At 40.0% G+C, this 72,089-nt stretch overlaps 1 protein-coding gene across 3 annotated transcripts; it reads right to left on the reverse strand.

The window, feature by feature from the left end:
- Positions 1 to 307: 307 nt before the first annotated feature.
- On the reverse strand, positions 308 to 27,512 carry cdh19 (cadherin 19, type 2). 3 transcript variants are annotated; one of them, XM_037756817.1, is made up of 13 exons: positions 27,375 to 27,512; positions 19,564 to 19,962; positions 19,137 to 19,431; positions 16,978 to 17,097; positions 14,837 to 15,004; positions 13,601 to 13,791; positions 10,173 to 10,426; positions 7,583 to 7,719; positions 6,487 to 6,608; positions 6,091 to 6,208; positions 3,578 to 3,829; positions 1,980 to 2,021; positions 1,244 to 1,374 (listed from the first exon to the last, which is right to left on the reverse strand). In XM_037756817.1, the coding sequence occupies exons 2-12, from the start codon at positions 19,807 to 19,809 to the stop codon at positions 2,005 to 2,007; spliced, it is 1,920 nt and encodes a 639-aa protein (XP_037612745.1). In that variant the 5' UTR covers positions 19,810 to 19,962; positions 27,375 to 27,512; the 3' UTR covers positions 1,244 to 1,374; positions 1,980 to 2,004. The 3 variants fall into 3 exon arrangements, with proteins under 3 accessions (XP_037612743.1, XP_037612745.1, XP_037612746.1); XM_037756818.1 differs by having other exon boundaries at positions 1,253 to 1,374; positions 1,966 to 2,021; XM_037756815.1 differs by lacking the exon at positions 1,980 to 2,021 and having other exon boundaries at positions 308 to 1,374.
- Positions 27,513 to 72,089: the final 44,577 nt, after the last annotated feature.

Raw genomic sequence — 72,089 nt, forward strand, 5'->3', positions numbered from 1 at the left:
ACTGCAAATGACCATGAAGAAAGAAGCCAGGCGCTGTATATTATCAACTTTTCTTCACAGCGGCTCCAGCTGTTGAGAGGAGTTTCACTCTCTTTATACATTTCAAATCAAGCCCTTTTCTCTTCTCTCCCTCTTGCTTTGCTGGAGTTTTGCTGCCAGTCACCCATTCTCTCTCTCTCTCTCTCTCTCTCTATCTCTCCGCCGCTGATTGGATTACATGAGTCGTGTGATCTGCTCTCTCGTGACTCAACAAAAAGCAGAATGTCGTATCATACAGCATAATACATGTTAAAGAGTTCATATCTAATAGATTCTCTTCTGTATTTAATTTCTGTGAGGAAAAAAAAGGCTAATCAGGAAACAAAATCTCTGTTTAAAAAAATATGTTGCCATACATACATTTACTCAAAGGAAGTATTAAGTTATATATATATTTCATAATGTAAAATACAAATACTGTACAGTACAAACTGTTATGAGCCAAAATACCAAAATATAAAACATGATAAGAAGTGAATAATAGGATCAGAAATATAAATTGCACAGGTCAGTAATACTGTAGGTATTATACACTGTAATAACTGTAATGATTAAAGCATGAATCCCTCTTTGCATACTGTACTCTCACTAGAGTTGTGGCGATAATAGGATTGGAAATGCATCCGATACTGCACAAAATTCGGGATCGGGTATCGGCAAGTACGCCACCGATCCGATGCCATCATTTATTAACTTGTTGTTTAGCTTAATATCAAACCGGTTTGAAAATGTTTACACCGGCCCAACTCCAGTCCATCATACAAAGATTAGAAGAACAGCCATTTAAGGAGAAGGAGAAGAAGAAGAAGAAGAGCCCTCAGAAGGTGTCTTCCTCTCCTCCTCCGTACCAAGGGGTGAGTTTAACCACGCAGGGTCTCGGATTACTGACAGGTTGCTCAGCTTCAAGCTCCAGATCAGATGACTCCAGTGAGCTCAGAGACCCTGTGGGAGACCCAGACCCCTCATATGCGTAGATTCTGAGGCAGTCGAATGGGGGAACGTAAGGATCCCGATCGGCCTCCTCCAGCCTGTCCAGAATGAACTGCCTGAAGACGTCGTCGTCCGGCCCGATGATGTGGGATTCTCTGAGGGACATCCGTATGCTGGCCCTGACGTCCTCCCTCCTCAGCCTCCTCTCCCTCCTCCTCGGGTGGTGACGCAACGGGACGACGGGCTGGCAGAAGTCCAGGCCTGCCCCTCCCCCCCTTGGTTCTCCGTAATACAGCACCTTCTGCGACACCGTCTCCGGCAGCTCCAGCTCTTTCACCTCCACCTCCAATCCCTCCTGCTGCTTCCGCCGGTGCCTCCTCACCATCAGCATTAGAATTGACAGCACTGCAGACACAACGCAGCAGGAGATCATTACCGTTAAACACCAGGGCATGAGCTCAGTGAGAAAAAAAGCGTCTAGGGTGCCTGATGGAGCAGAGAATGCACTTGCGCACCGAAAAATAATGGCAGCCAGATTTGTTTCTGTAATTTATTGTGGATGCAAAAAAATAAAAAATGAACGCAAATTAGGCTATAACTTTTTTAATTTCAGCTCTTCTTTATTCGCTCCATGTGGCACAGAATGCTAAAAGAGTGTTTATTTCATCCCGCCGTGTTTTCGCCGGGCATTGTGCTCATCCGACAGAATGTTAGCATAGCAGGTACTGTCATTAATCTTTCATGTGATGGGCACAGGGAGGACACAAAGCAGCCGAGGTCATAATAAAGCTCTTCACTATGCAAACCCATCAATGTCCCAGGATGGCATTGTTACTGATGTATTGCAACCAGTATGCTCATTACCTGACATCATTGCTCTGCAAGCGTTGAGCATTTTAAAAGTGTGTGTGTTAAAGGCACGCTGGTGAGTTTTAAAAAAAGGGATTCAAATGAAAGTGCAAATTTGTTAATGAAAAATCCTGCTGTTTAACACACGTTTATATACTTGCCAAAACGTTGTGAGGTGGAGCTGCTCTAGCTCAACAGATCCGCTGAAACAGAGTGACTTTTTTACAACAACATATCAGTGGGATTGTCATCCTTCTATCTATCTATCTATCTATCTATCTATCTAAAGGACTATACTGACTTTTTGGGAGTTTGATCCTTGGTTACCTTAATATAAGTGAAGTAATCATAGATGTCTGGCATTATTTAAAGTTTGCAATGTTTTCTGTCTGCTGAAAATCTCAGTCTACATCATTAGTGAAAGCCTTTGTGAAGCCACATTGCAAAAACGATCCGTTCTCTAGTACTCTTCACTCTTCTTGTGTAAACAAAATAAACTACATTTGCAACACGCCTCTCAGAAAGAGTCGTCTTCTTTGACGTCTGTCTTGTCAATCTCACTGAGGTCTTAAAACTTGGCAGAAGAAGATCTTTGGTAATCCTGCAGTAGCCTTTCTATCGGCTGTGTGAAGATGCAGAACTCCAGAAGCAGCACCTCTGGATGGTTTTCTGTAATTCTTTTCCCTGGAGTAATTTTATGGGCTTGTGCTGTATATAATCATCAGCCTGTTGTGTTTCTCTCACATTTGAATTGCTCCCGACGTTACGGAGGTCTTACAGTACAGTAAGTGTCTGGAGGATAGAGGTCTGACTATGCAAAATTACACAAAGAGAGATCTTTTGAAAGTACATTATTACTGATACATTTTAAGTCTATTTCAACACTCAAGGTTTAGATATGTTAAAGGAAATGTTTTTTTTTTTTACCAACTGATTGGAAGTTCTAAAAATCCTCATCCAAAGAACTTTTTAATCTAATATTCATATGATTTTGTCGACTAATCGATTAGTTGATTTAACAGATCTGTAAAACTGAGTTTCTCCACAAAGAATCACACAAAAGCACCACTTTAAATCTTGTGTTTACCAGAGATGTGCTCATAAGTTTATGGAAATAAGTCATTCAGCATGAAAAAAGCATAAAGAAATCTTAGTCCACTTAGACCAAAACAACCGATAAGTCGACTAATCAACTAAGACTTAGTTAAAGCAAAACTATAAAGCTTTATATTTCTTTTTACACAGTGTAAAAATACAATTACAATATTATTTATTGATGTATCCTGTTCATTTTTTACTTGACTTTTACGACATTTTGTCAGTTTTGGGGCTTTATATTTAGACATCTTTCATTTAAATGAACTGATCTTCCAGCCGCAAATTTGTTATTTTTTTATGTTTATGCTTCTTATGTTTTGTGGCGGCCGTGACTCAGGGGGTAGAGCGGGTCGTCCATTAACCACAAGGTTGGCAGTTTGATCCCCGGCTCCTACGCTCTGCATGTCGAAGTGTCCTTGAGCGAGACACTGAACCCCAAGTTGCAGCACTGCTTCTAAACTCTCAAGGTCAAATTTCATGTACGTATGTGGCGATTGAAATAAAGTTCAAGACCGACAGAAATCATTTTGATGCCAGATGGCTAAGACTTGCAAGAGACCAAGCTCCAAAAAAGCCAGTGTATTCCTTTATATACATTCTTATTATATCCTAGATTGATATTCTGGACTTGGATGTGACATTACCTCTGTGGTTGTCTTACCTGTTAGTGTGACAAGGCAGACCAGCAGCCCTAACAAGGTTTGCAGGCTGACCCCCATAGACAGGGCGAGGGCCTCCACCCCCCCTGTGGGACAGTCGCCGGCAGGCTGGCAGCTGCAGACACTGATGGTCAACGTGCTGGTACTGGAGAGAGCCGGAGAGCCGCTGTCCGTCACCACAACAGGCAGGAGGAACTGGGTTCGATCCTTGCGTGTGAACGTACTCCTGCGCGCCACGATGCCGGCTGTATTGTCTAAAAACGAAAGTGAAGAGAGGTGCACTTTTTAATTTCTTAAAAAAAAACACGAGTACCGCTTCCACTGTGAGTGCTGGTATTTTGGAATTCAACTGACACACGTAACGTGATTTAAAATACAATCCGAGCTCTCAGAAAGGCCCGAGCACCTTGTCAAATCTAATTTTCAGTGTGCACAAAAGTAAATGTGGGAAATCTGTTTCAGGTTCACCCGTTAGACCTCATCAAGGCACCTAACAATAACTTTTGGAGATCAAATATGCCTTGTGGCACTTGGAAATATGTTTTATTAAATGTGCGATTCATTATTAATTTCCTGGTTGCTGACTGGACTGTTGTGCTCGCATGGCCGACCACCCATACGCTGCACCTGCATACATTTCACTCCAACTTATTCAACACATTCAAACAGCCCTCTGCTGCACACTTTAACAGCACTGTTTGTTCGATTTATGCTGCCCACTTTCATTATAAACTTTGACGAAGGGTTGACCGCCCACTGACTACAAGGCAAACACTTTTTCAATTTACTTACTTGAGAGGCTGTCAGCCACAAAAACGACAGCCGACTGAAGGATTTCATCCCAAAATGTGGCAAAAACACTTACGGGTCCACAGTGTTCATTTCAATTCAAACTCATGTAATCATAAAAATGTGCCTTCATTCTGCCTGTTACACCACCGCTCATACAGGTTGTGGTTTAGCCGCAGCTCACCATCATTCTCCCAGCCACCAAATGGGATTTTAAGTGTGGCTTCATCTGGTTTCATGTATTCACTTTGGTCCCACAGCTTGAAGCCCCAAAACAGTAAATGTTAGTAATTTGCAGGATGAAGCTTCCTGGTGCAGGACGTATAATAAATCTAATTTAGTTCATGCTGAGCATCTCACTGCAACAGTACTGTTAGCTTAGCACAACGACTAGAAACAGCTTAGCCTCACCTTTACCAGCTGCAACATTAATGTCGCTTACATACATCAATACTTGTAATACAATAATATTCTGATGGCCCATTCTGCATAACGAACACTTTTATTTTTGGTACTTTATTTTAATGCTAATACTTTTAGACTTTTATTTATAGTGGATTATAGTGGCATTTCTGATGTATCGCTTTCACGAGAATGGGATGGATGCATAGACTGTATATAAGAAGTGGACGTAGTAATTGTCACTCATTGGTTAGCAGACTGCTGTTTTGAAGCCTTAAGTTCGGCATTTTGGTCATCGCCGTCTTGGTTTTTTGGCAACCAGAAGTGACACGAGAGGGGGGAGCTAAGTACAACTAATCAAGACATTTTTAGGCGACCAAAAAGTTACAGTTAACTTTCATGAATTGAAAATACACTGTGAAAGGGTTAAAGTTGTAGGACAGAAACACGGAGAGCACTGAGACTATAAACTCATATTTACAATGTTTACTGAGATAATAAATCAAGTGAGAAGTAGACTCATTTTCTCATAGACTTCTATACAATCTGATTTATTTTTGCAACCAGAGGAGTCGCCCCCTGCTGACTGTTAGAAAGAATGCAAGTTTAAGGCACTTCAACATTGGCTTCACTTCTCAGACCCCAAGGTTGCCCACTGGACGGACATGAGATCACAGTGACCTTTGACCGCAAAATTCTAATCAGTTCATCCTTGAGTCCAGGTGGACATTTGTACCAAATTTGAAAAAATTCCCTCAAGGTGTTCCTGAGATATCACATTCACAAGAATGGGAAAGACAACATAACGACACGGCTGTCGCCTGCGCGGAGACATAAAAACTGAATGCGGGACTTTTACTTGCAACAGAGTATTTCTACACTGTGGTTATTGCTACTTTTACTCAAGTTAAGGATCTAAACACTTCTTCCACCATTGCTAATTGAATATAGGGCTGTGCCGAATACCATTTTTTGGGTTTCGAAGCTTTGGTGAGAAATTTTCGAAGGCATTTGAAGCTTGGCAGTGCAGCGCGGCTGACATGTTCTTCTGTCTGTCTGTCTGTCTCCATCTTCCCCGTTTCAGTACCCGGGCCACACACACACCTCTACACACAACAAACAGCGATATCCGTCTGAGAATAACTAATAATTCATGTTGAATATATGAATAATGAATAATGTTGTGTGATTATTCCTTATTTCATGAGCTATTTGGGCTATATATAAAAGAAAAAACAAAAAACAAAGCATTCAAATACTGATTTGGAGGTCGATTTCCATAGCAACGGTCGAAACATTTCGGGTCAGCCCTATTGAATATAACCTTGATTGTCTCTGATAGTGAAGTTTGGATTGATGTGCTTCTCAGAGACCATAGAGAAGTAGAAGTGGTGTCCCTCCACGGGGTCGTCTGGATCCACAGCACTGAGCAGCTGAATGAGCTGAGAGACACAAAGACACATTTCTGAGAAAATATAAGTAGATTTCAGTCTTCACATTTCCTTTCTCAGAAAGACTCATCTCATTCAGCAGCTGACAATGTAATGGACTGTATACAGTGTACAAGGCAGATGGCTCTTTGTGTGTCCTTTAACGTTTAAAAATAGTACATTGATGCAACACAATATGAGAACTTGTACTGTGTCCACTTCATGGAAATTCTCACTACCACACTGCTATATAGTAAATCATGAACATCAGTGCATCATAATATACATACTTCTCCCGCCTGTGTTCCCTCACAGATATATGGCTGGTAATCTCTGGCGAGCCTTGGCACATTGTCGTTTATGTCCAGCACTTTGATGAACACCACCACAGAGGAGGATAAATGGTTCTGTGCTGCAGTAGAGAAGATAGACATTTGCTGGAGTCCACTGGGTGCATGTATCATAAACGCTTTGTAAAAGCTCTGTCAAAATAATACTTAAGACTGATAAATGTTGCTTCTTCTTGAAACACAACTGTGGAGTGAAAAAAATGGGCATCGATGTTTCACTGCTTTCTCTAAACCACGACAAAATGACCATTAAAAAATTTAATTTAAGGGTTTTTGCATCACTCTAGACATGTGGTTCCCAACCTTTTTGAAGTACCTCTTTATCGATATCACCTGTCTGTCGAATTAAATTTAAACTGAATGTAATTTTACTTTTAAAATTGGACACTGTTAGCACAAAATAATGTTTTCATACAGTTGAACTGTCAATGTTTAGGTGGATCTGTCAAGTTTGCATTTGTAGTACCACTTGGAGCGGCTGAAGCTGGACATTTCAACCACTTATCCATTACTTTTAGCTAGCTATTCAGGCTGTTCTTATTCACTATTCGTACTTATACTTACACTATAATTCATTTATAACTCAGGTAATCTGTCGGGAGCCAGAACGTGCAAAAGTTGTGGGTTTTCCTACGAGGTTTAGGCGACAAAACTTCTTAGGTTTAGGAGAATTTTGTGCTTTGGGTTAAAATAACTCCTCTGATAACAACACAGAGGGAGAGTGACTTCACTCTCTGCTCAGGTAGACATTACTCCTCTATATCTTTACATAGCAAATAGTTGTTTTGCTGCTATATTAATGCTTTGGATATCGTATAGAGAGCATTTAAGTTACTACATAATCTTTCCACGTATCCATCTGACAACTGCCTTTCCCCCCTGGGGTACTTCTGGCAGGAAACCATGCTGCTCTAGACAAAGATTTGTCATCAGCACATTGCTGTGAAGATATTCTGGACAGGTTTCATGACTGAGTGAGGATAAATGTGCCATATCAACAAGATGCTATTGTACAAAAACATGAAATTGTTCTTACTTGTTTCCTTGGCTTCAACAGTAACATTGTGCCAGTTTGTAGTCTCCCGGTCCAAAGCTTTAGCGACAGTTATAGTTCCATTGTTTGGGTCTATTTTGAAAGCTTTTGTGTTATCGCTCCTTTTGTCAATCGAATATCTGGAAGAAAAATCACGGAGACACACATTTTAGCAGGCAAGGTTGTTTCCTGGGCAAACAAAACATTGTGATACCACAGGGAGATTAATTAGGCAAACTGCTCAATTTTTTAATCTGTTGACAGATATCCAACAAAGAGAGCGCACACACAAGCTAGTGTGACAACACTGTGAAAACAAAGCATCTCACACAGATGGCAAAGGCACAATTTTGTGTATTTGTTCAGTTATTCAAATTGAATATTATTTCAAACCTGACCACCGACGGTTTCTATTTGTCTTCTGTGAGGAAATATCATTTAAAAACAGCGTGACAGGGAATCTTGTCAACAGAGAGAAACTTTGCACAGTCTTTTTTAGAATTGAATAATAGACTATCTACACAATGATACAGGTGGTGCAGCTGCTGTGACAAAAACACACGTCACTGTGTCTTGTTTTCTGATAGTGAGTGACAAACTTAGGACCTGCGATTTCTTTATGTATAAATAAACTTTAACAAAACCCATAAATTTATCATCCAAAGACAAAGCAAATAGAATTATTTATGAAGGAAATACTGCACAGGTTTTTCACACTACCATACCTTTAAAGGGTAACTTCGATATTTTTCAACCTGGACCCTATTTTCCCATGTTTTTGAGATTCTGAAATTGGTCCAGTATTGATGGAGAGCGCTGCAGACGGCAGCTGCTCACAGGCTGCAATATGGTGCTATCGGGGTAAGCTGGAACCGTCGTTTACGTCCACTAAAAGTGCTTGTTTTTGCCATGACAGGCTCTGATTGTTATGGAAAGAATCTCGCTCAAGGAGAAGTCTCGCTCTGAAATCTGGCGAGGTGAAATGTTGCTGGAAGATAACGTTGGAATAGAGGAATACATCCATGATGGAAACGCAAATGTTTGTTGTGTTTGAGTACAGAAAGCGTAGCTTAGTGTTATTGAAAATATTTTCAATGTCACGGCTGAATATTTAGATGATTTCCACAATGTGGATGAGGTCTTTGAATTTGATTACCGCCCGTATTTACTGGAGCCGGAGTATACGGAGCCAGAGTATAGGTTTTCACACTACATGACTGACCGGCGACAGGAGGTCACACACTACAAGATCTGTTTCCCTGATGAGGTCTCCAAACTATGCTTTTACACGAAAACATGCGAGAAATACACATTAAATGACGTCATACCAGACGCGAGACACATTGCTGATCTTGGTACAGTACGTGTTCACAAAATAGCCCGTTTCCATCGGATTCCACACGTCTTTTTTATTATGTATTCCTCTAGGTGCAACAACAACTTTGCTCCGTGTTGCAAATGCAACACAAACAGTAAGATCCTATTGTTACAGGTGACCCCTCCTCCCACAGGTTTCCCTTCAACCCGTGACTCGCGCTCTCATTGGCTGTAGCTCGTGACCGGAGTCCCCGACAGGTCCAGATATTTAACATGCTAGATATCTGGAATGTGTCTGCGAGGCATCGGCGAGCGTTGGTGTGCGAGCGGCGAGCCAACGCTGATTTTCCTTTGATCTGAAGCTTTTGTCGGGGAGCTCCAAAAACTGTCAGGGAGCGGAAAATCAGGGCTAAAGTCGTGTAGCGTGAACTAGGCATTACAGCGTTATCTCTCAATACTGGACCAATTTCAAAAATATTGGTGTCCCCATTAGTCACCTAGACACAAAAACATGGGAAAATAGAGTCCAGGTTGAAAAACAAAGTTACCTGTTAACACTCATTAATACGAGTGATTATGACACCATGAGTGAAAGCACACTAAGTAATGAATCATTTCTGTGAGCCACTTTTCTGATAACAACACGAAAAAATAAGCCAATTTGACCAAAGCAAACTTAATCATATTTAGTAGAACTGTGGAAACCCCTAAAATGTCAGCCTGAATTTATTAATCAATGAGACAGTGTCTCCAAAGGGACAGTAATAGACGCTCGGCTGAGGATGATATGCAGCACCTGCCACTCCTAAAGCTCTGCTGAGATGGACTACGGGCACCAGTACTGCTGATGTCTCCTCTGCAACGTGCCCCACTTGCAAATGACTGCAAATCTCAATTCCATATGCCACCTCGTATGGTGCTTTATTACATTCCCACGTCCTAGCCACGTCGCTTTGTGATAATACCACGGCAATAGATAGAAAAGCCTGTGAGGTATAAAAAAATAAAAAATAATTTGTCATGATTTATTCAGCAGGGCTCATTTCCTACTGAAGTAATAAGAGATAAATATGAGCATGTACAGGGTATCCAGAGATCAAGGGTAAAAACGGATGCACCGAGCCAGTAACACTATTTGAAATGGAATGATTTTTCACCCTGTGGAGGAAGCTGTCTGAGGGCGTTCCGCCCCCAACCAGCTACCTCGTCATTATCATACTTGCAGTTGGGTGGCAGGTGCCATTCTTCCCGGTTTAGACGGTTCACATTACTGTACCTGATGGGATTGTTGACTGTGTCAGTGTCTCTGGCACTCACGCTGCCAACCACGGTTCCCACCGCTGCATTTTCAGGGACTTTCCACTCGTAGAGCGCTGCGAGGAAGACAGGCGGCTCGTCCACATCCTCCACGACAATCTTCAGCGTCGTCCTGTCCCTGAACTCTTCCAGAGGCAGGAAACGAGTGTCCACGTGGTCGTTGACTGCCTCTGCGGCCATGACAAAACGTCTTTTAGTCTCATAGTCCAACGGCTGTTGAAGAGAAGAAATACCTCTTAACAACTCATATTAATACAGTGGCTGTTATAAGCAAGAAAACACCTAGTTAATTATCATTAAGCGAGCTTATAGAGTAACAGCTTTCCAAATATGCTTCGCCAACTTGTACTTAAGACAGATGATTATTCCCGTGGGAGCCGGACACGACTAGGTGTTCAAATTGTTTAGTCAATGTCAATAAGCTACCAGCTGTGAACACGCACTTAAATAATGCTGCGTTTTTGATTAACATTATGATGCCAGTAATAACATAACAGCATGCAAACCATTATTGCATTTCCAAAATGATTCAGAGACAGAGTCAATAATGTGTTTTTTATTTCATTACCACGGCATCTAAATTGAATTCTCCTGTGTTGTAGAGGAGAAGCAGACTGTATGTGGGAAAAACTTATGAAGCAAAAGTCCGAGAAGAAACAAGAGTAATCTTTAAGTTCTCTTAACTAATAGAAACATATTTAGGACTTTTAGGTGATGCAATGTAACTAAGTACATCTACTCAGGTACAGTACTTAAAGGGACTGTTTGTAACTTTTTAAGCGTATAAATGTAGCGAGTCGGCACACATGCGCGTTCGCATATGCACGCTCTTGTGTGGCCGGAGCCTCGTCTCCGCTGCCTGCTCTCCTTCACTCAGACAGCGCGCGCGTCCTCGCTGTCTCGCTCCACCTCTAGACGTGACCGTGCGCTCACTCCACACTGCAGAAGAGTTAGTTTAGCTCTGAGAATATCTAGTGAATGTAGAGTGGACGTTTGTGCAGAAATAACTGCTGCAGCTCCTCCAGACCAACAGAGGTTTTCCGTGTCTTGTGAAGTGACGGGGCTCCTCAACGAGTTACGTTATCGTCTCATTACCGACCGGGGGCCGGTGTCTTCGGCTGCCGGCTGCGGTCGGGAGGCGATAACGTTACTCGTTGAGGAGCCCCGCTGCTGAAGCCTGCGCTGAGCAGGAAAAGCCAACACTAGGATCAGCATTTATTCATGGAGAGACCTTCGTCTGGTCAGTTAACATTACTGCCAAGCAGCTGAAATATAGAGTGATATTGTGGTTTTAGCTGACGTCTGTCGCCTCACTGTTTTGAGCGATGCTCGTTCATGTCTATGTAGAGCGAGCAAGCGCGAGCTCGGCGCTGACTTTCGTTGATTTCAAGGCCACAGGTGTCGCTGTTAAGCAGCATTTCTGAATCTTACAAATAGTCCCTTTAAGTACTTGTACTTAGCAATTCCATTTTATATGTTCTACATCTACTCTATCAGAATCAAAATCAATAAACTATATTTTGTAGGCAAATATTGTACTTTTTACTGCACTGCATTTATTTGACAGCTTTAGCTACTTTGCAGATTCGGATTTATAATAAAAAATATAAATCCACTAATAAATTATGATGTATTATTATAGATTACGCCACCCAGCAGTATATAAAGTAATTAAATTAGCCCCACATTTACCAGATTTACACTGATCCATAAGCATATTTCCCAAAATGTGAAAGCTTTCTTTAAGTTTGCTATACAACAACACCGTGAGGAAAAGAAAAAGTTATACTTTAGCTGTCAATCCTAAAGATACCTGCTCCCACAGACCTGTGCTATTTTACCAGTTTACCAGTAAGTAGACAAATGTGGCTGCATTTTTAACCCTAAACTTAGGGACACTGAAAGTGTGAGTTTACTGGACACTTCACAGTTTCCCAGGAGGCATACAGAACCTGTCACCCTACAAGAATAACTGTACAGTGATCACTCTCCTAAGGCGTCAATTGGATAAAAACTGGCTAATTTTAGTGCTGACATTCTCATGTTGTAGCCGCGCATACAGTAGTTAATTGAGCATATGGGCTCAGACTATGGTGCTATACGTTCGTGACCTGGAAGGGACTCAATATTGCTGCCAGGTGTGTGACTGTGTGTTGTTGTGGGTCCCTGTGCCAGCCTGTTACACTGTTACGTCTGGTAGGCTTTGATGCTGCTGCTGCTGTTGTGTCTGCCAGCTGTCTGCGTGAGCGCATAGTGCCAGGATGTGTTGCCGTGCCCTCTATCAGGTGTAATGATTTTTTAAATTTTGTTCGCGTTGGTGTCTGTAGTGTTAATTAAAACCTAAACGCCGGAGATTAAAAAGGAGATTTTGTAGAAATAATGTTTCAGAAACGAATGGCCTCTGTGCCCACCCACCCTATTATTTTGGGCTCCACTGCTGCCCTTCAAACATCAGATTAAAATAAAAATAATCATCTATTAGACAAAGAGGGGTAACACTTTATAATAACCATCATTCATAAATGGGAAGTTGATTAAACTCAATTAATAGTTATTTTACCGTCAACAGACAATGATAATGAATGATGTTTACTAATTATTAGTAATGCTTTAATTTAGTTATTTTAACATTAGATTGTGTAAAATGAAATAATTAGTTTATAAATTCTGTATTGTATCATAGCTGATAGGAGATGAATTACATTCTGATTACATTAGTAAAGTATTTATTGACAGTTTATTGTTGTTACACATTATAACATTTAATATACTATTCAGTATGTGTTAATGATTATGAATGATTTGTAAACCTTTAAGAAATTGTTTGTAAAACATCTATAAACATTGCATAGATAGATGGACCAGAAACTAATTATTAACCATTGACAAAGTATATATATATGTATATATATCTATCTATCTATCTAAATATTGTTTATAGATGTTTTACAAAGTATTTAATAACCATTTAACAAGGTATTATAATCATCAGTTGCAACTTTATAATAGTCATCCAAATAATATTTATAGATGGTTTACAAACCGTATGATTGTCCATAATTAGTCGTGATTAATCACAAATTAATTAATTTTTTATCTGTTCAAAATGTACCTTAAAGGGAGATTTGTTTTACAAACAATTTCTTAAAGGTTTAAAAATAATTTCGTAATCATTAACATATACTTAATATAGTACGTAAAATGTTGTAATGTGTGCAACAATAAAGTGATAAAATAACATAAATTATAGCATTATTAATAATTTGTAAACATTATTAATTATAATTTCATGGTAACAGTAAAATAACTATTAACTAATCAATTTACCATTTATAAATGATGGTTATTACGAAGTGTTACCCAAACAGATGATGAGTATGTGTTCACCTTGGCTAGCAGTATCACTCCCTCCTGCGTCACTGGGTCTGTTTCGATGATAAAAGTGGAGCTCCCCTCCAGATCATCCTCCAGACTGTAGGTCATCTTAGCGTTGATGCCAGCGTCTCCATCCCGCGCCATAATCCGGCCCACTGTGGTGCCCACGGCTGCATTTTCAGGGACGGCGAAGGCGTACAGGTCTGAAGAAACAAGCATGTTTTTGTAAACTCCTTCATGTTGACACCATTAGCCGGAATAGGATATCAAAAGGAATACACAATCTGGATGATACCAAATTGGTGCTTTTGCCGCTCGTAATGGAGGGAAAAAACAACAAATAAAAAAAAGTTTCTTCAGTAAACCGTCGCCTGTAGAACTTGACAGTAAGTTGTTAATAGCTAATCAAGAGAGTCTGCTAGTGTGTAAAGTGATAAGGACGGAGAACATTGTGGTGGAGGGTCAATTTGTGTGAGTCACAGATAAGTTGTGGCAACTGCACATAATCCCGGCCTCACTCTAATAAGAAGATGAGAAAATGTGATTGTGTCTTTGAGTGACTCTATTTGGATGGCTGCCACCACAACTGGGAGGAACTCAACAGCAACAAGCTGCTCCTGAAAAAAAAATAATAATTACCAATTATGTTACAAAGCAGAGGGCACAGTTCAACGTGAAGTGTGGCTGTACAATATTAGGCCTTTTGACTCTACATGGAATCCTTGGGTTACAGTAGCACCGGCAATGAATGTGAATATGTGACATTAATAGATAAAGGTATCATCCTTGCTGTCTCATTTCTACAGAATTGATTTCTTCCCAGGGCATTCATTTAGTGAGGTTTATCACTGAGAAGGCTAGGTTTGTTTCTAAAGGTCATGACAAATGTCCTTTCATGTGTGAATGATTAAATTCATCCAGTGGGCGACACGTGGAAACGTGCACGCGCAGATGAGCATCCACGTCTCCTTTCCCCTGTCTCCACCCTCTCTTTCTCTCTCTCTCATTCTTCGACTGTCTCCTTTTAATTTTGGCTGCCAGCTGAATAACAAAATGTGTACAGCCGAACGCGGCGCCGGCAGCGCAAACCACCCACCCGAACCGAAGAAGTGTGATCAAATAAATGCCTCTTAGCTATAATATTAAACATGTCCTCGCAGTCTGCAACGCTTTGTGCTCTCTCATTGATTCCTAGTGTGCGGATGGCCTGGTGTTTCCATCACTATGTGACTCATATAAGTGACTCACGGTGCTGGAAAGTGGGCCCATTGTCGTTGACATCCGTCAGGCTGACGGTGACGGTGGTGGAGGAGGAGTAACCGCCGCTGAGGCCCAGCATATCCTTCACCTGCACCACTACAAGGTACTGCTCTCTGGCCTCGCGGTCCATGTTTGGCCAAGATGTTACAATGATCCCTGCAGGGGGAGGAGACAGACAGACAGAGATGAGGTATACAAGACGGCATCTGTGGGCGGCTTTCTATGTTCTTTTTTACAAAATCTAAGTAAACTTTGCCTCTGGTAGTCTTTGAGGGCGCTTGCAGCAAAACTGCACCACAATAAAGTTAAAGTCTGCAAGCTTTATTAATACATAGAAATATCAAGAGGGCTTTAAAATGTCTAATGCTTCCTCTGGATGGCCAAAGAGGAGGCTGTGGGCGATAGTAAACAGATCAACAATTTGAATCAAGAGAATTAGATTGACCTTGCAAATTAAATTAACATTTTTGCCCCAGAAATCCTCATTTCAACTACTTATTCATCTAATCTTGCAATATCTAGTCTAGTGAACACACCTGACTTAGCCACCTGGTCAATTTTTTCTTTTTTTAAAGAGGACCTATTATATTCTTGTGCTTTTTCCCTTTCCTTTCATGTGTTATGTAGTTCTTTGTGCATGTAAAAGGAATGCAGTTACAAAGCCAGAAGTCCACTCCAAAGGCAGTTACTCTCCCCCAGAGAAACACCGCTCCTGAACTGCCTGAAACACCTCGCTTGAAGTCCTGCCTTTTCTTCCGTAACGTGGTGATGTCACCAAGTAACACATTTGCATAATACCTCCCTAGGGGCTATTTTGGCAGGCCCTCAAACAAAGCTAGTTAGAGCGGAGCTGGAGCAGAGTCCGAAGAGTTTGGTTCAGCTGACCAATCAGAGCAGACTGGGCTTTTTGGGAGGGGCGGGGCTTAAACAGAGCATTTCAGACAGAGGGTGAAAAGATATGCTGCAGTATGAAAACGGTTGAGCGTTTTTGAACATGTAAACATTTTCTAGCAGAAAAAAACATAAGTATGCACCTGAAAATAAGCATAATAGCTCCTCTTTAAGGATAAACATGTGTTTTTCTTTCATTTTCCCCATGAAAAGACCATAACCAATTTATCCGTCTTTCCACACTTTCATGACTGTCAGTCTCAAGTCCATTTATTCCTACAGAAAAATTACCAAAAAACAAACAAACGTTACACAAGCAGGAGTGAATACTGAATTTGTTGGGGACTATTTTCAGCAGAGGGTATTTTACATTAGCAGGGCTGTGAAGTGCCCATGTTCTTTGCAATGTAGGAACACCATAGCAACACTGTGGCTCATTGATGAGTATTGAATAGATTTTGAATACAACAATGGAGCTCTGTGACACAGAGGAATAATATATCAGACTTTGGAAACTACTTGCTTGTAGGATCAATTCATCGCTGGTTTTGGTCTTTTCAGGGGATTTGTGGACAATGAGAAAAATATAAAATATCTCCAGGCACATCCTCACGGGTTAACTGAAGCCACAAACAAAACTACAACTTATATTGACTGCTGCCCACTCCTCAATGGAGAACTGGCTCCTTTAAAAAGTTAGATATGCCCTTTTACACATTGCATGCATTTGCATGTAAATGTTTTTTTGACGCCAATAATGCCCTCCCCCAACTCTTCACAGTTCAGGCTAAAAAATGTGTGTGGGAAGTGCTGCAACTGACCTCTGTATCACACATAAGAAGTGTAAATGTACATGCATTGGCATCAATTGAACCAATTTCCTGTCAGGGGTGTAAACAGTCACATTTTTTCCCTCAATGGCTTAAAAAAAAGTAGATAAATATGTGTATAGTTGTTTAAAGAGATAAAGTTGCCATGGGGAATCTATACAATCTTCAAAGTGATAACTTGTCAAAAGTGACTAGGACCAGGGGGAGAAAGCCAAAGACAAAACAGATTTCTCAACAGTCTGAGACTGGAAACATTTCTGCCCTTCTGTCTGCCCACTCGTTATAAAGTTAAACATTATTTCTGCACAGATAAAATCTCTAGTGCGCCTCCCTAATAGCTCTAACTGTGGTTGTTGAGAGACTTGTGCAGCCTCTTGTGATTACGACTAAAACCTCTGTATCCTTTACCCGTCTTTGGCTCCACAGAGAAGTAGGGCTCCCCCTGCAGGATGGAGTAGATGAGCTTGGCGTTGTTTCCGAACATGGGATCATCAGCATCTGTGGCTGTCACCTGGGCCACTGTGGTCCCTGTGGGGGGGGGAAGCGGATCACGCAGTCAGAGTTAGCTCAGGCAGCAGTTCCAGTCGACGGGGAAATAAAGTGATTATGCCACAGTCCCGCAGGGTCTGTCTGTCTGGCTCAGGGGGGGAGCAGTGGAAATGGAAGAAGGGAGGGAGGTTGAGGTAGGGTTAGAGGAGGGATGTTGACAATGGGGAGGTGGTGGGGGAGCAGCATTGGCCTTTCACAACGCAGTAAGGCTGTGCAGGTGTGTGTGACAACCTCTCCAGCCCTATAGCGACATCTCTCTCTCTATCCACCTGCTGCTCGTTTTTTTCTCCATCGCACTCCGAATCAGTTTCACCTCTTTATCTTTCACACCTACTACCCTTTTCTCCACTGACCATATCCTCGTCTAGCTCGTTCTTTTTTCCCCACAGAAAGCTCTTTGTTTTTTTTCCTCACAGGCAGCATTTCAACCTTCCCCTCTCGCTTTCTCTTTTCCGAGTCAAATGCATTATGATTTATTACGAGTGAGATATTACGCTGCAAAGGCAGATTACATATAAATTGAAATGGTAATGTTTGTGGTATGAAAGGGCAGTGGTTATAATAACATTATTTAAGAAATTCATCCATAAAAGGCATCCAAGCTACGATTCAGAATCCAATACTTTTAGCTTCCTGAATGGGGACAGATGACAGACATTCATATAACCTTTTGTTCATTGTCTTCAGTCAAGATTTAAGTTAAGAAAATTAATTTTAAAAGTATATCCTTAGAAACAATAAAGCCAATAAGAAGTTGTTATCTGCTCAATAGAAAATGTTTAACTTTTATTCATAAACAAAACTGCATAACCAGTTGTTTGTATGAGTAATATTTGAAATACATAATTATCTGAAACATACCAATCATGAAAAATATAGCTACACATTTGAATCTTGAATTATTATTTACTATATACTTATTTATTTGAACAATGCATTAACGGTGCTAAATTCGAAATTCAGAGCATATCTATGATTGAGGAATTACGCTACGCTACGCTTCGTCTACGCCGTGAGGCGGGACGGCGTTATCAGCGGTAACCGCCATATGAGCACAGTGCAGAGCAGCGGCGATTAGCTAGCCAGTGGGGCACGCACATTGGGACTCACATGCACTAACATTTATCCATGGTCGGACCGGCTACGTAAACAAAGCACAGACAAGATAGGATTACAACGCACACAGCGGGAGTGTGACTTCATTCTCTGCTCAGGTAGACATACTCCTCTATATGTTTACATCGCAAATAGTGGTTTGCTGCTATATTAATGCTCTGAATTTGGGATTTAGCACCTTTAAATGGTCTACTGGTTTCAGCTACATATTTATAGAGCGTGGTATCAATCTTCTTGTCTGACTCTTGGCAAGAAAGCAAATAAGCATATCTCCCAAAATGTTGAATTATCCCTTTAACATGCCGATGTTTAGAAGGTATAGGGTCTCAGTTTAGTGTGTTAGCATGCTAACAGTTCCTAATTAGAACAAAAAAAGAATGTCGTGAGTTTTGCAGATGTTTTTTTGTCATAAACTTAAGTAGTACACATTTTAATTTTGACCTGATGATGGTACTAGATGAAAAGGGGGTCACCAAATTCATTAGTCAACCTGTGGAGAAGACTAATTTCTGTACAAAATTTCATGGCAGTTCATCTAATAATTGCAAGATATTTCAGTCTGAATTAAAGTTACTGACTACAACAGCAACATCTCATCAAAATCCGTATTCACCATTTTCTGGGTAAACCTCACTGTGACTGTATTTATTCGGTATGATGTAGTTCCAGTAAAAACAGTTTACTGTGAGTGAAGTCTGTGGATTATAATGAGTAACAGAGGCACAGATTTTGGAAACAGATGTCGCTGTTGCAATTTTAAAAGTCACTTTGCCTTGTTGTGAGCACCACAGATGCAACTTCATTAACATATATTGTATTATAAGTAAATCTCTTAAAATGTAGTTCTACCTGTCTGTACTTTTTTACTGGTATAACTTTCCTGATGTCTTTCTCAAACATACCGGTTGGACACATCTCAGGGATGCTGGACACATACGGCTCGTTCTGGAACTGCGGGACATTGTCATTGATGTCCTGCACCTTGATGATGAACTCTGACTGGGGTTCCTCTGGTTCGTTGGACCTCCTGTTGATAGCCTGGGCTTGAAGGACGTAGAAGGCCTTTTCCTCTCGGTCGAGTTTCTTCAGGGTCCGGATCTCCCCAGAATACTCATCTATCTCAAATGCATCTCCGGCGCCTTCTCCTGATAAAATGTACTTGATGGAATACTCGCCTCGGTCGTAGTCAGATTTGAGCTACAAAAAGAGGAGGGGGTATATGAAAGCTTTTTTTTTTAAACATTTCTTTCAGAGGTAACCAGAAAATATGCAGTTTCAAAGGGAAGTAGCGTGTCAAGGACATGGAGGACATTCAATCTGAAGTGGTACCTGGCCAATAACGCGAGGAGTGGGATCTTCCTCGGGGACAAACAGCTGTTTCCAGATCCAGCCTCTCTTCAGGCGACGGTGCAGATGAGTGGACCCTTGGGCCAATTGTTGGGCTTCCAGACCCTGAGTACCTCTCATATCGCTCAGCACCTCGCCAGGAATCATAGAAAAGACCGTAACCATGGCCAAAACACTCGGCATGCTCATTTTTACTGTCCATCCGTGCATTTCCTCTGCACTTCCCATGGTTAGTGGACAGGAGATGGAGGTTTCACTTGCCCAGTGTTACCAATTCTTCATTCAGCAGCACATTCTTCATTCAACAGCACAGTAATTCATGATCCCGGCAGGGCTGTATCCCATCTCGTTATGATGTGGTTTGTATGCATGCTCATGTCTCTGAAATAAAAGTTAACAGTTTAATTAATGGCTGCAGTGTGAGAAATTTCCAGCAGTGCACAGAGATTGCAAAATGAGGAAATTGAAATCTGTAGCACTGTAGTGTAAAATCCCCAAATCAAGTGTTTAGTTTTACAAAGCTATAAATACATAGTGGAGTATTCTGTATTTCTTTAAATCACAAAGCTCCATTTAAAGGCTGCATAAAACTAGAGGTGGATTTTAAGTATAGGAAAGGCCAATATAACTTAAAGAGTTAACATGATGGAAATAAAAAAGATGACTGTCTTCTACATCAGTGATTACAAACCAGGAGTTGGCTACTTGTACCTCAGGGGGTATTTCTGCAGTTGCTTGAGAGTATGTGTGAAGATTTTAGAGTAGTTCAACCAATTGGAAGAAATGAACATTATGATTTGATTTTTAGAACATCCACTATGAGTTAGCTGTAACACCAAACAATACGTGCTGCGATTGAGAGTGTGTGTAAACTAGTTAGCAAGTGTGCAGTAAACAAGTTAACTAAAAGTAACCAATAAATGTTATTACGTTGTTAGCTAAATAAGGGATTAAGTGATTGTTAAATTGCATAAATGCCTAAAATAGTTAGCTAAAAATAATGAATAACAGTAATGGATAAATGTTTGAAATAGTTCATGTTAGCTGAACATAATGGATAAATGGTTGAAATAGTTAACGTAAGGTAGGTAAACGTAACGGATAAATGGTTGAAATGGTTAACATTAGCTAAATGTAATATATAAATGGTTGCAGCTTCAGCCATTTCAAGTATTAGTGCAAATAAAACTTAACCAAACCACTAAAACATTGACAGCCAAATTGTATTAAAACCATATTTTATGCTGATAACATCCCCTTTTATATAATTAACAAACAGAATCCAGATGAAAATGAATTTAACATGATGGGTGGTATCAATAAAGGGATACTTGAGGGCATCTGGCAGGGCTGTGGTAGTTAGTTGAGAACTACTGTTCTATATCAGCTCTATGATGACATTATCCTTTTATCTATCTGACAAGTTATGTCAAATCTATTGCACAACAAATCATGTATAACAAATTTAAGCAAGAAAGCCAGATCAGAATTGCATTTACAAGAATGACAAAGCCTTTGTCTGAACTCTCCTTTTTTTTTGTCTCGCATCTTGCAGTCCTGCACGGGCGTCTGAAAACAGCCCTCTGTTTTGAATTCAGACAAGGCCCTGTATTGTGTTTCACAGGGGGGAGCAGGGCCTGAACATCATTCCTTAAGCATGACACTGCACTCTGCAGCTGACTAATGAAGACTTCTAATTAGATCAATGTCTCCCCAGACATAGAAAACAGAGACACACATGCCTCTGACAAACTATGAGTCGAATCGATGCAATTATAATGTGCACCAGGGTCAAGAGTGTGAGGACAATGAAAGTCAGACAAGACAGCAAATTAGTCAGGACAGCACAAATACAATATCTTACACTGACAACCCTGCCACAGTTAACAGAGTTGAACTTCAACAAATTCCCTTTACATATACACACACAGATTAACTGGTGGTGTCTTTTTTGTTTTCTTTCTACTAGCAAAAACAACCTTCCACAACACTGTCAAAGAGACCAAAATATCACTTAACAGCTTCGGGTAATCAGGTGTCAACCTCTTCTATTCTCTTAGTAATTAGCAATTAAAGTCTCGGTGAAGTCACGTTTGAAAATATTTGCTAAAAACATGTGAAAAGACTGCGAACTATTTAGTAGTGAATTGTGGAGTTAGACCGTTTTTCTCCATTTTTGTGTTTTTTTTAGGCAGGCCTGGAACAACCTGAAATCATGGCTTGATAACATAGTGGAGCCATCCTTAGAATAACCCCTCCTCTAACACTATACAAGCACAAAGCATCAGTGGTTCTCCCACTCAATCACAAGTTAAAACAATTACATACTTACCACAGCCTACAGTTTGGTAGCAGTGATGTACTGGCCATCTGGCTTACAGGGACAAATCCCAGTGGGCTGTCCAAAAAATCTATAAAGTTTTTTACTGGCTGTCTCTGTGTGCCAGCGACTGGGCTCACTGGCCAATCACAACCAAGTTAGTTAAACTTGTGTTTATGTCACAGGCTCCACCGTAGCCTACTCCGTCGCTACTGTTGTGGCTGTAAAACGGTGGAAAAATTGTTTTGAGCGTCACAACCAAGCCCCCAGGAAGAGTGCCGTGCTTTGAAGCAAAATTTCTTCTTTTCGGCCAAATGGTGGTACTACAACTTCCGTGTCCGTCACTTGATGCCATTAGGCCCAAAAATACTTTTTCCCATAGACTTATATTGGGAAAGAGACGTCTATAACTCGGCAGAAAACGCTAGTGCGCTTGCCCCATAGGCCCAATGACTGCGAAAGATCCCCGGAAGATCTGGGTACTTTATCACTCAACAGTCAAGCATTTTTGGCTTCATGCACCACTGAGCAACTTTCATAGGAATGAACAGGAGCCCGCCTCCAACGCTGAATCTAATTCTCTTTATACAGTACATCTATGGGCACAATCCCTTGCGAAGTGACTCGTTTCACAATCAGAATTTGATGGATTCTGTCGGATAACAGGTGGAAAGTCTAGAAGAGCTGCACGATTGAATTATTTTATCCCCATTCAAGTGAGCATATGGCTAAACCGGAAGTTAAGTGTAAGTCTCTGATGCGCACGCTCCCATAGAGCATGCATGTTAACATTCTGCAAAGGTAGCGCAGCAGCAGTGAGATGGCCAACAAGAAATGTCATATAAAGTCTACATATGTAATCAAACCTCACCCATGGTCGTCAGCAGACACGGCCCAAGAGCAGAGAATACTGTTTATTTTTTCACGATTTTTAAACCTAATTTTATATACTTGGTGATTTTTTAAATCATTTTTATTTTGCTGGGTGGTTAATAACACGTTTCTATGGTGTGACAAACTCCCAACATATATCTATTTTTGCTTTACCCAGAGTATTGTTTTTTGCTTCTGCAGCGTAGGTGTGTTTCCCTCAAAACTATGGATGTTCTTCCACTTTCCTATCATTTCAGACTTTTGTCTTGTCTTAACACAAATTATTTGTCTAGACATGAAACCCTGAAACCGTCTTTACTGCCTTCCAGTCAAGCAGCAAACCATACATCAGCACTCAGTGGGATCAGATGTTATTAAGGGCTAGAAGACACAACAGCCATAATTCTAAACCATTTTAATAGAGTTTTTTGACACTGTAATATCAGCACATAACATATAGAGTCCCACTATGTGGACGCTTTAATTCAAAGTGCCGCACAAGAAAAACAAGTGCATGCATTTTTAGCATGGGTGGTCCCGGTGGAAATTTAGAATGTACTGCAAGACGTTGTTTCAGCAGTTAGAGTAGTTTCGGTATTAATGCTTTACAGCTCATAATGTTCATGTTTAATCTTGTAAAACTAAATTAGATGTCAGGACCCATTTGTAATGAGCTGGTAAAAATCAATTACTGAAGCAGGCTTTTATTTCTGAAATTCAATTTCGATACAGAACGCGAATGAGACGATGTGTTTGTGCTTATGTATGTCTTTACGGGCCGTATTCATATCTCTGAGCGTTGTGGAGTGACAGTCCAATTAGTAGCCAGTGAATCGTGAGCTGTTATGGTCTTTCATGGGGCTGCCAAGCACCAAAACTGAACGCCTTGAGCCAAAACTAGACAACAGCCTTCAATGATGTTACTCTGAGCCACAGTTCAAGCTGCCAACATGCCAAGGAGTCTCCTTAAAAAATCCTTCCCGGGGGTATCAGCCTGTACTGATGTGGCTGGAATAGTGCACAGGTCAACAGATGTTTAGGTGCCAATTTAACAAGATGGGTCTTTCTAGAAATAAGTGATGAAATTCTGGGAAAATAATGGGTATGCCAAAAAAACTCCCATCTCCGGGTCTGTAAATAGCAAAGGTATCGGGGAGGTGGAAATACATATGTCCATGTGTGACAGCTATCTTGATAGAGCTTGATAATAATTGTGACCCTGACAAACTCTGATTTTAAGAGTATCAAATAAATCCATATAAACCTTAGAAATACAAAATCAATTATCATTAACGAGCGAATATGTCCTGAGAGAAGTCAAGAGAAACTAAAAATATCCCCCAAAAAACATTGAACTCTAAATGGTCAATTTTCTCCTTTCAAAAGAAATTCTCATTTCGACATGACATGCAGTACATGCAGAGTGCCCTGTGGTTGACAGCCATTCATTAACTCTGATAGGCCTTCCTCCCATTTCAGACCTCCTGTAGCCTGTATGTACAGTACGCTACTCCGCCACATGACAGAATGACAATGAGCTGCAGTCTCACAATGTTAAGCACCAGATGTGCTGAGACCGTCACATTATTTTCCTATATGGTGATGTGTTCTAGCTAATAAAGCGTCGCTCTGTTGTAGAAATGGTTCCAGGATGTGGTTGAAGATGTTTAAACGCGGCGATAAAGAAAAAGAAGCTTCCACTTGACATTGTGGATGACACATCGATATCAATATGCACTGCCGACGCTAACTGCTAAGTCATGCTAACTTTATGGGAGCATCAATTATGTAGTTTTTCATGCATCATGGGGAAAATGTGTAAAGCTGAGAACCTGACAATGGATCTAAATATAGACTCTATGTGCCATGTTGAGGACAAATCCATCTGTTAAGCTTCGCTTCTTTAAGATCACCCTTCCAAGACAACGTGTCCTTAATTGGTCATATGGGAGTATATCGTGGGACCTGTTGTTTACTGTTCAGCTCCATAAAACATAACACTGACATGTAGTTTACGTTTCCTAAATCAGGACCTCAAATGAGTCCAGAGACCGAGCCGGAACAACAGGGGAATGTCAAGCTATCATGTACTCGCTTGTAAGTAATTTGTTTGATTTTTATTATGTGCACAAGTGGAAATTATTACGGTTTAGCAAAGTGTCACGAATTTCCTCTGACATTTATCAGCGATAAGACTTCATCCTATTATTTCTCTTTTTTTCATCAAAAACAATTAACTGATGGTAAAAAAAAAAAAGAGAGAGAGGTGAATTTAAACTACAGGCAATTATCTATAAAAGACTTAATTATGGTGATAAAAAAAAAGTTAGTGGCTAAAAGTTTTACATCAAGTTTCAAGGAATATCATTCAGAGAGCAGAGATTCATCTAAATTATTTTAAAGGCAGAACCAAACTTCAGTATTCTTTCACTCCTCCAGTGTTTACAATCATATCATCTATGGGCTTGTGGGTCTGAGAAGTGAAGCCAATGCTGAAGTGCCTTAAACTTGCGTTCTTTCAAGTAGCCAGCAGGGGGCGACTCCTCTGGTTGCAAAAAAAAGTCAGATTGTATAGAAGTCTATGAGAAAATGAGCCTACTTCTCACTTGATTTATTACCTCAGTACACATTGTAAACATGAGTTTATTGTCTCAGTCGCTAGTTTCAAGTCTTCTTCAATACAGCATGATGTTCATTTAGTTAATTATGGTCCCATTTAGAGTCAAATAGACCATAAAGCAGGGGATGCTTTAGGACGGCGTTATCCAGTCTGGGAGTTGTCCGTGTTTTCGTTTTACAACTTTAACCCTTTCACAGTGTGTTTTCAGTTCATGAAAGTTCATTTTAATATTTTGGTCACCTAAAAATGTCTTATTCAGCGTTCGGTGGTACTTAGCTCCACCCTCTCATATCACTCTGGTTGCAAAAAACCAAGATGACGACAACCAAAATGACAAACTCAAGGCTTCAAAACGGCAGTCCACAAACCAATGGGTGACATTACGGTGGCTACGTCCACTTCCTATATATAATCTATGATGGGAACATCAGAACATCAGACCGGCATCACGTCTCAGCCAAGGCTGTGTCCCCTTTTGGACGAAAGGAATGTTCTGTCACATATGGAAAGGCTTTTACACTGAGATTTGAGGCACATAAGATACGTGAATCATCACTGTCAGTGTGGTTAATTGCTATATGATGTTGTGACAGTTACTGATGATGGATAAGTTATCTTAAGTAGCTTGAGTGGGAGGCTGCTGCAGTACAGTCATATAGTATAACAACATCAGACTGTCGTCTCCAACTAAATCTCAGCCTAAAGATCAAACAGTTGGCTATTAACAGGTTGATGATTTACGTAACAACACTAGGGTGATTCTATCAAATATGTAGCGTTATAGATGTCATGTCAATGTGATGTCACCGACAGCAAATCGGTCATTTTTGGAGGATAAAGGGAAAGAGTGGCATCCACTGGCTGTTTAATGCAAGTGTCAAAAAGAACTACTGAACTAACACCAATCACTACACAGTGAATAAGACAGTCAGTCAAGATACTGGTAGATTATATGGGTATTTGTCTTTCGCGCATACTTTATACATTTCTGATGATGAACGATTGACCGATGACAGATGTATAGACCGTTGATATATAATGACAATCTACCTTAATTCCGTACGCTATATACCCTCCAAAAAGGGCGGCTAAGCCCCAGAATACTCTGTGATTCCCATTCCCAGCCACTGTGTTGGGTCATTGATCCACTTGAACGGGTAAAGACTGAAGGGCCATGATGGCGATCAACCTTCATTTATTAAGGTATCACGAACACTCGGGTTCAGACAAGGTCGCAAAATAATTATTATGTCTATAAAACACGTTTGTTTAACAAGAAATCTATATACATATATATATAAACTTACAAGATTCCAAACAATCTATAAGCCCTTCGGTTTTTCCTTGATGTTTTGTGAAGTGCCTGTCTTATGTATACTGTAATTCCACATCATGTTAGCGGTTCCCACACATTTCTTTGTTTGGCCAAGGTTCCCCCCTCGTACAATGAGGATGTTCTGCAGTAACAAATGTTGTATTTCTGCATCGCTGCCTGCTGCGCCTTAAATAAGTGCACCAAACTACTGTACGGACGAGTTATTTCACTGGAAACATTTCTGAAATTCCTTACCTTAAAGAAAGTACAAAGAGGCCAATTACTCAATATGGGAAGAAAAATAGTGTTTAAAACTTTTTAAATTATAAATACAGAGGCATCAAATGGTCAACTCTGAAAAATCACTTTGGTACACTTGATTAAATCCACTTTAAAGTTTTTTTTCCTGTTACATTGTTGTCAGTTATTTCAGAAGGTACAACAAAAAAACATCTTAAAAGACGCTGATTTCTTGCTGTGACAAACACAAAGAACCCCACGGACTCTCAGTTATTACAGATCTCAGGATTCCTGCTGCTGCTTTTATGCTGAAAGCCTCTTTACTCTTTGTATTCATCTATACATCTTGTCCTGGATAATATATAAAATTGCATCTAAACATCTTACATCTTACAGGATGTATAGCGTCCACCACCCACACCCACCTGGTTTGTGTGATTCTGCCGTCCCCCAAGCCACTCGTCACCAACCGCCGTCAAGAGAGATCATCGCAAGGGTGTAAAGAAACACAATCTGCTTAACTAAATGCCTTGGTACTGGAAAGCAATTCAGTCACCACAATAGCAGAAGCGAATGCGCGTGGTTCTCACAATGCGTAATTCCCTCTGTTGACGACCTCCCCTTTTCTTCTTCTTCTCGCCCCTTTTCTGCCCTTCTCAAACTTCCCGGGGAAGAACAAACACAGGCGCTATTGTCTGGGACGCTGCAGAACACTCAAGGCCTTCATCGCCATGCAAATAGTCACAGCACAGACTTACAAATGGATTTCTATCTTTTCACCCTCTCTGTTTTTTCATCCCCATCTTTGTGAACAATCCGGCGCTTATTAGAGCCGAGCTGGAGCATGGATGGGATGGTAATTCATTCACTGTATGGCCACTATTTCTGCTAGTGATAGGAAGGCAACAGTCTGTTTTTTGACATTCAAGCCGAGAGGGCATGCTGTTCCTGCATGCCTCGCCCTGATATGGTCGCATTTAAAAATTGACCTGTCATGACACGGAGTATGCAAAATCACTCGAGATGTTGTTTGTCCTCCACAGTCTCCCGGTTGTTTACATGTGCTTGTAATCAGGGCCATAGTGGGGAATAAAGGATGGGTCAACTCTACCTGACCTCAGCTACTCTGGCTAGAGAAATGGACCAATTAGTCTTAAGCCTCAAAAAACAATCTTGAAACACAATCTATAAGGACTTTATTATAGATCACATGTCAAACTCAAGGCTTGTGGGCCAAATCCAGCACCTCACAAATTTTAATCCGGCCCCTATATCAAATTTAGATTGATAGATTTTGGACCGCCTAGTTGTGTTCTGCACAGCAACACGTGCCTCCGTACACCAAACACACAGGCGTGCCTCCACTGTCTGCAAGCTAGTTAACACAGAGTAGCACAAAAAAGGTTTTCTTATAGGGCTGTCAATCGATTAAAATATTTAACCTTGACTAATCGCAAACTAATCACATTTTTTATCCGTTCAAAATGTACCTTAAAGGGAGATTTGTCGTGAGGTAAACAAAGCTTTGACAGCACAAGCAAACAACAATTTAATGGTTATTTACTGAGTGCACTCTTCTAGTTTGACTTCTAGTGTTAATTGCTACAATAGTGGATTAATTTAATGTTGTGGGAGCTAAACTTGGTTAAAATCAGCACTAATGTAAAAGTGACAAAAACGTGATGAAAACACATTTTCCAAGTTCTAATTCTTTAAGTGTGTTAATTGTTGAGGTTTTTCTTGTTGTTGTTCCTCTGCTCTCTTTATTTTATCCAATCAAATGTGATCTGGGGTGACTAGTAAAACCTTGACATTCATATAAAACTGCCTTTTCCTGTTGGCTTGTAGTTTGTTGTTTTACTGTATTTCTGAAAGAGATTGATTATATGCTAATTTATCAATTCCTCCCTTATCATCTTTCTACTGATCTTACAAGGCCAGTGAGGGGAGGTGTAGGTGCAACATCTACTCCTCCGATCCAACCAAATTTTAAAGATTTGATTCAACTACCTCTCGTAACTAAACGCCACTCACATATTAATTCGGATATACGTCACATCACTGGAGCTTAAGGCGCGTTAACTTCCCTTTCACTGTGACTTTAAGCTATGCAACATATCCTCATACAATAGTTCATATGATACCGTAGGAAAAGTTTTGGTTTGGGTTAAAATAAGGACATTTGTTACATAAAATAACTACGCTTGTTAAGTAACAATACGTTACCTTCACCCACTACCAATTCACTTGATTAGCAACGTTACTCTCGAGGCTGACGCTACTAACGACTCACATGACTCACGGGACTGACGATACCGATGAGTCACGTGACTAAAGACTGACGTGACAAAGTAAGTAAACGTTACCTTTAGTTTCATGTGGTGTTGTGTTTGTTTGACCCATCCACCACCCGTCCAGCCCACCCGCCCTGAGTGGACTCTCACGCTATTAATACTACGTCACTTGCTCCAACCGTCAAATAACGCCACGGGTGGGTTTACATTGGAGTTAGTTGGTTCGACAAACACTAGGGTACCTCCTTGCATCTGTTTCCGATGCGGAGGGGCGCTTACCAAAAGGCGGTATTTGACGAGTTTGGAGTGAGAACGGGTTGATGTTTCAGAGGTGCTAGAACAGCGTTTACTTGCATTTACCGTCTACTACAGCCCCGCTGGTAATTGTGGACACTCCAATTACCACGAGTTAAAAGTTTGTCATTTCTTGAGTCTTTTTTTAATTTTTTTTATTCGACTACCAAATAACCTTTTGGATAAAATACCCACAAAGCTTTTCTCTTACACATGCTAACCTCGGAGGGCTAATTACAAACCTAAACAATGCTAATAGATTCAATCATTAGAATGCTCTAACAGGGGCGAGCTAGCATTGTTGGCGTATAAATGTCTCCGAAGTGGCCGCACCAGCCTTCCCTCAGCGCTCTGTGACAGGGTGGAATTTGTTATTTCCGAAGTTGAGATTAGTTCTCCCTGTGAACTCCTCCGCTCCCATTCTGATTCCATATCAAACAGAGAAATGTCAGGACCTGCACTGTGACATTTAAAACCCCCATTGTAGACCTTGTCTAATTGAACCTCCCTCATTATAATGATGGAGTGCGGACCGACCACTGCAAAAAGAACATCAGAGATGAAAGCTATGGTTTGGTGCCAGCAAGGATTATTTACATTCCCGCTGTCTTCTTCTCCGTGAACGCAGCGGTGAAGCCGACTATCTCTCAGTCTCCGGTGACATTTCGGCGCTGTCAAATAATGGGCACAGAGTAATGGTCAGCATATTTGCAACAAGATAAAGGTGAGCCTGGTCAAATAAGCATTCACAGGGATGTCATGTTGTATAAATAATGCAAGCTGTAATGGTGATATACTGCGTGCTTATATCCTGTATTATTCACTATCAGCCAAGACATCATTCTCCTCACAGGAGGCACAAAGAGAAGATAATGTGGCTCTGACATTAAACTGATGATTTTACACAGGCGCGTATTGTTGTTTTTCACATGTCTTCCCACTGTTGTGCTCTTCTGATTAATGATTTTTGAATATCTCTTTGGAAAAACAAGTTAACGCCTAATCCAACACTGCACCGACGTCAATATAAAGTTCACAAGTTCAGGCTCACAAGAGATGAAGTACTGAACGGCTCAGGCTTTGTCGTGTTGTGCCCTTCACGGCTTACATTCATATTGTTGCATCGTCTCGCTGTAATTGGAAGAGGAATAAAGCGTCATTGGCATTCTGCTCAGTCCACTGTGGTGAATTTGATGAGAATGTCACATTAAAAATGCATGTTCCTCATACGTTCTTTGGCCTTTGTCTTTAGCCATGGGAAACAGCGGACACTTATGACAAATAAGGACGGCGCTGACGCTGCCTGAGGTGGATCTCTCTAACTATTCGACAGGAAACATCAGCATCTCCTCCCCGTGTCTGCCTCCTCCACATGAGACCGTGCATTTGTCAACCGCCTGGGCTGATGGAGGGGAAAAGAAATTGGGTCACAATTGAAAAGTTGCATAGACTTCTAAACATTATTCTGAGGAAAGAAATCCAAGCAAAAAACTAAATCTTTCACCTGATAAATGATATATACATCCCGGTCACTCTCTAAGGGAATGGGTAATTAAAGCAAGCTGAATATATCACTGTTTATTTATATTTTTGTTTGAAGAAATGTTTGAACCAACTGCTCAGACTGATGGCCGGCAGCCAACTCCCGACCAGCTGCTGGCCAACTACTTGTGAGACATCGCAGGTCTCTTAAATCCTCCAGGAATCTGCCACAAATGAGCGCTAACTGCACTCCTGGGCAGCGAGGGAAATCTCCTGGAACCAGACAGCGATGTTTTGTATCTGTCCATAAAATATATAGCTCAAGGTGGGAAGTAACTAAGTGCATTTGATCAAGTATTTAAATACAGTTTGGAGGTACTTATACTTAACTTATGCAACTTTGTGCCTACACTATATTCATCTAACAGCTGCAGATAAATGTTTGATATACAAAACATGCAAGGGAAAGCTCAACTATAAAGCAGTTAATGATTACGCTATTAGAAGTGTTAAAATTAGCACTGAAATGACCAGCAACGACAATAAAATACCATTCTGATTGGCTGGAAAACATTACCTCAACAGTTTAAGCACTATTCTAAATGATAGAAATGCAATATATAGATTAGAGACGACCGACCAAAGCCAAGAGAGGATTGAAGCCAAATGCAGGGCCAGGCTCTCAGGTTGAGAACACACTGGATGGAACGTAGGCTTTGAGTTTTGAAATTTTCCAACATGACGAATGTGGCCTAAAACAGCCTTGTACGCATGAAAAGGCGTATGAATGACACGATAATTTATAAGGCATTTAGCTTGCAATAAGAACGTCTTTCTTGCTTTTGGCGGGTCATTTGTATGCCATGCAGTCTGTACAGACAGCAATGTAAACACATCCGCGTAAATATGCTACGCTCAGAGCTAGTGACGTAAAATAAAAGGTGAGATGTGGATGGGACTTTCAACCAGAAGACCGGTTTTGGAGACCGGTGTTTGAGGCAAGTGACTTGTTTTGTAAGTTACATTAGTGACGTTTGTCACCTGTTTTTTAGCGACGTTTGTCACATGTTTTAGTGATGTTTGTAACGTGTTTTCCATACTTCTGTTATGTTGTTTCTGTACATATTATACTTAGTTTAAGTACTTATTTTAAGCTCAACCGTAACCTATTTCCTAAACCTAACTTTGTGGTTTTGTAGCCTAAACCTAAGTGACTGGTTTTGCAGCCTAAACCTAACTGCGGACGTTACCTTAGTTGCATTGCGTGGCGTACAAATGACACACGAAAAGCCTAAAATGTGTCTTCATGACACGCAGAATGTCGTGCTATTTATACACCTTCCGGTGTAACAGGGTTGCCTAAAACTTCCACCCATAGCACAAGACAACATTACTGTGTTACCATCATAAATATGTTATTTGAACTGATGAAGGTGTTTTTCAAAATGACGGTGTGATTTCTAAGAATTTTCTGCACTCTATTTACTTCCTTAGTTACAATTATAAGGCAGTACTCTTAAGATTTGTCAACACAGTGTTACGCTGACAGGAAGTAAAACTACCTACATTAGCTAGTGTGGTAAGAAAGTAATATCACTGTTTTTTTATTTTATGCTCGTGAAGTTTCATCTTCTGAGAGTGAGAACTGACAGCATTCCTCAAAGGAGTCACTGAAGGAATGAGCAGACTCCTTTCTGTTCTCGGGGGAAATATAGTTTTGAGTCGAACGTGCACGTATCCATCATGCTGATGAAATGCATAATTAATTCCCATCATTCCTGTAATCCTTCTCCAGACTTGACCGCAAAGATGGAAATTACAAGCCGGGGCCTGTGTCAGCAGGCTGCGTTGATATCTATTGTAGTTTTCTCACACAGTGGCAAAGAAACGCAGATGATAAATCGGCAAGGTTACAAAGTATTTACACAAATAAGTTGAAAACAATCGATCCGGTGCAGCACACTGTCATACCCTTAGGGATGTGGTTCCCCTGGAAGAATGCACAATCCCCCTGGCCGGGGTTCATTTGAGACGCAGATTGTGTCTGATTGATCAATGAGAACCACTGCTGAGCCATCAATCTAACAGGACTGGAATAGGAAAAAGGGGACATTAACATGTATAAGCTGCCGTGTCCCGACAATGTCCTCTACCTTGAGTTGGTGGGAAAGCAACCACCTCTGGGGACATGAACAAAAGTAGTAAGTCTAAGACCTGCGACAGCAACGCATTATACAACAGGGACAACAGGGACGATGTTAACATCTCAGCTCCTTTGTGATCTCATCTCTGTCGCAGCAGAGGCTCCTTATCTCTCGGTCTTACCAAAAAAATATATCTATCATGAAGCCGCTGCTATTCCTGCACAGGTTAGAGAGTTAATAATCTCTGAATCGTACAAAAACACGAATATCACCTCCAAATGCCCTCCAGGTAATCATCGCTGGTTGCCGCTAATGAAAGCATAAAATTGCTGGCACCTTTTTGGCCACCTCCGTGCTGCAGTATTTAAGACAAACAGGTGATTAATGAGTGATTTGTGCTGGTATTGCTGGTAGACAGCTGTTCCATATTGCAGAAATGATTGGGCGGAGCAGTTAAGATCTGTTCGTCAAGGTCTTTCTACGAGAGTGTTGCTTCTAAGATCCATTAGCAGGGAAATGGCTAACATGTTGTGCTAGAGGATTTGACATTTAGGCTGTGTTCAAAATTGCATACTGACATACTGCATACAGCATACAGCATATTTACTACATAATCAATCTGTATGTACTCCATACTGACAACTAAATTAACAATTAAGTGTATGCCACTATCAAGCAATAGGGTTCCCTCGTCTGGAAGTCCTTGGGTTTTTCAACGGTGGTTGCTTTGAACGCACAAAGATTGCATTGCAGTTGAATAGTAGGTTAGAAATTACAACATTTGCCAGATTTACTTCTGGGCCTTCTATCCAAATACAGATGCAGAGACAGATCATTTTAAAAACGTGTGTAAAATATTCATTTTCTGTGGTATTGTTATCATATTTGAACTTAAGGCGTCATGCTGTGATCACATTGTGTTTTCCAGCTAATAAGTCCCAGCTATAGTCATCTGCAGATATTTGTTTTACAAGAAAATATTCAGGTGGAAATACAAATGTATCCTCTACTTTAGTGTGTTCAAACTTCTATTAATCAACGCCAGTAGCACTTACAGCTATTCTGACAAAAAAGAAATTCAGTGTTACCTTTCAAAAAGACCAAAACCATGCATGTCCTCCAAATGGTTCAAGAACAGCTTTCAATTAACCTTGGATAGCCACTTTAGGCTAATTTTACAGGAATGGTAAGAGGTTACATCAATTTGATGCTTTGAATGCACAAATTGCACAACAGCATTGCCAATTAATATTAAGCTGGAAAATACCTGATTAGAAAATTGCCCGATTTAATGTGACTTCCGGTACAAACCACTCACACCTCCGGTCTCTACTGGAGAACACTAATGCAGGTAAAAGATTAAATAAAATAAAACTTTAATTTCTTCAAACAAACACCAAGGATATATTGATGTCTTAGCAAACATGAATTTCAATTTCAGTTTGACTTTAAGGAATTGTTTTTATAAAAGGAAAGAACATTACTAAGCCAAACCCAGGTACAGAGGGAAGGACGTTTGCAAACTAGAAAGCGCTTATTACAGCCACAAGCAGCTCATCTGAGGATACTGGGAGTTAAAGTGCTTGCCAACGGGCATCTTGACACGAGCTGACAAGTGGCGAGAACAGAATGTCTTGTTAGCTTTTGCCACCCTGATTTTTAGCACCTAATCTTGCAACCACCCTGCCGCGACGGAGAGACAGCATTTCATTTCACCCTGTGCATTCAAAAGGAATATTAGCACCAAATGTGTTTGCAGTTAATATGTAGATGTGTCGAAGCATCGGGAAGTTTATTGCCCTGGCTGGTTTCTGATAAATAATAGATGCAGTTTACAAATTACTACAGACTCCGACATTATTTTTATAAGCTGCAAAAATATCTGCGGGGTGAACAAATGTCAGACGTGGGGATATACAGTATAAGCTTAAATATTGACATTCAGATTGCAGCAGAATCGGTCCTCACAGTAGCCAGTCACAGTAATACTCAGCTCGTGGCATTATTCATTCAGTCCTGCAGTCATGCGTTGGCGCAGTGGCTAATCTCTTCCCCCAAGGCACTTCAGCAGTAATGCACCTGTTAAAAAATCCCCATCCATGTCATTCTGAATTGTAAAAAGATTAGCTAATATTTTATAATAGTTTGGGGGGATTTATTGGACACTTGTGTTTCTCTCTGGCTGGAAGGCTGCACTGTCACTCCATCCTGGTTTTTATTTTCAGGAAAATGATGAGTTCCCCAAAAAACTGTTGTTAAATGTTCTCTGTGTTTTATGCTCTAAAAAAGCTATTTCTATCCAGATGTTTAAATAAAATTGTCCGCATTTTAATTCACAACTAACTGAGTGCTGGGAACACTCGTAGTGGTGCAGGGAAGTCTTTCAAAAGCCATTATGTGGCCTCTTGGTGTCACATCGCTGCATTTTGCTGTCTCATTTCCTATCTATTTTAGTCATGCATCTATTTTTGGTCGGCGTCTTTTCTGTTCAAACAGCAGGATTGTTCCAGAGTATAATTTCCTCCTGATTTTGCACATATAAACAGCAGCACCTGTTTACGTGGCTGTGAAACTTTCTGTATCAGGATAAAACAGCTGAGAAATGGCACTGAATATTTTAGAGATAATTATAATTATAATGAACCTTAACGCAGGAGATCAAAAGATAAAATATTAAATCAATCCACACCTTTAATCCTTCAATGGCATATTGTTGTATATGAAGGAGTTGTGACATTATGTAAGCTGCTAATTTGAACCTGTAAAGTGTTATCATTAGTGAAACACTCGTATCTGTTTCTCTGTTTGAAGCCCCACTTATCTTTCCATCACAAACCTGCTTTCCCTCAGGCATTTGTTGCTTTTACATTCTTAGAGCTGTTAAACTTTGTAAGCATTGAAATAAATCATTTCAAATTGAATCATGATGAGCTGCATCTCCTCTGAGAGAACAGGGAATTGAATCGAAACGCAGTTGTTAAATCTTTACACCTATAACGTCAGCAGATGTTGTAAATTGTTCACTAAATAAATAAATACTGAACAGAGTTCATTTCTTTGTTGCTTAGTCAACACTGAATTCAAGTGGTGAAATCAGACAAATGATCACATCATAGCGGAAAAAAAGTGAAAAAAACGCCCTGTGGCACTGAATAGCATATGAATGACATGGTAATTTGCAAGTAATTTTGCACGAAATAACAACACCGCTCTTGCTTTTGGTGTGATATTTTTACACCATGTAGTCTGTATTGACTGCAATGGAAAGGCATCCGCGTAAATATGCTACGCTCAGAGCTAGTGACGTAGAATAATAAGTGAGAAAGACTCCCAAAGTGTTGTTGATTTATTTTGAAGTGATGCTAGTGACGTGTTTTTTAGTGACATTTGTGACGTGTTTTCCGTACTTCTGTTACGTTGCTTCCGTACGTATTTTACTTAGCTAACATACTTATTTTAAGCCCGACCATAAAGGTTTTCCTAAACCTAACTAAGTGGTTTTGTTAACGTAGTTTTGTTGCGTGGCGTACAAATGACACAGCCAAAAACAGGTCCTCATGACACGAGGAATGTCCTTGTACTGTCCTACTATTCATACGGCTTCCTGTGAGATTGGGTTGTAATGAAGCAATTCCTAAACTCATGGCTGAGTCTTATTCTATCTCAGACCTCCACCTTCATTCTTCAATCGGCACTCAATTTATATAGTCATTAATACATGGTTCAGGTAGTGTATCAATATCTGAATATCTGTTGTTGAGTTATTTTGAAGTCAAGTTTGTGACATTTGTGACGTGTTTTCCGTACTTGTGTTACGTTATTTTCATATGTATATTTTACATGTCTTTACTTAGTTTACGTACTTATTTTATGCCCAACCATGATGTTTTTCCTAAATCTAACAAAGTGGTTTTGTTGCCTACATTCAACTGCATCCGTTACCATATTGTTGTTGCATTGCATACAAATGACACGCAAAAAGAGGCGTAGAAATGGTAAACGAAAAGGCTAAAATGCAATTTTGATTCTTGTGCTATTCATACGCATTCCCATGAGTCATTTTACTATCAAATCCCCCTAAAAAACTAACAATTTAGGTGAAAAGGTGATGAAAATACTTAATGCTAAATATACTACCCACCATGGTAATGTTACATCATCAAGAAAGGTTTCAGTCTTAGAACAAGTGAAAAATAAGCAAAACCTAAGGTTTCCTAAACTGTCAGGAAACCTTGAAAAAAAACTAAATTCACACTAGGAGCTAGTTTTAAAAATGTTTCCATTGAATTGTGTCTCGAAATTGTGAAAAATACAAGCAGCATATTTTCTGACAGTAGGTGGTGGATTGAATTTGAATAACCTTCTTTGACAGATATTGAAAAGTCCACTTCGTGCCCTTGGAATAATTTCAATGAAGTACATACTAACTTCAGATTTTCCCATTACATGTTCTTTTAACCTCGCAAAGTTGACAAGAATAAGAAAGCTGTAAACCTACTGTGACAAGCAGCTCCGGCGGCTCTTTTCACTGACAAGAAGGACACCTTGACACAAGGTAACAAGTGGAGCAAGTCTTGTTTATGTTTTTCACTTCAGGAAACAGTTTGAACAGTATATAAATGTGAAGATAGAGAGAGAGAGAGAGAGCAGGTTAGCAGGACCACTCTACGGTAGAGTCATGAGATATTCATTTTGGAAAGTGTAGTCATGAAACATCTCACAAAAGTAAACAAGAATTTGATCAAACTAACATGAAAGCCAGTGAAATGAAGATGCTAGCACAGATTAGTCATTATTCACTGATTGGAAGTGAGACTTTGCCAACCTGTAACCTCCTCAGTAACTCAACCTTAATTTTAGGACATCTTAAAACAAACATAATAGATGATATGGCAGAATTATCTCACTCCAAAAAGTGGATATTTCCTATGTTTCACTCATGAGATAAGACGGACAGATTAAACCTCCTGGTTCAGACCTATCAGCACTATTATTGCAAAAGCTAATTTGGGTGTGATAGCTCAAACAAATGTTCAGCACAGACTCAGTCTCCAGTGAATTATAGATAATTGCTAAGAGCTCCAGGATTTGCCTTCGCATGGCACTGGGATCTATATTCTTTGGAGTCTTTTGTCAGGGTTAAACTAATATTATGTTTTAAGCCATGCTCAGCCTGACTGGGGATGGCATGTTAGTCCACCACTTGAGTCCAGGCTGAAGTAGCTCAACAATTATTGGATGGATTGCCATAAAATTTGGTGCAAATATCCATCGTCTCGAGAGGACGAATCCTACTGACTTTGGAGATCCTGTCTTTTTCTCCTGCGCCACCCAAAAGGTCGACATTTGTGTTTTTTAGTGAAATATCTAATCAATCTTTGAATGGATTACCATGACATTTGGTAAAAATATTCATGTCCTCTTTGGGATGAAAGTTAATAATTTTGGTGATCCCCTGACATTTAATCTAGCGCCATCACCTGGCGAACACCAAAGCACCAAAATCAAATGACATTCCCATTAGCCTCAACTGTACTTCCTGTTTAGTATTAATTAGCTAATGTTAGCATCCAAACACACTAAACTAAGATGGTGAACATGGTAAACATTATACCTGCTAAACATCAGCATGGTAACACTGTCATTGTGCACATGTTAGCATGCTGACGTTAGCATTTAGCTGTACTAAAGCACCATTGTACCTTAGTACAGCCTCAGAGCAACGTATCCTCATACAACGTATGATATCTCACGAAAATGTAGTCCTTATTTTTGATGCGTTTTCCTACGAATGTAGTGACGCACGTGTCAATCTCTGCTCGTTACATGCGTAGAGTCTTTTTCAAAATAGACTTCTGACTTCACAGGAAACAACTTGGTTAGGTTTAGGAAACAAAATTACTTAAAGATCGTGGTTTGGGTTAAAATAACTACGGAAGTGGCCTAAGTTAAGTACGGAAGTTACATGACAAATAAATCAATGTTGACTTCTGGTTTCACACGGGGTATGAAAACCACTCTCCTGGGCAAAAGTCTGGTGTTTTTTGACCTGCCCATCCACTCCGACCTCCTCCCAATGTGTCGTTTGTCGCTCTTTATACTTCCTGGTTCACGATTACGTGGAGTACATATGAATTGTGGGATATATACGAATTACAGTGCATTACTTTTCATAGGTACAGTCATTAACGGTGTATGAGAACAGCCTGCAGAGAATCGCTAGCTTATCTATAGACTAACTTTTGCCGTATACACAAGTGTAAAGCCACAGTGATTTATTTGAGAGTTTAAGTACCAGCATGTTTTCATATTTTCATGGAAATAAATAAACCAACATGCATTTTCACTATAGAACAACAACATGAAAAGGAAAAAAGGCACAAAGGGATATAATGCCTCAAGGGATAAGGCTGGGTGGCACGTTGGCTCAGTGTTTGCCTCACGGCAAGAAGGTCCTCTGTTCAAACCTGAGTTGTCTGTGTGTGTTATCCCTTTGATAGACTGGCAACCTGTCCATGGTGTGTCTCGCCTCTTGCACAATGCATGCTGGGATAGACACCGGGGGCCTCATTACAGACACTTCCTAAGTCTGAAATCCTATCTTATCTCAGTTTAGGATGACATTTAGGATTTTTGGTATTACAGCAACATGTTTCCTAGCTGCATTTAGGAAAAAAAATCGTATCTTAGGATAGAAATGTATCTATTACAGAAGCGTCCTAACTGAGGGATTCCTAAGTTAAGAATCCTAAGTTAGGATGGCATGGATCATGTCCTAAAATCAAAATAACTGCCAAAAAATGCCAGCAGCCTGTTGTTAGGTCTGTATGGCACTGACAATGAATATGGGGAACAACATGAACACCGAAATATAATGATTGAAAGGCTACTGAAACTGTCTGATGGGTAAGGGGACCATGTATTAATGGGTATATATATATATATCGGCTGCCAAGAAGATTCATTTTGAATTTTATCGAAGCTAAAATTGAACACCTGTCTTTTTTTTTTCCATGACAGCAAACTAGCTAGCCACTGACAAATGACAGCCATTGGTATTATGGCTTGTCCATCTCGAGTAGCCTACCGGTACCTCCTAATAAAAGATACAGGCATGACAGGACGAGAATCTTATTTACAATAATAGTTAGGATTTCTTAAGATAAGATAGGAGGTCTGAGATGTGATTGGTTTGTCAGCTCTGGGCTGGCACCATGAAGAGGACCCGCTGCCTATGTAGATATAAACGGCTCATTTTAAGCTAACAAAAACACGATTCTTATTTTCAGGTGATTATACACAAAAAAAAAGATACTAATTGATATTATATTCCATTTCTGCCAATAGATCCCTCTAAATGCTACACACTGTTCCTTTAACTTAAGATAAGACAAGCAGTTCGGATAATTTTTCATACTCACTTAAATATTTCTAATAAATGCACTTTTCTAAAATACATTCTGTAATATACAATAATTAGATTAAATTAAATACTTTCCCTCATATTATTTGTATTATAAACTGACATGTTACTGTCTCATAACATTCACTACACTTTGACATTGCATCTCCCTTAAGAGCACCCTGAAACTTTGTTTAGAGTGAATTTTTCCTTGACCATGACAAAGCTGCCAGTCCGGACCTTGAATGTCAGTCTGGACAATTGATACGATAAACCCAATTGAAACTTTCAATCTCCCTCCCGCTGATAAGAACATAGGGGAGTCGGCGAGGGGGGGAAGAAGGAAGGGTACTGTCTTCTCTTGACGGCCAAGTGTCAGTAACAGCAGAATCTCCATTAGGCTGGCGAGGAAAACAACATTTGGGAGCACATCTCCCGCAGTTTGGCTCAATACGTTTTTTCCACAGCAATATGGTTTCAGTTTTTAGAGGAAGGTGAAGAGAGGAAGCCTTTGTGATTTATTGTGTTTTTGTAAAGACTACCTGATGTTATGTATGCAGTTCACAAGGTGCAGACAGTATAAAGAAGGCTCTTAGGATGAGGGAAGTGATGGAAAACGTATGCACCATAAAGGGGCAGTCCACCAATTTTACATGGGAAAAAAATCAGTTTACAAATCACAGGGAGTTTTACTCAGCCTGGGAAAACAGTTGTATCTAAGCCTGCGTTACAAACGTTACGAGTTGCATTATGGGACGTGTAGGATCCAGTGTTATTTGAAACTTCACCCGTAATAAGGACGAAAAGTCAGGATATCTTGGTCTCAGCTGCACCAATTTTGACCATTCTTATTTTTTTTTTTTAATTTGTTAGTCCCCAAACTTTATAAAATGCAATACTAAAACTCTGGAGTACTTTTTCAAGTAGCAATACCATAAATATTACAAGCATGAGTCCTGCTTTCAAAATATTACTTAAGTACAGATCTTTAGTAAAATGTATTTAAAGGTGTTAAATGCGAGATTGGGAGCATTTCTATTGCTTCCACATGGCTCTCAACATGGCGACGGCTGGGCAGTTGGCTCGTAGCTAACGATGTTAATGGTGCTAACACTGAAAAGAACGGCACCAGTGCTGACAGAGCTACTGTAACTGTTAACCTGGGGGGGAACCAGAGGGTGGGTGTTCCACAATAGTAGAGCGGCGCGTGGGCGGCGTTATCAGCTGTAACCACCGTATGAGAGCAGTGCAGAGTGGCGGCCGTGAGTTGGGCACGCTCACGTGCACAATCATGAACTAAGAGCACGCACGACCAGCCCGGTTATGTCAACAAAGCACAGAGAAGCTCTGATTACAACACACACAGAGGGAGAGCGACTTCATTCTCTGCTCAGGTAGACATTACTCCTCTATATCTTTTACATAGCAAATAGTTGTTTGCTGTTATAGTAATGCTCTGAATATCATACAGAGCACCTTTAAGTATGAAAAGTTAGAGTACTCAATTTTCAGAATGGTCTCTGTCATAATACTGCAAACACAGCAAAAACTATGTGGACACCAGAACATTACACCCTTGTGTGATTATTCAACATTTCAGTCCAGAGCCATGGGCATTATATCTGCTGCTATAACAACCTCTACTCCTCTAGGAAGGCTTTCCACAAGATTTTGGTATGTGGCTGCAGGGATTTACTCACATTCAGAGCATTAGTGAGGTCCAATACTGATGTTAGTGATAAGGCCCGGCTCGCTGTCGGCGTTTCAGTTCATCCTAAAGGTTTTTGATGGGGTTGAGGTCAGAGCTCTGTGCAGGACAGTCAAGTTCTTACACAACCAAACTGTGACTTTGCTTTGCACACAGGGGTATTGTCATGTTGACAGGAAACGGCCTTCCCCAAACTGTTGACACAAAGGTGGAAGCAAAGGATTGTCTATAATATCATCAAGAACATATATTGCCAAGAAGTGAAAGTCAATTGTTTGTTTCATTGCAATTACTTTGGCTTCACTTCTGTATAGTAGGAGGAAGTGTAGACTTGTCATCCATCTATAGTATACAGTATACACAGTCTATGATTGTAACTAACAAGTACACAAAAGTATTAATTTGAAGTAATTTGAAAATACCTCAAAATTGTACTTAAGTTAATGTACCTAGCTACTTTCCATCCCTGTGAAATTCAGATTTTAAGAAGTACACACTACTTCTAGGACACACTGTTCACCGGAAATGTTCATGGGTCAGTCAAGGTCCAGCACGATGAGCCAATCCTGTCGCAACACAACACATGAAAAGACCCCGGTGGTTGGGAGTACATAACCACGCTGCCTCTGTCACCATGTCCATCAGCGTATCGATCCAGAGACCTTATCAAGCAGTGTATCTGAAGCTAACAGGGTGGTGGGGATTGACTTTGCAAATCTCTACCTCTTCTAACTTTCCTTTTGATCTGAGCACGGCCTCTTTGGTCTGCGTTTCATAATCAGCGAGGTTGAACGTCTCAGTGTCTCTGTACATGTTAAGACTGGAGCTGAGCCAGTCTCTTTGGGGTTGCCAAGTGCCAACTCAAATTTATTTCACCTGATTCTGTCAGTCTGATGCTGTATCTGATTGCAGAAAGAGAGCGTCTTTAGTAAAGTTTGAAACCATTTAAAAAATGTAAATCAACCCATCAGCATATTCATATGACACACAGCTTGTTGGCTTTTACGTCCGTGTGATGTTTTATTGATGCACCTTGTGTAACTATTGCATCATAGATTACAGAGAATACAAGTGCGGCAACATCAGTATCATCAGAATAAATTGAATAATTGCAATAGTTGCACTGCCTCTGGTTATTTCATGATGACAAGAGACAGAAGCATACGTCATGTCTCACTTCCTCACAGCCATCAAAAGATGACACAGAGCCATAACAAATGCAGGCAGATCCCACAACGTCCATCAAGTGGAAGACTTGATCTGAAGCAATGTGTAATGTTAATGTACTAACTGCATGTCCAGTAAGCAGCTGTAAGATTTAAGCTACAAACAATTTGCAAAACATCTTAAAGCGACATGGAATTGTATTTTAAAGTTGTCAGTTTAAATAATGATCATGTAAACTGACGCAAAAGCAAACCAACAGTTATCTTAGCAACCATATCGAGGCACTTAGTATCTCAGTATCTCATAATTCAACCAACTATTTTAGTGTCCGCTTTAGCTTGTACTAGCTCGCTACCATAGACTGTATATAAGAATTGGACGTAGTCACCATGACATCAAACATTGGTTTGTGGACTGCCGTTTTGAAGCCTTGAGTTTAGCATTTTGGCCTTTGCCATCTTGGTTTCTGGCAAGCCCCCAGGAAGAGTGCCGGGCTTTGAAGACAAGTTTTTTTTGCTTAATCTGCACTGACCAAATTTCAAAGTAATGAACGCCTCCAACGCTGTATCCAATTCTCTTTATACATCCATGGTTTCTGTCCTGGCCATTTAGTTTTTTTGTAACTAGAAGTGAAATGAGAGGGTGGAACTAAGTACGACCGAACGACGAATAAGACCAAAAAGGTTATGATTAACTTTCATGAACTGAAAACACTCTGTGAAAGGGTTAAAGTTGTAAGACTAAAACACGGACAACGCGTTGGTGGCGACCTGTCAGTCACAAGGTAGCCACGCCCCTAAAGCATCCCCTGTTTTATGGTCTATTTGACTCTAAATGGGACCATAATTTACTAAATGAACATCATGCTGTATTGAAGAAGACTTGAAACTAGCGATTGAGACCATAAACTCATGTTTACAATGTTTACTGAGGTAATAAATCAAGAGAGAAGTAGGGTCATTTTCTCATAGACTTCTATACAATCAGACTTCGTTTTGCGACCAGAGGAGTCGCCCCCTGCTGGTTATTAGAGAGAATGCAAGTTTAAAGCACTTCAGCATTGGCTTCACTTTTCAGACCCAAAGGTTTGATAGCCACAGCCGTCATGTTAGCCGACTAAAACTGCGTATGTGCCATGCGAGAATAAAAAGCTTGACAGGCATAGCAACAGTAACTAGGAGTCAGAGCTTAGCGAACCAGTATACAGTATTGACAAAACTGTCAGTAAGTTGAATTCAAATTAAAATGGTGTAAACACAGTTGAAATTTGTCTTGGCCACAATCGTTTACAGTAGTAGAATAATATTGATTCATACACATACGTTTAGAGCATAAGTAACATTAACAGATTCAAAACGATCAAAGTAAAGCGTGTAAGCGTCGCACAGCAATCTGTTGAACCTGAATATGAATAATATCTACACACGCAGAGCTGTTCCTGCTAACACTCAAGGTATTAACCCTCTTAGCCTGCAGTCATACTGTTGCTTTTAATACGCGAGAAAGGAAATGATGATTCCAGTGTTAGCTGTGTAATCCTCTTGGCACTTAAACAAACACACAGGTGCAGTGAGAGTGAGACTCTCCTCTAAAACTAAAAGTACATTGATGGCTGGCTGTTAGATTTTTGTCTGCTTTGCCTTCTCTGTATTTAGCTTCAGGAAAAAGTGAGTGTAATTCAGCATTCTGTCCAAGCGCTGTACGCTGTTCGATGCTGGAGTTTTCCTTCCCAGAGAAGCTGGTTTTAAGCTGTGCGTTGCTACAGTATGCATATTGCATTAGAGGGGTATTAAGAGCTTTGTAACCAGGAGAAAACACGGATTTAGATTAGTTGTACTCTGACTGTTTATTTGTCAGTTTGAGAATGAACAAATATTCAATTTGCACAGGATCAGATATCAGATCAAATGGATCTAATGAATTTTAAAATGTGGTGAAATAAAAGCCCAAACATGTCACTGCTATCATTTGATGCTACAGTTTGACCTCTGATCAAATACCACTGTGTCACAGGATGCTGCCATGCATTTTAGTAGCTGTTTATGGTCTCAGCGTTTGCATTACAAACAGGAATTAAAGGCATATTTGTCTAAATAATACAAGTATAATGAGGGAGGATGAGAGGAAATGCAAGTGTAGTGTTTTGCATTTATGCACAGAATAATTAGCTGCATATTGTGGGTTGTTGTTCTAACACAAACAATCAATTAAGGTTGCTCATTTAATGTGCGCATGCTGATTTATAGGAGATAAAAGTTTGTTATTATATTGTAAGTAAGATATGATGAGAGGTTAATGCACATAATGGTGTTAAGGCCCTTGTTTTTTATTTCGTAACACTGACCTTTACTGAAAGTGTGGATATTTTTCAAAAATTGTAGTTATCATTCAAACATGTATTTAATTGTTTTAATAACAAAATCTTATCATTACACTGTAACTTATGAATTTGTTAATGCTTGTATGAAAAGTCTGTTATGCGCACAAACACTTCACAACACAAGCCAACATTTATTCCGTTTCAATCGAACTCCGGTGCGGTTCGTTCGGGCAGTTGTGAACGCAGTAATCACATTCTGGTGTGGATCAAAACGGCATTTGTTGAGATGGTCACAGGTAAATGACAGGTTAACATGAGAGGGAGAGGACTGACCTGGACTTCTGCAGAAGTCTGATGTTTGTTTGACATCTGGGCTGAAGAGAACATACAGAATACGCTAAATAAAGTCCACAGAAAAATTGAATAAAGTCATTCGGTATAAACTGGAGGAGAAGGGATCAGTGCCGAGTCAAGGTGAAAACACTTCGACAGCAATATTTCAAAGTCCGCAATTCCCTGCATAGAAATGGCAGCTCTCCAGGAGAAAAAGATGAATTTGCTCCTTCGTACACGCCCCTCAGCAAATTATTTTTTATTTGGTCCGCTTTAATTTGTGCATAGTGAAACCAAACCAGACTAAATAGAAAATGAATCAAAAGTATAAATTCCACTCTGATCTGAACTAGCCAAAGGCACTATGGGTTGTGAAATCATCCTAAGAAATATTTTAAGGTGCACACCTGCAGATAAACATCTCAAAATCATAAATCAGCACTGTGACCACTGGGGAAGAGTTGCCCATATTAATCCACGAGAGCGATTCAAGGTCAAGGTCAGCGATCTCCGGTTGTGCATCTGAGCTGGAAGGAATCTGCACAAATGTATCAAACCTGTCCGATGTCTGCAGAATGGAGTTTATAGAGTCGGAGCTTCACATGGATCTTTTCCCATGTTGTGAAATGTGGGTCCAACTCTGTCCAATCCAAATCAATTCTTAAAAACAGATCTCGTTTATCTCGTCTCATGGCATGAAAGGGAGTACAACAAAGTAACGACCAGAGGAAGCTCATTTTCTGTGCAACACCAAGACCAAATAGGCAATAAATTGTTGCACATAATCCCCCAATTTTAACAATTGAGGGAATCTATAACCAAAAAACAACTTTTCTATTCTTACATCTTTCTCATTCGAGGTAAACACTCAGCTCTACGTTGTCAGATGGATCTCAACTTTCATCAATCTAAGCTATACTTAAACTAAATGAAGGTATAGGTGGTTTTCCTTTTCTAACTCACATACTGCAATATGTTTGTCAGCGTCTTTCAAAACGGATGTGACCATCAGTGGTGGAAGAAGTACTCAGATCTTTTACTAAAGAAAACATAGTAATATTGTCCTGCATTCATAATCTTACTTAAGCACAAAAGTATTAGCATCAAGATATACTTAAAGTGCAAAAAGTAAAAGTACTCATGCAGAATGTCCCATTACAGAATATTATATCACTGATTAGTAATGCACATTAATGTTGCAGCTCTTAAATGTGGAGCTAATTTGAATGACATTATATTGCTGGGAAGCTTAATTTTAGGGCTGTCAATTGATTCAAATATTTAATCTCGATTAATCCCATGATTGTCCATAGTTAATCGCAAATTAATCACACATTTTTTAACTGTTCAAAATGTACCTTAAAGGGAGATTTGTCAAGTATTTAATACTCTTATCAACATGGGAGTGGGCAAATATGCTTGCATTATGCAAATATATGTATATATTTATTATTGGAAATCAATTAACAACACAAAACAATGACAAATATTGTCCATAAACCCTCACAGGTACTGCATTTAGCATATAAAATATGCTAAAATCATAACATGGCAAACTCAAGCCCAACAGGCAACAACAGCTGTCAGTGTGTCAGAGGTCATATGATGCCAGTATCTTCACCCTAGCTTTATAACAGAGCCCGCTACAACATAAAAATCACAAGTTGCGTTAATGCGTTAATGAAATTAGTGGCGTTAAAACTTAACGTGTTATTATCACGTTACCTTTGACAGCCCTACTTAATTCATAATAACACATCAGTGATCAGTCGTACTTCACAAGAACATTCTTAATATGAACATAAGCCGCTTGATGCATATAAACCAATTACCATAGCCAGACCGTCGTCAGCCTCACCTAATAGCCAGAGCTCAACGGTTACCATGTTAACATGCTGACGTTGTGTCTAATATATATAAAATAGACACATTTTGACATTTGGTGACATTTGGCTCCAGCCTACACTTCTACCGAGCTGCTCTCTATCTCCTTCACTTTAGCCTCTGCTCTTTCTCACTCAGTTCTTGAATGCTCTTTTTTTTCTCACTTAATCTATCCTTCCTCCATCTCTCTCGCTCTCTCTCTCTTTCTCTAAAAACCGCAGCCGTACAGTATGACAGGGTCAACATCCCTCCGGGCACTGTAGTCTCTCTCTGCTGCTGCTGCTGCTGCTGCTGTGATTGCCGCCATTGTAAACTGTGTGAATTGAAATTACAGCCAGTCTTTTGAATCAAATACATTTTAGAACCATCGTCTTAATTAAAATATAACAACTATGATTATGTGTCAGTGAAGGCTAATCAGTGCAAAGAGCCAGTGACAAGGATTATTGGAAAATTATGATGTCGCAAATGGCAAAACCTTTTCATGAACACATCCATCTACGTTTTTAATTTCATTTGAATACAGTGTTACAACATTTTAATATTTTCCACACGGTTTAAGTGCAACAGGGTTGACAGGTGCAGATTGGCCATGTGCATTAGATATTAAAAACTAAAATAAGGAGAGTGAGTTGTCTGTGTGTATTCTATGACGCTGTCTCAAATTCATGAATTTTAAATTAAAAGTCACATTTTCTTATACTTTTTTAATTTTGGGGATTTTACGACAGAGTATTAGGATAAAAAAAAAAAAATATTTACGAGCTAGGGGAGGGGGTAATATTCAGAGAAAAAACTCAGAATTTCCGAGATTAAAGCTGTAAATTTGCAAGAAAAAAACTTTGATATTCTTTGAGATTAATGTGGCAAATTTAAAAATAAAAAAAATAAAAAAATTTAAGATTATAAAGTCGTAAATTTACGTGTAAAAAAACATGGATATTCTCTGAGATTAAAGTGGCAAATTTACGAGAAAAAAGCTCACAAATTTGCAATATTATAAAGTTGCAAATTTACGAGAAAAAACTGACAAAGTGACAGTTGGGCATGGTCCCTTAAAAGTGTCAGTGTGTAACTATGGTAACGCAGTGTGTTCGGAGTAACGTCTTCTCAACGGTTCGTTTTTTAGTGTTAGTTGTGCTGAAATAAAAGACACATGCCTTCGTGTAGTCAAAGATAGACGTTGTTCTTCTCTACTTTCCTGTAACTTCTACAATATTAATATTTACTTATGTTGAACCTGAAAGAAAACACGTATATGTACCTTTCAGGACCTTTGCCTCACTCAGAGGCCAGCCATACCATGGTAACACTATTTTAGGAGCAACGAAATTCAGACAGTGGCTGGCACAGTTTTGCACTATTTGTTTCTCGTAAATTTATTACTTTATAATCTTATAAATTTGTGAGTTTTTGTGCCACTTTAATCTCAGAGAATATTTGATTTTTTTTCTCGTAAATTTATGACTATAATCTGGGAAATTCAGATTGTTTTTCTGGTAATATTACCCCCCTCCCCCAGCTCAGTAATTATTATTATTTTTTACCTACAATGGTCCTAATACGCCATCGTAGGATTTGGGGACCTAATTTAAAGTTTATAATTTCCCAAATGTTTATCTATTCATGTGAAATGTAGTGCTTTTAGCATGTAGTTTCTTTGATAGAAAGTGTTGGGTAAAACCGGGTCAGTAAGCTCAAGGACATGACGAGTTTTTGCAAAAGATCAAAAAACATGTGCATCTACTGTATTTGCAAATCCACTCACTGCAGTACTTCAGAGCATCCAAATCATCAGTGCACAGTAACATACTGATCAAAGCACAGACGCATTAGGCTCAGCGCATACAGTACACAGGTTTAGACAGCTGGAACCCTTTGAATTGTTTGCAGTGCTGCAGAGAGAATAAACCAAACATAGAAAGCATGGACTATTATATGTTTAAACATCAGTACTATTATTAAATGTCCAACTGTGGCCAAAATGATGAGAAATCCAAGATGTCAAAAGACCAGACTTGACATTTCCAGCTCTGTTTTGACTCCTGGAGCTAATCTTTGGGTTGCTGAGGATGCAGAAGAATTCAAAACATCCCACAGTCTTCATGCTTAGCATTAGCATACAGCATGATGCCACCATTTTGCCCCAACTGTGTCAGTGTTTTCATAGATTATTGAGCATTTGCATAAAAATAAGTATGACTGCAAATGCAAAGCCTGCTATTTTCCCCTCACATGAGGGATCATCCCGGAGCCATGACAAATCCTGAGCTTTGTTCATTGACCCTGTGGGGTCAATTACGTTTGCTGCGAGAAGACGCGGCGAGCGCCTCGGGTTCACGAGACCGTAGTGTTGGCATGTTGATCGATGGCGGGGATGCTTATCAGCCACAGTGTGTTACAGACACCTAATTGCAATTGATCTCCTTTGCTGTACCATTAATTGTAAATCCACTCTCAATCACAAACTCCTCACTACACATGTTGTACTCTAATACTAAAACTTCATTCATCAGTGGACATCGGTTTTCAATACAGGAGCGCTGTAGGAGACAGTGCCTGAGACAGTACCAGAGCTGAGAGACACGCTGTCTTGCTCAGTGTCGAGCTTCACTCTGACGTCCAGCATGCGGCGCCCGGATGGCGTAAAGGTCAAGGTTGATATCTAACAGCTGAGTGCGCTCATCAAGATGTCAACACACTGATTCCTGGTGTCAAAACACTAATAAAAAAAAGTCAAATATCGTAAAAAAGCACGCAGCATGGCTCTAAGGGAGTGTCAGTCAGGTGGTCCAACGCTTTGGTCCACACTGAAGTATCTCAACAACTATTGGATGGTCTGCTGTGAAATTTTGTACATACCTTCATGGTGTCCAGAGGATGAAGCCTACTGGTGGTTGCCTGACTTTTCCTCTAGCGCCACCATGAGGTTGACAATTTAGTTTTTTAGTTGAATATTACAACACATATTTAATGGATTGCCATGAAATTATGTACAGACATTAATAGTCCCTGTAGGATGAATTAGACTTTTCATCTAGCACAATAATAAGGGCTGCACAATTAATCAAAATTTTATCGAAATCCCAATATAGCCTAGAGCAATTTTCAAATCGGAGGAGACGCAATATTTGTTAAAGTCCCTGATGTGTGTCAAAATACCTTTTTAAATTAAATATTGTCGTGCTGCAGGGATGTAATAGCCTACACATCATGTTCTACTTTGATGGTACAGATCCTCGCAAAAATCAAACCATAATCATTTTTGTTTTTCAGTGAAAATGAAAATAATGATGTAAAACTGTTCATTCCAATATAATATCGCAATTGTAATATCAGTCAGAATAATTGCAATTATATATTTTTTTCCAAATTGTGCAGCCCTAACTATCATCAGGTTCAAATTCTATGTTGGACCAATTTGAACTTGTCCATCACCTGCAAAAGCTAATTACATTCCCATCAGGACTTTGGCGGCATGTAGTCGTTTGGTTGCACATTGCAACCAACTGAACATCTCTCAGCTCAACCCTCTCTTTCCAAGACTGCAGTAACGTAATAATAATAATAATAATAATAATAATAGATTAAACTTATTTAGCGCTTTTTAAAGATCTCAAAGACGCTTTACACATTCGGGGGGAAAACGGTGTGAGACAGACAGGAGACGAACGACAAAAACAGGCGACATACACAGGCACACTCATACATACACACGGACAAATGGGTAGAGGGAGGGGGGGGCTACAAGTAAGCAGAGGAGAAAAGATGGGTCTTGAGGCGGGACTCGAATATGGTGAGGGAATCGGAGTCTCTGATGAGTTTTGGGAGGGAGTTCCACAGCTTGGGAGCTGCCCTGGAGAATGTGCTGTCCCCAAAGCTGCGCAGGTTGGACTTGGGGGTGGAAAGTAGACCAGCTGAGGTGGATCTGAGGGACCGTTGAGGTTGGTAGGGGGAGAGGAGGTCAGAGAGATAGGGGTGGGGGGGGGCAAGTTGGTGGAGGGCTTTGTAGGTGAGGGTCAGGATTTTGTAGGAGATCCGGTGGGAGACGGGGAGCCAGTGAAGGTCTTTCAGGACTGGGGTGATATGATGCCATGATTTGGTGTGGGTGAGGAGTCGGGCAGCTGTATTCTGGACCAGTTGGAGTTTATTGATGGAGGTGTTGCTGATGCCATAGAAGAGAGAGTTGCGATAATCAAGGCGGGAGGAGATGAAGGCGTGGATGAGTTTCTCTGCAGCAGGGGGTGTGAGGGAGGGACAGATCTTTGCAATATTGCGTAGGTGGAAGAAGGATATTTTGACCAGTTGGCGGATGTGGGGCTCGAGGGAGAGGGTTGGGTCAAATATCACACCAAGGTTACGTGCCTGAGGGGAGGGGGAAACAGAAGTCATCGAGTGCAAAACCAAGGGAACGCTGTTTGCCTCACTCAGAGGCCATCCTTACCATAATAACACTACATTAGGCTCTCTCTAGAGCCAGTGTTTGGTTTGTCCGTTCTGGGCTACTGTAGAAACATGGCGAGGACCCGCTCCCTTTGTAGATATGAAGGACTCATTCTAAGCTAACGAAAACACAACGATTCTTAGTTTCTAGTGATTATACACTAATGAAAACATAGTTATGAATATCATATTCCATTTTCTGCTAATGTTAAACACTGTTTATTTAATTAGCAATTGTTAGCATGCTAGCATACTAATTTAGCTCAAAGCACCACTGTGCCTAAGCAATGCCCCAAAGAGCTGCTAGCATGGCTGTAGACTCTTTGTCGTGTTTGCATGTCACTGAAGAAGAAGACGTTTCTTAGTCAATAGCTATATAAACATATTCATTTTATGTATGGACATGTGTGGCCCACAATTTGAATAAATGATTAATCATGTGACTAATTTTCTTGCTTTCAAAGACAAATTAGATGCCACATTATGCAAACATCTCTCAAGTAATGTTTTCCTTTTTCCCTCAGCTACATGTGCTGTATTCTAAACACCTTCGCCCAATGAAACACCCCAGAGGTTTATTGGAAAAACCATAATATGAGACAGGGCGGCAGGCAGAGTGCAGCTATACTGTAAGGCTAACAGCTATGAAACAGCTTCTTCCCCTCTGGCAACACAGTGTACATAACTAAACAGCAGATTCTCAGCCGCAAACAGAGGCTCGCCCAAAGGATAAACTCCTCCAGGAAGCCTTGAAAGAAATTGGTTATTAAATAAGGTAGACCGGAGATAAAGATGTCAGCAGTAATAATGCTTTTCATTTTGACTCTGATCTTATTTGTTCAGAGGGGAGGGTGAGCCGTGCAGTCTCACCGAGTTGACATAAGGGTTTCTCCCACTGCCGAGAGACTGATCTGTCAGCAGATACATGGCTATGCCGTCTTTGTCGCCCTGCCCTGGTGAGGACAAACTAATATAGTGGAACTGCAGAGGCGGCGCTTTCTTACAAACACACTTCCCGTACATACACACAGGCGGGCCTGAACACAGTCACTGCTGATGTATACAGGCCGCGGTGGTTACACACAGGTGCTCTGCTGTCTTACATGTCCCAGTGGCAAAGAGAAATGATGGGGACATACCGTATAGTAGACTCACACCATCTCGGACCCTGTATTCTTCTCCGCTAGTGTCGAGTACGTTTCTGTTACCACAAAACGAGCATCTGTGGGCGGAGGAGAAAAACAAACTGGCATAAATACAGTAAACTGATACAAAACAAATCAAATATTATTAATGCTGCGTGTTAGCCGAACATACAACATAAAAGAGCACATAATGGAAATCACCTGGAGACACAATTACTTGGGGGAAGAAACTAATTAAAGAGATCAAAATAATTAAGGAAATTTACATAATTGTTGTTGAAGTTCTTTGGGAGAGAAAGTGCAACGAACAGGAAGCGACGAGGAGAGGGTTTTTTTTATTGCTAATTGCAGTTCAGCTGTAGCAAACCACAGTCAGTCTGCCTTTTCAAGACCACAGTTGACAGCAGTAATGGTCAGTAGTTCCATTAGCTTATATAAGTGCAGAACTCAGAGCTCTAAGACATATCTCACGTCAATCTGGCCCTACAAGTATATTCGAATCATACATTAGGCTAAATGCATGTAGCGGCCCAGTATTTTAGCTCATTAGGTACACCTAGCGGACACTAATGCAGTCTAATACAGCAGTCCTGCGATAAATCCTGCCTTCATGAAGGTTGTAATGTTCAGTTTTTTGTTTTAGAGAGGTGTTGACTCAACTTTATGGGTCACTTTGAAGGCTGTAGTGGTGTTGTTGCGTTGTGTTTTGTTACACTGACAGGTGTTATATTATTCAGTCTACCTCCATTGACTCCCGTCTGTTCAGGAGTAAGTGTTATGGCGGCAGCTGCCCCAAAACTACAGAGCTCACTTCCTCCTGCCATATATTTCTCTTTTAAACATACTTAAAACACACTTTCACTCGGTGGCCTTTAAAGGACCCATGTGTAGGATTTTGTGGACCTAAACCTTTTGTCCTTTGAGTCACGTGAATCACACGTGAATACAGGTATATTCAGACAAGGTGTGAGAAAAATAATGTGTTTTATGAACATTAAAGCATGAAAACATGTTCTAGTAGAAACCCAAATTATAAGTAAGAACCTGAAAATGAGTATGATGTGTCCCCTTTAAGATTTATTGGACTTATTTTGACGGTGTTTGACACTTTACCGGGGTTTTTCAAGGTCAGACCAGATTCTTGATATAAATTCACATGTGGAGGCAAGTTGTTAGAAGTCCTCTGATGTGGATGGTGCTGACAAAGCTACACCCTGAAGCTTTTTTTCTGGTTGCTTGGATATTTTTCTTTATTTCTTGTTTTGTGTGGTTCTGTGGTGTCTGTGGGGGTTTATAGATTTTTTTTCAGACAGTGTCACATACACACGGCTGTCCCACTAGTATGTAGCCTTTACCCCTTTTATATCGTCCGTACAGATGCTGCATAATCTATCAAGTATTTAATAAAAAGGCAAATCATGTGCCGAAACTAGGACCTCTAAAGATGGGGGACACTTAAAAATAGGCCAGGCATTGTCTCTGCAACAGGACTAGTCTGATTGGACAACTGACAGCAACCCACCTACAGGGTGGGCTCATTAATCGTCAGTAAATGACATGCAGGCTGGTTGGAGTTCAATATTAAATGGACTATCTCACTGGCAAGCTCTCAATCGTCCCACTCTTAAATCCCTGCACATACCGCAACAACAAGCCAAACAACAGGAAGGGTAAACACAATTCACAGAAGAACAAGCCAATTCTATTAAACATTTATACTTCCTGTTTCTTACTTTTCCTAAATTTCTTTTGGGTACGATGAACGAAAGCCGTTTTTATCTTAGAATAATGTCACAAACAAACAATAAAACATGCAACAAACAGACCTAAATTCAGTTTTAAGTCCACTCTTTAAGAGGTTTTAGTGTGGCTTTATAGCCTGCTTTTATTCTCCCTATAATGGGCGTCCAGTGTCGGGGCGATAACAGCTCCTTTTCTCATTCTGGCTGTAATGTAATACAGGCTGGGTCAATTTGCTTTAATATATGCTGTCCTTAAAGAGAGCTGTCCGTGACTGGTTTCTGTCCGTCATGTGACCAGGAGAGGTACCAGGCATCCTGAAATAAATGCAGCTTCCATATACTGGAAACCTCATTTGTTCAACCGCAAATTCTCTCCCTATACATCCCAGACGCTTCTCAAATAGGATAAAAGATGATATGAGGACACATCCACCCCATGGCAGTAGCTAATATTGAGAACACTGAGGCCATTTGAGGATTTCAGCAAAATGGAAGGCTTTAGGGCCTGTGTCCATATACCTTTTTTTTTTTTTTTATGAGCGCCAGCATCTTTTTTCAATTGTTCCCAATGAGGAGAGGTGGCCACCTAGAGAAAAAGAGCTGCACCCAGCGTCAATTTTCTGTGCGGCCAATCTGAGTGCTTCTAGTTTAAAATCTATGTCAGACAGACATCATAACAAAGACCGAAAAGCCCATTTGTGGGAGCAGATCGGCCGGACACTGATGTTGCTGGTGAGTGATGTGCTTTCATCACCATACGAGTTGTAAGCTTGTTAACTGTAGAGTCAACCCTCTGTTAACGTAGCGTTAATCCAAATAGATAAAGAAAAGCAATGGGGCGATGCTAGTCTATCATACAATGGTCGTTAGAGTTGGCAAGATATTGTTGTCATAGAAAAATTGAAAAAGCGCTCCAAAGAACTTTTCTGCCGGCCCCTCCACAAACTACAAAACATTCACATGTTGGGTATTTCAAAGGCCAACAGAATATAAATGAATTAAGGGCTGGGTATTTATGGATAAGTATCAGCTGAAATATAGCCAATCAAAATCCATTCTTTTCTTTACTGAACTCTACTGTGATTTGTTTGTGGCTGGTATTACAGTGCTGGGCCCGATCCCAATGTTCCCCCTAAAGCCTTACAGTAAGCCCTGGACCCTCAGGGACTTGACTGACGTCACCTGGTTGAGTGTGAGAAGCTGCAAGGGCTTGAAATGGTAAAAATACAAATGGGACAGCACTTTGCGGCGACATTATCTCATTACCTTTTATTTTACGTTTTTTACTGCCTATTTGAACGTCTTCCAGGCTCTTGCCTTACGAGACTATAGAGGTAACTGTCAAATAATCAATTTACTTGTCTTTGTCAAAATTCATTAAGCAAAATTAGAAGAACTGGTTGATGAATAAACCAGGTGTGTAATGTAGTCTAATGCTTGCATTCCTCTGATTTCATGTGTTTTCTATGTACCATCTTAAATCCTTAATGTTAATGTTTCTGTGTAAATTTAAATATGCCTGGCTGAACACCCCATGTGCAGTCCTCTTTGTTTACCTTTTTTTTACGCCTACGGGCTTCCCCTGGTAACCGTGGTAACCCTGTATTTAATGTCACAATGCTAGGAATTGTGGGTAATTCCCTCAGGCAAAGTCTGCAAAAACTCGGACTTAAGGAAAGTCTTCATAAAGGGCTCAAAATGTCTGCGAGAGAGCCCTCGAGGACTTGACGATTTGACAGTGGGACAGCCCTAAACCCTCATGGACTTTGCGGGAACGCGCCTCAAAGTCTGAGTGTGGTCGTTAGTGCTGCTCTCTTTTTACCATAGTTGGGCTCCATACAGTTCAGCATCTCACTGCATATAAGAATGAAAATTAGAGTGTCTGAATGTGATAAATTATATGGGCGCACCTTGAGTGACTCAGACACTGAGGTTGGCAAAAGGCACGGATTCGAAGAGCAGTGACAGAACATTCAGGACGTAGCTTCTTATTTTTAACAGCAGCTAACTGCCGCTTTCAACGGTTAAAACGTCAATCGGCGCCAACAGCAGGTCATAATAATAACGAGAATAATACATTTTATTCATAAAGGGCTTTTCACAGTACTCAAAGACACTTTACTTTACTTTGTATTCTTTGTGGAACAGGCATTGATGAAAGCTTTTCTCACACCGTTGCCATGTCAGTCCATTCTTCTTAAACTCTTGCTCCTTGTTTCTGGGTCTTCCTCTTCCTCGTTTGCCTTGTGGGGTTCATGTCAGTGCCTGCTTGGTTATTGCTGTTTGGCTTCGTCTTAGGGTATAACTGATCTATCTCCACTTTCTCCTTTTCAGCTGATTGTTTCTCGTTTGGTGTGTTCCCACAGGTTGGAGTCGTTGATTGAGTTTGGCCGGTAGATCCCCGGGAGATGCCTTAGACACCGATTAGTGAACGACTGCAGCTTGCAGCATGGTCTTAACACTGAATGAGTTGAAGAGTTTTGTCTTGAGGGAAATATTTTGGGATTTCCACATCCTGTTCAAGATGTTAAATGCTGTTTTTTGCTTTCCCAATTCTTGCCTTTACGTCTTCCTCTGTTTTTGGTCTATTTATTTTGAGTCCTAGCCCAGCAGAAGTTGTTTGTTTGATTTGGAATTTGACAGATTGGTGCAGTCTTTGATGTGTTTGGGGAGTTTGTTCTAGAGGGAGGGGGCAGCTATGGAGAAGGCTCTGTTGGTCCTGGTCCGGTGCTTGGTTCTGAGTGGTGGAGACAGTAAGTTGGCATCAGTGTGGTGGTGGAGCAGGTCGGTGAGGCAGGCCTGGTTATGGAGGGTTTTGTGAGTGAAGAGAAGGACTCTGAACTGAATCCGTCGTGGGACAAGAAGCCAGTAGAGGTTCTGGAGGACAGGGGTGATGTGATCACTGGAGCAGACGACCAGCAGATTTCTGTACGTACTGGAGTTAATTCAGGACTTTACTGTAGATGATGAGCCGTAAAGAATGCTGTTGCTATTCTGGATGTGATGAAGGCATGGATCAGAGTTTCGGCAGCAGAGAAGGAGACTGATGGGCGGAGATGAGCTATGTTAAAGGTCAGATCTGCTGTCATTAATTAACGTAAATCGGTGAGTAACTTTATAACAGACTAAAATGAAACCTGTCTGGTTGAAGTGTTCTCTCGGCCAGACATCATTAGTGAGGGAAGAAGCTCCACTCTGTAACACCACGGCAACAACCACGAGTGGATCCGTAGTTCCAACAAATCCAACAGAGTGATACGTCTTCTCGCCAGCTGATCACAGCAATTTCTCCCAGGTAATCATTCATTCACATCGTATCGATAATTTAAGTTTAAAAATCTATCATTTTTGAACCAGAACCTTCAGTAGCAGCTTGTGAAAATCATGGTATATACAGATGTTATTTCAATGTGTCAGATGCATATCTACTCAGTATTTAGGTTAATATAAGAATTGGGAAATCCCTGCTGGGTGCTGCCTATATGATAAGTTAATGGGGAAAAAATAATAATTTTTCGTCCCTTTATTTAATTTAATAAATCATATTCAACTGCTCAATGCATCAGTGTTTAATAAAAAGCTTTGTCTAACTAAAATATGTAAATAGTTTCCTTATTTAATATCTAAATCTGACCGAGCATCCCATATCAACTTTGATACTTGAAGCTTGCTATACTGTAGCTGTACATTTTTGTACACAGAATGTAGTGAGTTTCAGTAGTCCTGCATGTACTAGCAAACAAACTGCATCCTTTAAGGTGATAGTTCCTAGTATAAATTACTTCTGCCCAAAGTGGCCTTAAAAGGAAAATCATTTATAAGAAACTTGGCCTAACTGGGGCAGAGACAAACTTTGGTAATTTAGCTCTGCCAGGTTTAACTAAACTAATAAGATTACTTCTGCCTCTGAAGCAGCTCTGCCTCTGAGAAATGCTTATACAACTAAAACTCCAATTCGCTTAATGCAAATAAAGCGCCAAGCATTGTCTCTTTAGGCCTCCTCTCAGCTCTGTCCATTTCCCAACCAAACTTGATTTCTTTCCCTGCTCCCCTGCCACTTGACTATGCAAATCAATACAGGTTAAAAATATAAAGACAGAAAGCTAACAACCATGCAGTTGGCATTAATATTAAAGGATCTTTTCCATGTCACTAATATTCACTTTTTTTGCCTAAATTACAATGAAGTGATTACAAAGTGGAGATTCAAGGAAAATGTTGCACTAATAATTGAGAATTATCACTACAACTGTATTTAAATCCCACTGACAGTAATAGTTATGAAGTCAATTTCAATTTATAGGTATGAATACTTTATTCCATTTCTGCTAATAGATCCCCCAAAATGTTGCAGGAAATGTTGTTCCTTTTAATCTGTTATAAGACAAACCCACAGATAATTATCACCAAACTCTGCAGTTCAATTCAGCTCTAGAGAGCAAATTAGCACCTTTCAGCTCATTGTTTTGATTTCCGGGCCCGCAAATTTAATGTTTTTGTTTTATTCTCATCAGTATAGTTTACAGCTCCAGCAGAGAGACGATGTTAGTAAGTATCTGCTGAATATTAGTGGAGCTTTTAGCAGCTAAAGAGTCAGATACTTTCCATAGCAGTTGGTGGAGACCAAAAACAGAGCTAAAAGGATAGTAAAAATGACATTCATTAGGGGGCCAGAAGCACACAATGCTAAATGTTCCTCATATCTGCTGGATGTGTAAAATAAGCAACTTGCTAACACTTTAGCTATATCAACTTAAAGGGTGATTATGTTAGTAGCTTGTTTCCACTGCCCCCAAGTAGCCCAAAAAAGCTATGTTAGTTATGCTCAAATGCTCTGCTTATAAGTTATCATACAGGAAATAAGGTCATTTCATTGAATCAACAATTCTCAGCAAAACGGATGCTAGACGTACAGTGATCTTATTAACCGAAAGCAGGTCTCATTTCTCAGTAAATCATTAGTGTTACATGATATTTGCTGAGCCTCCAACTCACAGCTTATTATCAAGGTGTGACAGACTCTGTACCTTTCTCCTTTGGTGCGAAAATCTCTCGACAAAAGGTCTCAGGACTGGACAAGCAATTTGCAATGTTTTTTCATTGGCTATAGCTCTATTTAGAGGTTGTCAGCGACAATAGAGCTTAATTAAAAAGAACACAGTTATCAACCTCATTAAGGCCGCGAATTTAGACAAGTCGACTCCGGCATCTCATTTAATTAACTAGCCTTTACAAAGCCGCTTAGCACTGCTGAAAAGTGAATCTCTGTATATTTGCTTTCCCCTCTTTCCCCCCTCCATGTACAAAAACAGACACACAACAGAAGCACCCCTGTTTCTGGTTCTTTGCTTCCTCTCAAGGTTACCAACACCTATATTTGTTTGTATTTTACAGTGCTGTGGGTCATCATTCTTTCAGCGTTGGACATTCGGCTGAAAAATGTGAAGATAAAGTGCGACAGACTTTAATGTTATTCTTTATCAAATTAGCTACTGTGTCTTCAGTCAACCCGAAGGCTCTGTGAGGCTGAGCGATGTTGGCAGAATGGGAAGAAAAGGAAAACCTTGTTATTCTGACTTTGCTAGCCTCACAGTCACATTAATTAAATGGCCTAAATTGCAGTGTTCCCTAATTTGGAGTTACCGAGTGAAACCAGATACGACCAAACTGTGTATAGCTGCTTTTAAATTAGCTGAATCATTTGTAGTAGTGTTGATATTGGATATTATTTTGATGCAACTGCAAGCAAGGCAGACACTTCTGTAGCTCTGTCAGAAATTCCTAATATCTCTAATTCAGAGTTACAAGTCGGAGGCTATTTTTTCTGACTTGGTTGATAAGATAAGATATTCCTTTATAAGTCCCACAGTGGGGAAACTTGCAAAGGTTGCTTGTAGTTACCGTCTGAATGATATGATGTGAATGTGCCATTAGGAGCTAAATGCCTGGTCACATGAAAAGGCGTATGAATGACACAATAGTGTGAAGGGCAAAAGCGTGTAATAAGAACACTGTTCATGCTTTAAGCGTGTCATTCGTACGACGTACAGTTCGTACTGACTGCAATGTGAATGCATCTGCATGAATATTCTACGCTCAGAGCTAGTGACGTAGAATAGAAAGTCCAACAAACACAGGACTTTCAACCAGGAGACCGGTGTTCCAGACTGTTTTGAAAGCTACGTCGGTGACATTTGTCACGTTTTTTGTTGTGATGTTTGTGACGTGTTTTCCATATTTATGTTACGCTGTTTCCGTACGTATTGTATTTAGTTTATGTACTTATTTTAAGGCCAACTATGACGTTTTTCTTAAACATAACTAAGTGTTTTTGTCGCCTAAACCTAAGTGAGTTTGTTGCCCCCTGCTGGTACTGCATCTTAATATACGTATGTAATATTTACGCCATGGCGAGGGAAAACAAGACACTGAAACGCTATCCTCTGGTGGACAGGCAGGTCTATTACATGCTTTGGTGTGATGTCAGGTTGAATAGTTAAAACAACACTGCTAACATGCCGAAAATTAGCAGGTACATTGTTTATAATGGTCACTATCTTAGTTTAGTGTGTTAGCATGCTAACATTTACCAACTAGCAATACAGATAAAGTGCAGCTAAGGCTGATGAGAATGTCAGTGGTTTTGCAGATTAACAAATTAAATTTTGACCTGATGGTGGCGCTAGACGAAAAGGGAGGGGATCACCAAAGTTGCAGTAATTCAGCCTGAGAAGGACTTTAATGTATGTACCAAATTTCATGCCAATCCATCCAATAGTTGTTGAGATAATCCCCTCAAAACCACAAGTTTTCAGCCTCATGGTGGCGCTAGTGGAAAAGTCAGGGGATCACTAAAGTCATTAAGATTCATCCTCCGGGAACCATGACTGTCTGTACCAAATATTGAGATATTTCAGTCTGGACCAACAGAAAAACAGACCACCACTAGCACTGCTAAAAATGTATTAAAGTATAAATTAACTCACTGGTTCCACTGCCCAAAAGACACAGCAGCTCAGCTTGTTAACCTTGATTTGGCCAGTCAATAAAACCTACAAACACCTTCACCACTGATGCACATGACCTTTCAAAAGCCCATACCTCTGCATGACATTTCATTTAGCATCTACACACTGTATTGGTTTTGGTCTGTACCCACATCATATGCCAGCGTGGCTAATTCTTCTCACACATTAAGCACAGTGGATAAACCGCCCCTATTGATTAAAGGGTGTTTTCAAACCTGGTTGCTCTCGGTTCTTGCCTCTTGAATAAATCAATGCTCTCACCTCAGTAGGACGCTGAGGTGACACCGGTAACGCAACCCAGTCAATGGGCCCCCCCCCACTCGTTGACCACCATTCACCTCATTGAACCTGCCACGAGCTCTTAAGAGGTGAAGATTGAAACAGAGACGCAAGACTGGGAGTACATTACACTCAGGCCTTTTTAATTACACCTCCCCAAATAATAATCCTCAGATCCCAGAACTCGTTGAGCTTTGTTCTCAGCTATCAGTTTTGTCTGTGTCTAACCTTGAGTCACTGTAATTATACATTACGCTCCTATGAAGGGGCCCAGCGGCGTAGTCTGGCTGCTGAAATGTGGGTCGTGAGTGTTTTGTGGTCCTTTCTTTAATCTAAAATATATTTAAGGGAGTCAGGGGCCAGACAGGACATAGCTCTACATCACCCAGTGGGGTGCCTGTCTGCTGTAGCCACAGGGTCCAGTCGGGTGATTTATACCACAATACCAATGGCTGTGATGGTAATATACTACAGGTAATTGAAAAGAAAATTGAATTAGGTCAACAGAGGCAGTGACAGTCATTGGATGTCACACAAAGGCTTTACAACTACAACATCATTCTGCCGCACTGGCCCCATTAAGCATCTTGCTGCCAATTCTAATATCAGGCGACTAGATAATTGTCGCCATATTTCATTTAGACTTAACACACCCTGAAAATGTGGCCCAACCTATTGTGATACACGCACTGTAGCACTGATAAGGTTTTGTACAAGATGTCTACTTGTATGAAACGAGATAAGACCTTATCTCTCGGGTCTCCCTCTCTTGCTGTGTGTGGTGGTATCCTCAGGGGAAGTGGCATGGATAGTCCATGAACTGTCATGATGTACTGACATCATGTACTGACATCATGACAGGGGCCAGAGGGGTGACCAGAGGTGGTACGCCCCCCCCTGGAATCTGATTGGCCATCCCTGGTATCCCCCCTACCAGAGTCAGAAGGTGAGAGGTAGTCAGCTTGTTAGTATCATGGATGGATTACTGAACAGGCCTAGGCCCGCAGCCCCTCCACCAGAGCCTCTGTATGAAGTGACTGTTCACATTTGTTGTTGGAAAGTCAATCAAATGACTACAAAAAGATGCAAAACGACCACAAAGAGACACAAAACGACAACAAGAGGCGCAAAGAGACACGAAACGATTAAAATGCCATGCAAAAAAAAAACAAAGAGACGCAAAACAACTATAAAGAGTCACAAAATGAACACAAAGAGGCCCATAATGACCACAAAGAAGCATAAAACGACCACAAAGAGGCACAGAATGACTATAAAGAGGAATATAACGACCATAGAGGCACAAAACAACCACAAAGAGTCAGAAAACAACCACAAAGATGCAAAACAACCACAAAAGGTAAAAACCGACTCAAAAAAGATGAAAAAGGAAAACAAAGACACACAAAAGGACAACAAATGACGCAGTTTAGTTGTCTTGCTTTGCTTTTTAGGAGGCTGTGTGGCTGTTTACATGTCTGCGTCCAGGGGCTCGTTATCTCATCATCTGTCTATGGCTGTTGGCTAATTGAAGTTACAAATGATTTATTCATATTATTTCATATAAGAGTGTTTAAAATGTTTATTTGGCATTCATTTGTTGCACTCAATAAATAATTTAATTGTTAATATTGCAGAGAGCTTTATAAGTGAAAAGTTTCTAAACCCGCCCATCATCAGTGTATATGATAATCAATGCACTTCCCATAAGAGCACATGCAAATCATTAGCTCACACGTGCTGGAGTGGTGCTAAATGAGCTCTTCTTCCATGTCAAAGACTCAAATATTAATCTAACGCTTTGCATTTATAAAATGCCACCTAGTATGTTAACGGGTAAACGGCGGAGCGGATCATAATTCACTCTAGCCATCTCTAATGACACACAATGTAATTAACAGATAACGAAATTAATTAATTTGGATTTACCGCGACACCTTTTGTGTCTTTGAAGTCGCTTGTTTACTCGAATTAAGCCGTTTTGTTGATGCATAGCCACAGGACCTTTTAAGTGCAATGGAGATGGCCGTGAGTGGAGTATAAAATGAGGGGAAAAATACTGTCCACACCGTGATGCACTCAGGGACGACATAAGATGTTTGGCATGGCTCCAGGTTTTGCCTTTTACTTACAGCGTTGTCACAACTTGTTTACAGCACTCTGCACACTTTACCGTCATCATCTTGTGAGGTACAGGTATGAAAATCTGCACCTTTATGTTTTTACGTAGTTTGAATTACTTGAGTAGCCCTACAGCTTTGACATGCAGTGTGGCATGAATGAAAAAGTTAATTTCCCTGCACTGAACATGCACTCTGCACAATCATACCCTGTCAGTCAAATTTTCTATGACATAACCCTGACTGCATAACTAAAATATTAATGCAGTTTCCATGTCCTCTTCTCTGGGATACGTTCCAATGAGCATTTCTGCTTTATGGAATAAAAACTGGAATATGTTTTTCTTTGTAGTACACACCTGCTGCTCAGTTATTGTACATTACAACAACAACAGTCGTGAGAGAATATTGACAGAGCTCAGCCAGAATAAGAACATTAGCTTTTACGCAGCAAAATGTTGGATTATTACAGCGTTTTTTTCTTTTTTTCAACCCAGTCAAATAAAAAGTCCACAGCTGCCTGAGTAGGAAAAGAGAAGGGGAAATGAAAATATAATATGCATTGCTTTCATTCACACAATTATTGCCTCACACGTGGAAGATGGTAATATGAAATATCCCTACAACAGCTGGGTCGCAGTCTTTTCGCATCGCGTTGAATATATTCATGATCTGGCCACAAGATGCTAAGCTCTCACTCTCTGATTCCTTATATCCTCTCTGTCTGGCAGCGCTGAGGCTGATCAGCATGGACAGTTTTGTCTGAGGGGAAACAGGAGAGGAGACAAGAGTGACACAACTGTGGCCTCCTGCTGAGAAAAGAGAGGAGGTAAAGCAGGAGGAGAGGGTGGCTAGTAGATAAATAGACTAATCTAATTTGTAACCTCAGCCAAATGTATTCCAAATCCTCCTCTGTGCCTCTCTGTCCCAGCTCGTGGTGGATGATGTTAAAATGTTTGGGCAGGAAAGGGACACAACTGGGAGAGAGCTCGCCCAGAGGAAGTTCAACACTATCCCACGGTCCTCTCTGACACATTAATCTGTATTCTGCATTCAAAACCTTGGCCCATCCCTGTGCTGCAATGAAATGCATATACTTATGCAAATCAAAGCCCACAGAATAACCTATGATATTACTCTAATAATGTATTGATAGTAATATATCACCGGTGGAAATTGAAACTGAGAGATTTTGTCTCATCGGACCAGAGACCAAAAGTACAGATCAATTTAAAATGGCAAATGACTGTGCTTCCTGAGCCCCATTTCTAAGAAGTGAGTAATAGATCTCTGATCATAGGCTATTACAGCCTGGTCAGGCAGAGGCTAGGCTGCCTTTGGAATACAGAGAGCACTCCTTGACTTTTACATCAAAAAGATGCTTCAGAGAAAAGTCCTCGGAGCCCTGGGCACCGTGGATCTCTGGGGCCGCACCACATGAGGAGTACAGTCGCGCCTTTGGTTTCATCTTTCTTTCTGCTCTTTATTAACGGCGTCAGGACTCTAATACAGAGAGTTGTGCTGAGTTCGCTGATGCTAATCACACGTGCCGGTTTCAGACAGAGGGAGCTCGTGGTGAGCGAGGAAATGAATACAGTGGAAAGAAAGGCTGCGGCAATTTGAGAAGCTAATGCTGGATCAAGAGTTCTTATTATAACAGAGAATTATTGATAACAGAAGACACTGATGGGTGGAGATTTCCTCTAACCCTTGTGCTTAGCTGTCTCTGGCTTTACTTCCTCATTTTCCGGGTTTCTACTCAAATTTCGTGTAAATTTCCAGAAAAATGATAAAAGACAATGCTAGATAATGTCAATTTCCATCTGTAACAGTTTAAAATGCACTTTATTAATTCTTATTTCCAATTTATATTTGTGAATTATATGATTATATTGAGTATGTGTGAATTTTATCTCAATGATTAATTTTTATTTAGCGTTATTTTTATTAAATATTAATATAATATGTAACAGTTGTCAGTTGCTGTTTGTAAACACACAACTTTCAAAGTTGGCCGCTCCTCCGCGGCTCAACGAGCGAGCTATAGGGAAAGAGAGCAGCGATGGTAGAGCGAGCTAAATAGAGTGCCTGAAGAGAGGGAATGGCGTTAGTGAGAACAAAGCAGTGAATCAGAGAAATAAAACGTTGAAGCCTTGAAGAGTCCCGAACACAGCAGAATAGGAATAGGTGTTGGTTTCTTGGGAAATTGAAAAAACTTTAATGTTTACTGTTAATACAATCACGTTACCCAGCTGTTCGTTTTGACTAATAAAATATAAGTTTCGTAAGTGTTATCATTTAAATTTTTTCGCGCCATTTGTATTACGGCAAGCTGCCCTGTGTCATGTGACCGACATAGCGACGCAGAGATTTTGGCACCCATTTCCTGGTGTAAATTCTGTTATTTTGCATGTTCAGTGCAGAACAATTTGAATAGCTCTTGACTAGTAATGTATAACAGTTACAGTATGTAACGCACTAGGCTGTACTGTAATGTCAAATTAATGTATCTGTATGTATTTTAAGGAAAATAATTAAATCAGACCACGCCGTTTTGCATTGCTGAGGGCGCAGAGGTGCAGAAAAATAGAGACCAGAAGGCAATTAACGGGTAATATATCGCCTTCTGCAGGAGCAAATAAATACTGGAAAACAATCCCTCGAGTCGTCTCATTCCATGCCCTACCCACATCTGTTACACATCCACTAGTGTCAGTGCAAATATTAGGACAGTTGGTGGCTCTAATTCTCCAGTCAGGTGCCATTAAACCATTACAGAAGAAGACGGTGCAATGAGAAGATGTAAAAGAGTCCCAGTCAAACGAATGAAAACAAGGTGGAAACATGATGGGAATATGGCATTTATGTGTGTTTAATATATTAATTTGAGGAAGGTTAAAGTCTCCTCATCGCTCCACACAGATATGATGTTTCCATCAGATGCTGTGGAGGTTTAAGTCACACATCAACATTCAGTTTCTAAGTCTATTTGCATATTGTTATTGATACGCCAATTTTTTCCACATCAGCTAGGCAACGTTTTGTGATATATTGACTTTTTTTACTTTCTGTGTTTCCATTTAAATATGTATTTAACCAGTTTTTCTTCTTCTGAAACATGTCATCTGTTAAAAATAATGTTTATAAGCAATTCTAATAAAATAAGTAAAAGTCATGACGTATCACGGTGATAGAACGATGTTAAGTATGTGTTTTGTGCTGTTTAAAGACCCAAACAGAGCAGAGCTTTAGAGTAAGTGCACTTTTCAGTAACACCAAATTGTTTTTAATTATTCAAACGTCTCGCAGACAATAAAAACTCAATATGCGAGATGAAAATTCATACGAGCCGATGCAAATGAAGACCTTTTTGATCTGACAGTCAAAATTGATGGGTGGGTCCTTAGATCACTACACCGGTGTGATGAGAGATGAGAGAAGAGAAATTTGAATTTCAAATGATCCATCTTATTACGTGGTCTGCGTGTTACAGGTATATAGCAGCGCTGAGAGTGGACATAGAGTGAATGTGGAGTGTATGATGTGTAAATTGGTATTTTGAAAGCCTCCAACCTCAGAGAGCGTCATTGTGCAATAGCGAACGCTCAGCTCAGTCCGTCTTCTTCTCGATATTTCTATCTTGATGAGAATATTCCTGCCTGTACAACACTCCCCAGGTCAACCTTAATGATTTTACGGGCCTTAAGGGCTGATATATTTTGCATCTAAATGCCCTATTTGCAGCATTTCAGGGTTCAACAACATGCATAAACATAAAAAGGACTGTGTTTATATACCATTGCCTTTAGTACGTTCTTATTGATCAAAGTTGACAGCTACACATGTTGGATAAAGAGAAACATCATGATGATGTATTTTTGTTGCATTATTTATCATGGCTGGCCTGGTAGGGGCGACAGTCCCTGAGGTAATATGTCTCCTGATACATTATATCAGACAAATCTCTGGCTCACTCTGGAGAGTTTTCGCCTCAGAGTTTTATAATGCATTCATTTGCTGTTATGTAACATTTATGTTTTAGGTCAGGGGAATCTGTGAGAGTGTGTGTGAAATGGCCGCAGAGTAATATCTACTGCTAATTTCATGTTTTATTTATTATCAGATTGCAGTCGCCTGGGAAGGACTAACATTGTGTTTGTTTAATGTGAGATAGTTTGGGAAATTTGTGGAGCTGGCTTGATGTATTCAATAAATGTACAATTGTAAAATACACAACTACATTTCTGTGACTATAACAACCAGAACCAGAGTCAGTTAAAGGGATATTCCACCAGTTTAGTAATGGACGATCCTAGCTGGGGGAATTGTGAGAGAATTTTTAAAAAATTGATGAGATATCCTTGTCAACCACTGGATCCTACATCTCCCATAATGCAACTTGATAGTGTCTTTCATTAGACCCTCAACATTTCTATCAAAAAAATCAAAATCTGGAGTCCAATTTGTATTGAGATTTGTACTATCTTCTTAGACAACATTTTTGTGATCAAAACCAGGGTCATTTAAAGGTGTCTTCCATTGATTTAGTACAGCGCGGTCTTAAAGCTGGGGGAATTGTGAGAAAGATTAATAAAAGAGAAGAGTCAAAATAGAAGAAGAGACGAGATGTCCTGGTCAAACTCCAAAAACACTGGATCCTACACCTCCCACAATCCAACTTGATAGTGTCTTAGACCCTCTGACAAAAGACAGAAGATGTTATACAACAGTTTTACAGGCTGAGTATATACTGACAAATCTCTTCATGTGTAAAATCAGTGGAATGCCCCTTTAAATACCATAATAATGAATTAAAAGCAGCTGAAAGTGTTGCTATCTTTAAACTTAAAGGAGGACCTATTATACTTTTGTGCTTTTTCCCTTTCCTTTATTGTGATATATAGTTTTTTGTGCATGTAAAAGGTCTGCAAAGTTACAAAGCCCACAACAAAGAGAGTTACTCTCCTCCACAGAAACACTGCTCCTGAATTGCCTGAAACGCCTTGCTTGAAGTCCCGCCTTTTCTTCCGTATTTTGGTGATGTCACCAAGTAACACATTTGTATAATACCTGCCTAGCAGCTAGTTTTGCACGTCCTCAAACAAAGCTAGTTAGAGCGGAGCTGGAGCGGAGTCTGAAGAGTTTGGTTCGGTTGACCAATCACAACAGAGGAGTGGGCCAGCTGACCAATCAGAGCAGACTGGGCTTTTTTTTTTTATTAAGTAAAAGTAAGTATGAGAAAAGTAAAGCGTATGCACCAGAAGATAAACATAATAGGTCCTCTTTAAACATAAACGATTATAATGAGTTTTGTCATCCCATTATTTAAATTCCATTTGATTATTTATTCATGTATTCAAATGTTTCAAGTGCCTCTTATCTATTTTATTAGTTGGTATTTTATCCATTTAATTGTTTTTTTAATTTGTTTTATTGGTTTTTATTATTCCACTTTTATCATTTATATTTCTTGTGCGTGTTAGTCTCAAATGGTTTTACTGTTTATATTTATACTGTGCTTATCAGCTTCATCATCTGTAAAGCACTTTGAATTGCACTGTCCTGTATGAGAGGTGCTATACACATAAAGTTGATTGATTTAGGACTGGATTAAAATCACAAGTATTATTGATATAAAGGAGATTAGTAAGGAATGTCAAAAATTGTGACACCAAACACGTTGCTGGTCTGTTTCACAGTTAATGTCACAGCTGTTACGTATGTTTTTATTCAGATTTAAAGGGTCAGTTCACCCAAATCATAATAAAATGTCTTTAAAAAATTGACTGTGAGGTCTTTATAATCATCTATGCAGATTTGTATTGTGTTAAATGTATATTTCTAGAAAGACTCATTCCTGTTGAGTTTTTCAAATGTTATCATAGTTTAAGTATTAAGTATTTTTTAAGTATTTCTTACCTTTATTTGACAGCAGAAAGTAAAGGTGACAGGGAATTTAACATGCTACAAAGGTCCCCTGCAGGCCGTAAACTGGGGACATACATATTTATATTATTTTTGTTCCTTTTGTGCACCACAAACAAGATTTATGCAAAATCTATTGTATTGAACTGGTAGACAAAATCTCTGAGGTGGAAATCTCAAAGTCTCAAAACCAAACTATTCTGTAAGGGTTTATTAGAAAAACATGTTTTTCTTTTTGTTATTTGGTTGAATTTAGCCTTTAAGGTTCCTCATATCAACACACCAGATAAAATGCAGAAGCTGCAATCAGTATGACTCTAGGTATGAACAAGAGGGAGACGACTGGCATCACTTATGTCCTGCGGCAGATAGGCAATTATTATATTTAATCAATTACCAGATGCCAGATTGGATCAGGATGGAATTATTAACATGCTACTTTCCCCACAATGCTTGTAAACAGCGTAATGGATTTATGTATGTAATCAGGGTGAGGACAATAATGAGATTATTGCATGTAAACACAACTATAGTACTAATGACAAGCTCAGCTCCAGTTGTGTGATGTCGCTCTGATTAGCTGCTGCAGACCCTCGTTGGAGACGGAAGGATTAGATTTCACTCAAGCGACTGAAAGATTTGGATGTCTGGAGTTTATAGTGTGTGAGAGTATGAGGTACGTAGAGAGAGACAGAGAAGGCAAAGTGATTTTAGAGATTGATGGATGTTTGAGGTGTGTTAAACAGATCTGAGTTGTGTTCGGAGTTGTTATAAAAGCTGGGAGTTGCTGTCAAAGCACCTACTGTGCAGAGAGTTTCTACAGGATGCACGGATGTTTGGGTGTCGAGCTCATTATGTTCAGAGTCGATATACAGAATCAACACATCAGCAGAGAGCAAAAAGTTCAAAAGAACTTTGTTTTGCCTCTGGTTAATGGAAAGGTTCACGTTTGTCTTAATATAATACTCACATATCTCTCTGTACGTTGAAAGCACTATTGGTTGTTGTATTTCGTCCCTCCTGCAGAAACAGAATAAAGTTATTCATACGAGCCGATGCAAATGAACAAATGAAACAGAACAAAGTAGAATATAAAATGTAGCACCGAAGGAAGAAAATACAATTAAAGATAAAAAAAAGAAACTATATATTTATACGAGGAAGATATATGATGTATTTTTATACGCCAGAATTAGTCAAAAGGTCATTTTTCATCTGTCGTCCCTGGTCAAGGTGTTACAAAAACATTAAACAGGACCAGAAGTTTAAATGTTGGAAAAGGACACACAGTTATTTAAAGCAGCAGAAACAGTAGTGACATTTATACATATAAAACGACATCGCAGACAAGCAGGACATTTAAATAGAAGCAGCAAGAAGAGAGTTTAGTGCTGACATGTATTAAGACATGTATTAGTTATCTATGATTG

This window comes from Sebastes umbrosus, chromosome 21 (genome assembly GCF_015220745.1).
Source record: "Sebastes umbrosus isolate fSebUmb1 chromosome 21, fSebUmb1.pri, whole genome shotgun sequence".
Lineage (NCBI taxonomy): Eukaryota > Metazoa > Chordata > Actinopteri > Perciformes > Sebastidae > Sebastes > Sebastes umbrosus.

Coding starts and splice junctions, on each gene's coding strand:
- cdh19 (XM_037756815.1), bottom strand. CDS start 19,809: ATGGGAAGTGCAGAGGAAATGCACGGATGGACAGTAAAAATGAGCATG. Junction 15,005..16,977: donor CTCTGTGGAGCCAAAGACGG/GTAAAGGATACA, acceptor CTCCCCCTGCAG/GGATCATTGTAACATCTTGG. Junction 6,609..7,582: donor TGTTGAAGCCAAGGAAACAA/GTAAGAACAATT, acceptor TCTCTACTGCAG/CACAGAACCATTTATCCTCC.